The 67,630-nt window shown below is 35.8% G+C and overlaps 1 protein-coding gene across 1 annotated transcript; it reads left to right on the forward strand.

Moving 5' to 3' along the window:
* Positions 1 to 5,370: 5,370 nt before the first annotated feature.
* On the forward strand, positions 5,371 to 37,807 carry LOC140833389 (desiccation protectant protein Lea14 homolog). The gene is made up of 2 exons (XM_073197740.1): positions 5,371 to 5,924; positions 37,644 to 37,807. The coding sequence occupies exon 1, from the start codon at positions 5,407 to 5,409 to the stop codon at positions 5,902 to 5,904; it is 498 nt and encodes a 165-aa protein (XP_073053841.1). The 5' UTR covers positions 5,371 to 5,406; the 3' UTR covers positions 5,905 to 5,924; positions 37,644 to 37,807.
* Positions 37,808 to 67,630: the final 29,823 nt, after the last annotated feature.

Below are 67,630 nucleotides of genomic sequence, written 5' to 3' on the forward strand. Positions count from 1 at the left end.
AAACAATGCATATAAACGAGAATTTTATTGTTTTTATAAAACAGTTGTCCAATCACTTTGTAATTTATTTTTAACTATAAAATTATTTTTTACACAGTTGTCTAAACAACGTTTCAACTGTAAAAACTTTTTTATAGAATATATTTCGAAGCACATATTTATTCTTAAGACAACTTTTAAAACATTTTACAAAAAAATTGTAAAAACACTTTTATACAAATGTTTTATGAGTATTTGTCTGAACGGAACCCAAGTGTTTATGGCGTGCAAATTTGAATTGCATATTTAACATCTAAGAAAATGCATAATTGATGTAGTTGAAGCGTATAAACAAAAGAATTTACATGATTCACATAGTATGTCATGAAAATTTTGAAAACACTCGATATACTTTTATCTGATATCAAGATCACGGTCTTTGTATAAAAATGATGTCTGTATATATAGATTTGACTCACAATAATCAAAATTGGGAAATATTTTCAAAGATAGAAAAAATATAATAACATAAAACTCACGAAATGACGAATAATGAAGCGAGGAAATGCGAAAACCGATCCAGGACGACTTGTGGCACGATTCTTGTTGCTAAATAAACGCGAGGTTGCTGATAAAATCGAAAGAGAAGGGTGGCTGCTGGAGAATTCTAAGAACCCTAGTTCTTAAAAAAAAAATGCAAGGTGTGTGTGAGTGTGTGTGCCGAGTGGGTGGTGTGTGTAATTAGGGAGTTAATTAGAAGTGGTTAATTAGATTAATAAAAATACTAATAACCAGTTAACATGATAAATAAAATACTAATCTCCCACTAACTTACTAGAACCCATAATTTAAATAAAATACACAAGTGACAAATTTTTCAAGATTTAAAATCCCCAATTATTCATATTAGTAATTTTTTTTGAAATGTTTAAATCTTAAAATCACCTAATAAATTAAATTAGGATTTAAAATACTTAAAATTTCATAAATCATTTAAAATATCAATTTCTTGACTTGAAATAAAATACCAAAATATTCATAAATCGTCACCGGTCTCTTCTCCCGATCTCGTATCGAATATTCACCTGAAACATAAAATTCAAGAAAATGATTTAACGTGCATCAATTAAACATGTAATATTTTAAAATAATGCAAATCATAAATCATGTATCGTTAAAATCATTTTAAAATTAAATAAATAATTTAACAATTTAACAAAAACATGGGTTTACGTGTACTGATTTTAAACTCTACAGGATATCTCTCAAGCTGACTCAGGGATCGAGTTCTATGGGATTTGGTCGAGAGGAAGCGGCATTCAGTGGTTGAAGGCCAACCTTCGTTTGCCGAGGTTGGATGTACGTCTCAAGTCAACAGAAGATTTTCCCAGAAGTAATTAGGCGTGTAAATTTGGGGATAATGGTCAATGTACTCTTTAACTCTCTCACGGACACTCGTATCTCCCTGAATCAAGAGTGGTTAGAACTAATTATACTTTGCTTGAGTGAGACACTTGAGTTCATAATTACCAATTCTCAAAATTGATTATTCTTGAAAGGGACTCATCCAAGGCTTTTTAGCTAGCCCTAAGTAATTGAGTCCCGGGTAGGGTGATCTTCTTACTAGGGGTGGACAACGGTCGGTTTGGTCCGGTTTTACTCTACAATGGTTCGATTTTTCGGTTTTCGGTGATCTTCTTACTAGGGGTGGGTTTATAGGACATATTGAATATTCGCAATTGGAAGTTTTTTTTAGGACAATGAACTTACTCAAATTTAGGTTGACCAATCCATATATGGGGCGTTAACCTCGTGGTTTTACCAAGAATATTATCTTACCTCCTCTATAAATACCTAATTTGCTTCACATTTTCAACTAATGTGTCTTGTGTCCACTTTTGGATATAATTTTCAGTTTTGGAGGTAAGCGTTGTAATGGATACGCTAGAGCACACCTCCGACCCTTTATAATGTTCGTCTTTGGGTTCAGATAGCCAATTCGTCTAAATCCTCGAGTTCGGGCATTTGTTCATCAAACTAAAATCCATTTCATTTGGTGATTATCCAGAATATCGACTCATATTTCCACTGGAGCATCAATATTAATTAACATAATTGAAGATGATTAACATATTCAAGCTATGCTACACCTGAAATAATACCTTCCCTATGTAACATATTCAATTGGTCATATAGAGTTTATGTAACGTCTCGAAAATTTGAAAGTCCACGAGAACCACATGCATGCAACTTATTAAATTTCTTTGGTATTTTATTAAATTGTTTTAAATCAGTAAGTGCATGTTTATTTCATTAATTATGTTTTTAATTATTTTAATGCATTTTATACATAATTCATGCATGATATGATTTAATTCATGAAATTCATGCATTAGGATTTCTAGATGCATTTCACGTTCGAACGAAGATCGGAGACCGGAGAATTTTCAAGAAAATTATTTTATTGCACGATTTATTGTTATAAAGTAAGTTAAGGTGTTTTAAGGGTATTTCTCAAAAAAATGAGATTTTAGTTGGGTATTTTTACCCGCATTATTTTATTTTTAACGGTATGCAAATTTTATCGAATCACGGAACTTTTTAAGCGTTCGGCTATTATTTTCAAAACCTTTTCAACACAAAATATTTTTCGGGAGTACGTTATTTAATGGGCATACTTTTAAGCTTGTTGGGCTTAAAACCCTTTTCAAACCCTTAATTATCATATTAGGGCCCATTAATTATTTGATTAACTATCTAATTATTATAAAATAAACCCTTAACCTCCCGTAACCACTCCCCACAGCCGTTATACGTGCCTCCCCTTTCAGAATTCCTAGGTATCAGAACACAACAGCTGAAGGCTTTGGTTCCCTCTTGGTTTGCAAAAGAAAAACTTCATCTAGGTCTCCATTTGCATTGATCTTGTCTTCAAATCATCAAGGCACGCATTGTATCATCCTTTATGCATCATACACGTTATATATATGTTGTTATATGCTTGTCCATTCATGAAATTCTCGATCCAGCAACTGTTCATGAGGATTTATTGGTTTTGCCTTGTTCCATGCATCTCCACGAGCACCACTCATGTTTTCTGATTTGTTGTGCAAGGGCTGCTAGTGCTGGTCGTTTAGGGGCTGAGCGAGGTCATGAGACGATGTTATGGGGTTAGAGTTTAAGGCAACTTGCGGTAGGATGAAGAGCCGAGGAGTTGAGCGTATATGGCCTCGATTTAGGATGATGCTCGGACCAAAGATGCAACTGGCGCGGTGAGGGCATCTCCAGGCCGTGGACTGGTCTCTGATGAGTCTAAGTCACGATTTGGAAGGGCTTGAACCCTGTTGGTCTGAACTCGAGGGCCACGTGAGGGAGCTGCATCGAGGAGGGGTCATGGCCGAGTACTTTGTGAGGTTTAGCGAGAAGCTGGAAAGCACCAGCGTGCAGGGGACTAGTTTACGTGGGTTCAGTGGAATCAAGGACGTCCTAGGAGGGTCTAAGGAGGACTGATTCAGAGCTGTATTGATTGGGTGTAGGCTAGAGTGCATTAATGGGAAGTGGGACACTAGGGTCGGTGGAGGTAGGGAACATGAAATTCTCCAGCAACTTTCCAGCAGCTGTAAGAGACTGATTTCCGTGAGTTATGGGCCTTAATTGTTGGGTTTTAGGACTATTAAGTGTTTTTAAGTTATGGTAAAAGTTTGGGAAAATTTGGGTAAAGTTCGAGTCGATTCGGGTTAAAAACGGGACCCCGGTCCAAGTTTTAAAATGAATCGGTTAAGTTCGGATTTTTGGCTCTAGTTTATGTCTAAGAAAGCTTTTATAATGTTTTGGGACATTTTAAGCAATTTGGTAAGCTTCGGGTCAATTTTAGATGTCCAGGGGTGAAATGATAATTTTTGAGTTTCCAGGGCAAAATAGTCATTTTGCACCCGGTGTGAGATGTTGGTCCTTGCAGCGCCTGAGCACAAATTTATGATATTTTAAATGTTATGCATCACGTTTACGATTTTTACGCAATATTGATTAATACGTTGCAAGCTTAGTTTAAAGGAAAAGTTACGTATAAGCATGGTTTTATTAAGGGATGAAAATGATGATAATTTTGAAGGATGTGATTTGGTTGTGACTGACAATGTATATGTACACGATGACATGAGATATGATGAGCTGAGGCCCGGGCTCAGTGGGCGGGTAATGCTGTCGCTGATGTCTCCCGCCGCCGGGTACCACAGTTTTTATAGATGGATCCATCGATAGAGCTGATACGTAAGTCACAACTAATGAACTGAATTCAAGTAAAAGAAAATGTTTAATTTTATGATGACACGATGAGCTGTTTTGACACGTATATGATGATATGAGATGACATGAGTTGACACGACATGTTTACGTTATGTTTTTAAGTACATGAAAGATATGTTGAGTATGATTTTTTTCACTGTTGTGTGCTATGTATATGTACTTGTTATTAACGGTACAGGTGTGTTGAGTCTTTAGGCTCACTAGGCGTGTGTGATGCAGGTGAACTTGTTATTGAGAGGACTGGAGGTGATGAACACTGAGTAGACAGACCTGGTGGGGTGACATGACCCGAGGATCACATGTTTTCTGCATTTTGTTTTTATGAGATTTGAGATGATATGAACATTTTTATATGCTGGTTTTGATACGCCGATAATTTTCACAATTTTTACTCGTTTATGTTTACGCACTATTTTTATTGTCAAATATTTAAGACATTTTTAAATGTTATTTAGAAAATGCGAGCTTTTATTAAAAAAAATAATTCCGCGCTTTTAAAATTAGTAGATGTTTCAGTTTAAATATTTAATTTTGAATTCAAATAATCAACTAAACATATTTTAAGAGTTCCATTCTAGGTGTATTATAGATTAACCGGCAAATACACGAATGCACTAAAATGTCACATTAAATACGCTATCCATACTAATAAGTGAACATAAATCTTGATAGATACAAATACATCTAATAAAATTAAGAGCGAGTCTCATGTAAGACCATCTCACAGATCCTAATTTGTGAGACATGTCAACTCTACCTATATTCACAATAAAAAATAATACTCTTAGCATAAAAAATAATATTTTTTCATGGATGACCAAAATAAGAGATACGTCTCACAAATACGACCCGTAAAACCATTTACACAAGTTTTTGCCATAATAAAAATACAAGAAAAGTCCATTAAACAAACTCATTTATTCTCGACTGATATGATATATATAGTTGTCAGTAAAATAATAGAAACAAAGCATCACGTTCTGCTATTAATGACAAATCCCAAAATTAAACGCGGAGGGTATTCCATGGATAACGCGTTTCCATTCATATATATATATATCATATCTTCTTTTAACTCATTCATGCATTCAGTCAAAACTCAATCCCCCCGAGAAATCAAAAATGGATATAGTGGACCAGGCCAAGCATTTCGTCGCAGAGAAGGTCGTCAACATGCCCAAGCCGGAGGCGACCATAATCGACGTGGATCTCAAAGGCTTCGGCTTAGACGGGATAACGTACCTCGCCAAGATCGACGTCTCCAACCCCTACGCTGTCACCATACCGATCGGTGAGATCGCGTACAAGGTGAAGAGCTCCGGAAGAGGGATTGCGACGGGCTCGATCCCGGATCCTGGATCCCTCAAGGCGAACGATAAGACAATGCTGGATGTCACGATCAAGGTGCCGCACAGCCTGCTGATTAGTCTCATTCGGGACATTGGGGCCGATTGGGATATCGATTACGAGCTTGAGTTAGGGCTGATTATCGATATTCCGGTGTTTGGGAACTTCACGATCCCGATGTCGTATAAAGGTGAGATGAAGATGCCGACCCTTTCTGACTTGTTTAGGGGAAATCAGACGGCGGATATGGCAGCGGAGCCGGCCGACGCTTGATTCTTCTCCCTGCCGCAGAGGTATCGTTACTGACAATGCGTTGGATTTCCTGATTTCAGTTGTGTTTGATGATAAAGAGATGAGTGTGACTGATTTATGTGTTTTAGTCTATTATATTTTGATATTACAAGCATATCTATATCGAAACAGTGAAATTTGCGGCTTGTCACCAGCTCGATATAGATCAATGAAACATCTTTGGAGACGCGTATTGTGATGAGACTACTTGTTGTCGATGGTAAAGGGAAATGTCGATTGGAGTATGACATCAAACAATGTACGATGTCTCCATTGGAATGTTATAGTCGTGCATGTTTTGACCATGTCAATGAGAAGAGAAGGAATTGAGTAATGATTATGATCGTTGGTTGCATGATAAGTTTCATGTGCCTATTCTCCAAGGTGATTAAATCAATGATACGACCAACTATCATAATCATTTCTCAATTCTTTCTCCCTCTCATTGACAATGTTAAAACATACACGACTATAACATTCCAATGGAGACATCTTACGTTGTTTGATTTCATACTCCAATAGACATTTCCCTTTATCATCGACAACAAGTGATCCTTTCACAGTACGCATCTCCGAAGATGTCTCATTGATATAAATATGCTAGTTTGGTTTATCGAGTGAAAAGTTCCTTCGAATCATTGTCTTTCGAACCATGGTTAGAATTATTTTTTCCCCATGGTTAAAGCAATAAAATATTACTCCAAATAAACAACCATCTATACTTATTTATACAAGAAATAAATGATCCACCGAAAAGCCCCCATTAAATAATGTGAAATACTAATGAGGTCATTATTTTCACCGATAATTATCATCAGTTAAACATCATCATTTATTAGTATTATTTAATTTATTATCCAATGTTTGATGTAAAACGTAGATACAAACTATATAACACAAAACATTTTACTGAACGAGTTTCTTACATATGTTTTATCCATTATGATTTATTCGACTAACATGATTTGTTGACTATTGTACTGATTCGAGAGTTTCTTTACTCCGTACAAAAAAATAATAATTTCGAATTCTCATATCCTAAGAAAAAAGAATGTTAAAATATGTCACATGATTTAAAATTTATTATATATAATATGATATTATATTCTAGCATATTCTCATATCAAGTGTTTGGTGACTAATATTCTAATGATGTATATTTCCAGGAAATTTCATATTGTCAATTTTCGATTATTCCTACTTTCGTCTATCAATAAATAATATTTTGATGAAATATCCCTAATTGCCTCAGCTTATAGTACGCTCCTAATTAGACAAACAAATAGTATTATTATGTTTGATTTTTAAAAACACGTTATTTTAAACGCTAATTGTACATTTTATAAACCTATTTCTGTAAGAAGTTGTAAAGCATAATGGCGTTGACATATAGATATTCCCCTTGAAGATCTTGCAACTTCAATACCAAGAAATTACTTCAAGTTACCAAGATCTTTCAACTTGAAACAGCTATCCAAAAATATTTTCAAGTCAGTGGCTTCCTTTTTATCATTGGTGGCCAGTACCATATCATCGACGTATACCAACAATGCCAAGAACGTATGACCTCGAGTTCGTACAAACAAAGAACTGTCAGCATGAGATTGAACAAAACCAATCCGAATCAATGTGGAGGAAAATTTGGCAAACCATTGCCTCGAAGCTTGTTTGAGACCATAGATAGACTTGTGCAGTTTGCACACTGCATTGGGAGGAAAATTTGCCCCCTTACATTGATAACCCGAGGCAAAGACATGTAAACTTCTTCAGAGAGGTCTCCATGCAAAAAAGCATTATTGACTTCAAGTTGAGTCAAAAACCATCCATGAATTGAAGCTAAGGCCAACAAAACTCTAACTGTGACAAGCTTTGCAACGGGGGAAAAGGTTTCAAGATAATCAATCCCCTCTTGTTGCGTGTAGCCTTTAGAAACAAGGCGAGCTTTGTATCTTTATAGGCTACCATTAGCATGAAACTTAGTTTTATAGACCCATCTACACCCAACGGCGGTCTTCCCAAGCGGTAAAGAAACAATAGACCAAGTCCCATTACGTTCCAATGCCTCAAGTTCAGTGGCCATGGCTTGGCACCATTCTGGCTTAACAACAGCTTGAGAGAAAGATTGAGGTTCAATGATGGAGGAAACATTGTGTACAAAAAACAGAATACTGCTTGGATAAACGAGTACCACCAAGAACAAGATTCAGAGAATGAGCAGTGGACGAGCTGGGAGAAGATTGAGTAGAATAACAGTGATAATCACGTAAGTGGATTGGTCTATTACAGACTCTATGTGACCGAGATGTGGGACCAGAATCTGTAGTTGTTTCTCGCGTAACAGATTTCTGTGTAGGAAGAACACCATCAGAAAAAAAATCTTGATGTGTAGGGGAAGGTGGCTGGTCCATAAAAGAGAAAATGGCTTCGTGAAACACTACATCCCGACTAATGTACACTTTGTTTGTAAGAAGATTGAGGAGTTTGTAGGCTTTATAACCACTTGGATATCCAAGGAAGACAGATTTAATGGCACGAGGGGAAAATTTTTGTGTGATGAGCCAAGAGAGTGGATCCATAACACATGCAACCAAAAACTCTCAAATGACCATACAGGGGTTTCTTATGATAAAGAAGTTCAAAATGAGTTTGATTTGAAAGTGGGGAAGAGGGCGTGCGGTTGATAATATAAACAGAGGTGAGAACACAATCACTCCAGTATGACAAGGGAATATTGGATTGAAACATCAAGGATCTTGCCACATTCAAGATGTGTTGATGTTTTCTTTCCACAACAGAGTTTTGTTGTGGACTTTCAACACAAGAATGGTAACAAATGATTCCCTCGGACTTATAAAAATCAGAAAAATTGAGTTCGGGAGCATTGTCCGATCGAACCGATTTAATTTTCTGTTCAAATTGGGTATGAATCATTTTACAGAAGTTTGGAAATATATGCAAAACATCTGATTTAGATTTCAGCAAGTAGATCCATGTGAAACGAGTATAATCATCAACTATAGTCGAAAAATATTTGTATCCCTCAATGCTTAAAGGAGTCAAAAGACCCCAAATATCAATGTGAATTGGATGAGCTGCAGCTCAATGATTTTTAAGCCCTGATACCATATTAGAAAGCATAAAGCGATTGAACAAAAGAATTTCCATTGAAGTAAGCTCAAGTCTTCAAATGAGTACAAGGAATGAAAAGGAAAATGTTCAATGAATTATACAGTAACCGCTTGTAACTATTTATATGTGCTCATGTGTGAGTGTGGATTAACAAGACTGAGAAGCGTGTTTCCTACTAATGCTTTTAATACTGATCAACCAAGAATTTACAGCCCCTTTGAATTGGACTCTGACTCCTAATAATGAACCAATGCATTGAAATGACTATTGTGCATCCACTACCACATGCAGTCCCCCACTGTGCACAACTGGAGATTGTTTCTTGCTTTTTTTAGAATTTTAAAATAGTTATATTCTCGTAGCATTAGAAATCATTATGTTACACTCACATTTGATCAACCTGATTCCAAAGATTCCGCATTTTGACGATGAATGAAAATGAAAATGTTCAAGATAGACTAGTGACAAATTAGTATATACTAGATGCATTGTATGGAAAACTCAGTTTGTTGTTTCAACAGAAATGTCCAAAGATCTGTGAATAGTCAGCATGTTATATGCGCAGAACGAAACTCGCCGATTTTAATTGAGTTCATACGGCCAAGAATATCACAGAAGCTTGTTTCCAATGTTTTCTTATTTACACATGCCAAAGAATAAATTCTATCGAGAGAAGAAATCCAATCCACCAATCCAATCCAATCCATAATAACTATTTGCTTCCGGCAAATACATGCCAGTAAATTGTTTGATCATGAATCTAAACGACATTTATTTGATAGTTATCATCAGTTATTAACGCAAAATTACTTATCATCCAACGAATTGATATTTGATACTAAACGTAGACACAAACTCTAACTGGAAACATTGAACATATGAGGAATATAAATGGTGCTATTAACACATTGAACATAGGAGGGATATCAAATGATGCTATTAGCGAAAGGAAGACGAACGATTTGTTAAGCGCACACACGTAATACATGAATTATCAAGGACTTTAAGGTAAAATAAAATAAAAGAATCTGAGACGTGGCGTTGTTTTACCAAAATTTTCCTTAGTGGCTTTCGCACACATGGAGGTTATTGGTTTCCAGCCTATATACCATCTTCAACTCAAACTGAGCTAAGAAAAGGAGAAATTTAAACTTCAGAATAATAATTAATATAAGGTTCTTATTTGGAAATTTTACAAAACACAAAGGATTTACGAAAGATATACAAAAGAAATTAAACAACATAGGATTTATCAAGGGCCCAAAGAATCATAAATTCATAAAAATCACCCATAAACGCCATTTCTCGGCTAAGCAGGCTGAATGGCTACAACATGAATTTATTTTTCCCGGATGAACTCGAACCTTGTGTTTACCATTTCTTGGTTCATCTTTTACCTTACGTTCTAACCAAAAACACTTATATTACATTAAATTCCAGAAATTTAAATAAATCTTTTATTATCTCAATCTGATTCTAAGTTACAATAATATAGATAATATAGATCATGGCATAGTTAGTTAATAATTTAGCACGAATACTTTAGCCTGTCATTCAGGCTAATCTATGAAATATAATTATTTTAGAAACAGTAAATAAAAAAAAACAAAAAATAAAACAGTAAACTTACAAAGTTTTTATCAGAACACTTGAAGCTTTTATTAATAATTCAGAAGGGTTTTTACAAGAATGGAATAGAGGGGAACAAACTCGACCGTGTCCTCTTAGAAGCACAGAATGAACCTATAAATAGATAGAAGAGCCGGACATGAAACCTCGGATTCCATCTCAAAATAAAAACAGTACAATGCTTTATTAAAGCAAATAGTAAAAGGTTACAGTGATATGCCACCCACTTTTGTCACGATATGTTACGATGTGATATTCCACCAACTTTGAGAGATTCCTCTTCTGACGATTTTAATCATCTTTAATAATGTCTTTTATTGATTTTTTGAGTGTCTCAAAAATATCATTTATCTGAGAAAGCTGAGGGATATCATCCTCTGGATCTTGTGAATCTTGCATCTGCATTAGATGAATGAATTTATTTGCATTGGATTCAGACTCCATAGATTTATTTGATTTTGAATCAGAACATCAAATATTCTGAAAAAGATCCTTTTTCATTTATTCAATATAAACCTCAATCATTTTATCTTTTGAATAAATATCAGAATATTTCTGAGTGAGAATCTTAAATGGAATCATTGAGGCTTTTTCCTTTTCTTGTTCATTATGAAGTTCTTTCTGATATAATGAATTTCTTTCCTCCATTTGATGAAGAGTGTCATAAGCATAGGGTTTTCCAGTTTCTGGATCATCACGTAGTAATTTATCCCAAAATTTAGTGAGACTGACTCGCCATATGCAAGAGATACCTTCATCATTGTACCCAAATTCTGGTTGCCATTTCCAGATCCATGGTATTCCAAATTCCATGAAAAATAGACATAAAGTCTTGCCATCGATCTAATGTTCAGAAAATGATTTTTAATACTTGGGGAAACATTTAACCAAGTATTCATGTGTTTTATAAAAACCTCTGGCAAAATCTTTGCAGATGGACCAAATATCTTCCACCAAATGAAAAACCAATTTGGAATAGGATGATAAAAAACATTTTCATAAATTTTTAGAAACCATGTATGTTTCCTTTTTTTCATTTTCATAAAACAAAGTTTTATTAAAACTTTCAATATAATCCCAAAAATTGAATTTAAAACTCATTTTATGATTTTCAGAATAAATTTTTTTTTCCATCAATGGAGATATACTCCATTCTTCAATAGATATGATCTTTTTGATAATGAACTTTGACAAGTTATAACTTCTTTTCTGCTGAGTATTACTGAAAAAGTGAGTTATATTGTGAGAACCGAAAATTTTCACATAATATATTTAATGATTTGTAAGGAAATTGGTAGGACTTGATTTTTGGTATAAGATACATGATATAATAAGTTGTACACCTTGGAAATTATTGTGGGATATTTTATCAAGTCATCAATATTCATATAGAGGCAAGTATATTTCGAAAATATGCAAGAGGATTTACAAGATTTGGTGGAGACCATGCAAGGCTAGAAGAATCAATGCATAAACTTAGGCAAATTTCGAAATCCACTAAATATTGGGTGTCAATATTGTGGTGTTTAAAGATAGGATTCATGCAAAAATAAGCCACAAGAAAATAGGAAGGAAATCCTCAACTTTGCACCACAACCGCTGGATCTAGTAACCTAAATTCTGAATTAATCAAGACCATTGGATTAGAGTGGAAATCTCCTAACTTGGTAGCTGAATTTTCGAATTTCAGCAAGAAATATGAGGGTCAATTGTTGAGATTTTGCATGGCTTTTAGTATGATTTAGATACCAAATTTGCTCCCACCCCTTGGCCTATAAATACCACACCATACCCACTCATTCTCACACTTAGAATTTCGAAATTCAGAGCTGAAAGGTTCGAAATTCCAGCACTCCGCCCTAGCTGAAATACTGCACGAAAATCAGCCTAGAAATTAGCCGAAGTTCTGTCCGAAGGAGGAGCAAGGAGCGATCCACCTTTCAAGCCAAGCACCTACGTTTTTCGCACAAATATTTATTGTAAGTGAGCTTATTTTTAAACTTTAAAATTTCGGATTTGTATATGCATATTTTCGGTTTTTACAAGAAAAAAACAAATAGTCGAGTACAATCTTCCTTCTACTCCTTTCTTGTATTGTCATACGATTTTAAATGCACTGTGAGGAGTCGACTGTATACGGGTGGGAATCCCAACCACGACGTACCCTTACGCGGTGGGGGACATAACCGCTATACGGCCTCGCCCCTTAGAGGAGTAAAAATTAGGGACTAACGTCAGTAAACCGTAGAAAGTAGATGAGTCGCAGTGCCGGGTCAATATTATGCATGTTTACGAAGTACGTATGGAACTCATGTTTTATGTTCGAAATTTATGCATGTTGTATTTATTGTGCTCGATATTTCCCCCACTTGCTGAGTATTCCCCAAATACTCACCCCCCTTACGACCCTCCCCAGATAATAACGAGGAACAGGTTGAAGAAGAGGAATCCGAGCAGTTTTGGGGATGGTGAACATTCAAGAATTTGAATTAGTTTAAGTTATTTTATTCCAGTCTTACGTTTCCGCATTTAAAACTATGTCGTCTTATTTATTTCGGTGATAGTAAAGACAATTGTTACATTTTGAGATTTTGATATATAAACTGGTTTCGGTTTAAACTGTACTACGAAAGGCTTGTTGTTTTCAATTGTGTGATTGTCAACGACGCCGGTGTCCATCCCGAGTTTCGGGGCGTGACATATATCCACACTTTTTGTAGATAACCGAAGATTTTCATAAAATCCTCTTTGTTTATATGAACCATATACATATGATGTATTGGTTAAGTGTAGAACCCGAAAATCAGATTACGTATAAGCCATGCATAATTTCTATTATTTAAATTAAATATGAAGATTTAAATCACGATTATTTATTTTAAAGGTCACGATTATTTATTTTATAGGTAGAGGTTAGTATTATCTTTTCAGGATAAATATGCGAGGTTGGACCGGAGTTAGAGATTTGAGATAAGATTAATAATAAGAAAATATTCCTAAATTTAAATTAAGTTAAGGAATAAGTTAATTTATAGAAAAAGAATGTTTTAGGATTTATTTAATTAATTGGAGTCAAGTTAGTAATAAATTCTATTAGGTTCAATATTTAATTAAAGTTTAAGAAAAAGGTGTAAACAATTGTAGATTAATTAATCTAGGTATAATATATTCGAGAAATTAAACACAACATTTAAAAACATTTAAATTTGGAGGTCAAGCATGCCATACAAAATTCTAAGCAAGATTCTAAACTAAATTAATTTGTTAATGCATTAAAATATATAATGGAGGTTTAACATTTTAATCAAATAAAATGCAAGGATTAAATAAAAACCTATCATGCAAATGAGTAACAAATTCGGTCAAGCCTTAAACCATTTCTAATGTGATTAGTAACTCCCCATTCAAGTATGTATTCACCTCCCAATTTTAATGCATCAATTATAAGTAAATTCAAATGCAAAAGACACCTTAATTATTCCTTAATCTGTCATGCTATCAAACGGACGGAAACATGCAGAAAAGAATAAGAGCAAGAATCGGTTAGCAAAGGAATAAGGAAAACAATTCAAACTCCATTCAAATTCTGCACTTGTAACTCCCAAGTAAATGCAATTCAATATCCATTCAACACGTCTTATAACACTCCTATTCAGTGTCTAGCAAACCCACACTCTCACCATTCGAAAATAATCAGAGAAAATAGCAGCTTAGTACCGAAACACAAGCAGCTGAAACAAGAAAAGAATACCAACTCCGATCCCGCCGCTCGTATTCGTCGTTTTGATTTGTTTTCTTCAAAACAAATTCCAGGCATGTATATGTTGTTTCTTGACTCTTCAATCAAGTCCTATAGATATTTTTAAACCAATATATAATCATGATTCATGCAACATTTCGAAAATTGGACAGCAACTACACGATTATTCTGCACATAATTTTGAATTCCTCTTTGCATCTCACGGCTTTGGTTTGTCTTGTGGTTCAGGAGGTTGGCTCGTTTTCCAGGCACCCACGGCTGTTGGTAGGCATGATTTAGAATGTATTAGGGTGTTTTTAGATCATTAGTTTACATCCATACGTTCACAAACATGAGAATGACAGCAAAAGTTCCCTCATGTGCAGAATGGGTCTCGGTTTGGCCATTGAGTGGGTAAGGTGAGTGTGTTCAAATCATGGCTGTCCTAGGGACTGTAGCCATGGTTAGATCCCTACCTTATCATGTCTAGGAAGTAACCAAATCAGTTTCTCCAAGCTTAGTTCACGATTCATTCAGATTTTTACAGCAACATGTCAAGTGTCCCATGATTCTAAAATTCTGTTTCTTTTTATGATGGTGGTTTCGGTTTTTGGTGTGTTATTGGATTATGGTTGGCTTCTAACCCATAGCCATGGTTCCTACAACACTTCACCATGTCTAGATCGAGCCATGGTCGATAAAATGGCCCTTGGAACGAGACAAGACAGTAAAATGGTTCAATACAATACACTAGGCAGCAAGTGGTGCTCTTGGTTGGTATGCTGTAATTGTCCAAGGTGTTTCCTTGGATTGTGGTTGGCTTCTAGCCCTTAGCCATGGTCCAAGCCATGCCTTAGGATGTTGGTAAGAGTCCTTGGGCGGTGGTTTAAGCCCATAGTCATTTATTTCAGGATTTTCACCACAAACAAGTAAACTGCTACTGCTGCATTTTTTTTCCAGCAGCTGTGACCTTCGGTTTTGGTACTTGTTTGAGTTCTTGGTTGGATTTTAGCCCATGGCCTTGGACTGGACAATACCTTAATGAGTTAGGAAAGTCATGTTTTTGGCCGTTTGTGATTTGGTCGAGTTTAGAGGTCGTACAAGAATTTACGGCGAAAGGTGCCAAAATGACTCTCGAAAGAGCGTCTTATGTTTTTGGATTCCTTTCGCCTATTTTCGTGTGTTACAGTTATTATGCAAATTTTTCAGTATGTTTGGGGTATTTTAATAATGGTTAAACGTCGGTTTAATGTTGTTTCGGGTTGGTACGAAGCCAAGGTTAAAAATCAAGGTGTTGGTCCGACTAGTCTCGTTTTTGGTTCTATTGCTAAAATTTTGTCAAATTAAGATTTATTGCATGTGTCACATATTAGTAGCAAGTCGAAGCAAGCCTGGGAACGATCCAACTCATCCGGTAAAAATAAGGTTATAATTATATTACGTGCATAAAAATTCAAAATGTTTATTTTTGAGATATATGCTATATGTCTTGTGGCCACTATATGCTTATGGGTTTGGAAGTCGGTAGGCGCAACCGAGGACCTCTCCGCCCGGTGACTTACGACCGGTTATGATTATGTATGGGTACTGACATCCAGTCCAAGGGCTGTGATTGATCTCTACCGCCCAGTATTACTGTGGTTTAGTCTGATCAGGCGCTTACGCTATGTTATGGGCCACTTGCTTAGAAACATTATCTCTACCAGAAAATTATGATATGTTATGACAGAGCTCTATTGAGCAAAGCTTTTACGGATGATTTTTAGATATGTACGTAGTTATAATTATTCACGTTATGATTTTCACCATGCACTTTACGATACGTTATTTTTACGTTGCATGCGATTTTATGATATATTTACTTGTTATTCATGATATATAGTTGTTGAGTCTTTAGACTCACTAGACTTGATTGTTGTAGGTGTTGATGAGGTAGAGACCTGCGGACGGAGACCAATGAGCGATCTTGGGACAGCAGTAGTAAACCTGAGGACCTCATGATTCAGCTTATGCACTTTTCATTATTCAAACTCAGTTTTAATACGTTGGATTATTTTAAATTGATGTTTACGTTGGATTATTTTTAAATGGTTGGTTGAAAACATTATTTTCGCTTCCGCTGTTATTTTAAAGTTAAAAACTCATTTACATGTTTATTTTAATTAAATGAGATAAGATAATTATTTATTTAGAAAATTTTTAATAATTCCGCAAAATTATGAATACGAATTACGGGCCTCTACAGTTGGTATCAGATGCCTATGATCTTGTAAAGGGTTGTACTACTACTGCTCTCGAGAAGCTCATGAAGTCACGTCTTTGGTCTGTAAGTTTTACGATTACGCATTTATTTTAAAGCTTAGAATATTTTTACATCAAGACTGAATGAAAGATTTTATGTCAAGATTACGATTATGTATTATTTATTTAAATTTAAAGAAATAGTGGAATATGCATGTTGGTTACGTATGGGTTATAATTATGGAACAGCATGCCTCCTAGACGCCGTGTTGGATGCCCGAGAGGTGATGATGAGCGCCGTCATGAGGGCGATGGGGATCAGAGACAAGGGGAGATCGAGGGGGGAGATTTACCACCACCCCCTCCACCAGACATGAATGCCCAGATGCTAGCTGGGATGACTCAGTTCTTCGCACAGTTTGCGGGGAACAATGCAGTAGGAGCCAGACAGCCGGGATCGGAGGCTATCTATGAGCGGTTTATGAAGATGCGACCAAAGGAGTTCTTAGGGACGTCCGATCCTATGGCTGCCGAGGGATGGATTAAGTCCCTTGAGGTTATTTACAAGTTTATGGGGCTGGAAGATGGAGATATGGTTCGATGTGCGACCTATCTGTTCGGAGAGGACGCTCGCCTATGGTGGGAAGGGGCATCAGTGGCTTTGGATTTGACTACTTTGACTTGGGCACGCTTCACTGAGGTATTCTACTCAAAATACTTTACTGAAGATGTGCGTTCTAGATAGACTACGGAGTTCATGACCCTGGGGCAGGGGGACTTGACAGTTACGGAGTTCATCCGTAAGTTCGAGAGGGGATGTCATTTTATACCCCTGATTGCTAATGATGTTGACGCCAAATTGAGGCATTTTCTGAATGGTCTACGGCCGATCTTACGCCGTGATGTTAGGGTGGCTGGCCCTACTACTTTTTATGTGGCTGTTTCCAGAGCTCTAGCGGCAGAGCAAGACCAGAATGATATTGAGCGCGATCGCCTTGGGAAACGACCATTTCAGGCACCACACCGTCCTCCTCAGTCACAGCTTCAGAATAAGAGACATTTCCACGGTCCACCCAGGAACAGAGGGCCGCAACAGCAACAGCAGGGACGAGCAGTCCCAAGGACAGTGGAGTATCCAGTATGTGTCAGGTGCTCACGTCGTCATGCTAGGCCATGTATGTATGGTTCGGGAAAGTGTTACAAATGTGGTAGTACTGACCACATATTGAAGAATTGCCCACAGAAGAATCTTCCTACCCAGGGCAGAGTTTTTGCTCTCCATGCTGCGGAGACTAACCCGGAGACGATGCTCATGACAGGTATCATAAATCCTTAAGTTGTAATTCAAGTTTAATGTTTTGGATTAATATTTTTGAACTTAGAATCTATGATAGGATTGCATGCTCTAATCAGTGTTATTTACGAGAATTTAAGTTAGAAGAACTTTGACCTTTGCATGTCTATAAGCATAGTTCTTGTAAAACTATTGGGTTTAGCATAATATTCCAATCTTTCAGGGAGAATCTTTTTAGCCGGTTCAGCTACGAAAGCCTTGATAGATTCAGGGGCTACCCATTCGTTCATTTCAGAAACTTTTGCAAATTCTCTCAAGATCAAATCAATTGGGCTCGACATAGCATATTCAGTAGCATTGCCTTCTGGAGAGGAGATGACAGCTACTAATGTGATCCGAGATATAGACCTGGAACTTCATGGTAACCTTGTGTATGCGGATCTGATAGTTCTGCCGATGCCAGAATTTGATATCATTCTAGGGATGGACTGGCTACTGAGGAACCGAGTTTTAATTGACTTCCAGCAGAGATCTGTTCTAGTCCGACCACCTGGGATGGAACAATTCTTATTCGAGCCAGACAGGTATTTTAATTTACCGCGTATGATATCTTGTGTCCAGGCTAGGAAGCTCATTCATAGAGGGTGCCGAGCATTTTTAGCTACTCTTGTATCCGTTCCCGAGACGCCCAAACAGTCAGCATCCGATGTTCCAGTTGTCCGGGATTTTCTAGACGTTTTTCCTGATGACGTCTCTGGATTGCCACCTGTGCGAGAGGTGGAATTTTCTATTGAGCTTATGCCTGGTACGACACCGATCTCAAAGGCGCCATACAGATTAGCATCGACGGAGATGGCAGAACTCAAGAAACAGATTCAGGAACTTCTTGACAAGGAGTTCATTCGCCCGAGCTTTTCGCCATGGGGCGCACCAGTATTGTTTGTGAAGAAAAAGGATGGTTCGATGAGGCTCTGCATTGATTACCGGGAGTTGAACAACGTTACAGTGAAGAACAAATACCCACTCCCGAGGATAAAGGATTTATTTGACCAACTTGGAGGGAGCTTCGGTATTCTCCAAGATTGATCTGCGTTCTGGTTATCATCAGCTGAGAGTGAAAGATGCCGACGTTCCCAAGACTGCTTTCAGGATTCGTTATGGCCACTTCGAGTTTCTTGTGATGCCGTTCGGTTTGACGAATGCGCCTGCAATCTTCATGGATCTCATGAATCGCGTATTCCAGCCGTATCTTGATCAGTTCGTGATAGTATTCATAGATGATATTCTCATCTACTCAAAGAATCAAGAGGATCACAGCAGACATCTGACCACAGTACTGCAGACCTTACAAAAGCACAAACTATTCGCGAAGTTCAGCAAATGTGAGTTCTGGTTAGAGAAAGTGGCGTTCTTAGGCCACGTCATTTCTAGTAGAGGGATCGAGGTAGACCCGGCGAAAGTTGCAGCAGTCAGAGATTGGGTTGTGCCTCAAAATGCATCCGAGATCCGTAGTTTCCTTGGACTAGCAGGATACTATCGGAAGTTTATTCGCGGATTCTCCTCCATCGCAGTTCCACTCACATCATTGACGAAGAAGAATGTTAAGTATGTGTGGAACGAGGAATGTCAGAAGAGCTTCGATACATTGAAGCAAGCTCTTATTTCAGCACCAGTATTGGCCATGCCTTCAGGACCCGGAGACTTTGTTCTTTATACCGATGCTTCAAAACTCGGGTTAGGCGCGGTATCGATGCAGCATGGGAAGGTGATAGCATATGCTTCTCGGCAGTTGAAAATTCATGAGAAGAATTATCCTACCCATGACCTAGAGTTGGCAGCTGTAGTATTTGCATTGAAGATTTGGAGACACTATTTGTACGGAGAGAAGTGTCAGATCTTTACCGACCACAAAAGTCTCAAATACTTCTTTACACAAAAAGAGTTGAATATGCGGCAGAGGCGTTGGTTGGAGTTAGTTAAGGACTACGACTGTGACATTAGCTATCATCCTGGCAAAGCTAATGTAGTTGCAGACGCGTTGAGCAGGAAAGTCGCAGGGATGGCTCATTTGGTGGTTTCGAGACCTCTTCAGTCTGGGATGCAGAGGTTTGATCTAGAGACATATCCTCGTGGTAGAGTTCCTCGTCTATCTACTTTGACGATTCAGTCCTCTCTACTAGACCGTATTCGCAGTGGACAGTTAGCAGACGAGCAGTTGGCTAAGTGGAGACAGAGAGATGAAGCCAAGGGCAGTATCTTGTATGCAGTTAGAGACGGTATTGTCAGATATCGAGACAGAATATGGGTTCCTAGCAGCGATTCTATCCGAGCAGATATCTTATCTGAGGCCCATATGTCGCCGTACTCTATACATCCAGGGAGTACGAAGATGTACAAAGACCTGCAGTTATTATATTGGTGGCCAGGGATGAAGAGAGATATCAGACGATTTGTATCCGAGTGTCTGACGTGTCAGCTAGTGAAAGCGGAACATCAGAGACCAGCAGGTTTGCTCAAGCCTCTTCGTATTCCCGAGTGGAAGTGGGAGAATGTCACCATGGACTTCGTTGTCGGTTTGCCGAAGTCAGTCAGAGGGTCGAATGCTATATGGGTGATTGTTGATCGTCTTACGAAGTCAGCTCATTTCTTGCCTATTAAGACGACTTTCTCCATGATCCAGTATGCAGAGTTATATATCCGGGAGATCGTCAGACTTCATGGTATTCCCGTTTCTATAGTGTCTGACCGAGATCCTAGATTCACTTCCTCATTTTGGAAGAGTTTACATTCAGCTATGGGTACGAAGTTGTTGTTTAGCACAGCTTTTCACCCACAGACAGATGGTCAGTCCGAGAGAGTTATCTAGATTCTGGAGGATCTTCTTCGTGCATGTGTTCTTGATTTCTCCGGGAGTTGGGAATCAAAGCTACCGTTGGTGGAGTTTACTTATAACAACAGTTTTCAGTCGTCTATCGGTATGGCTCCATACGAAGCACTGTATGGTCGCAAGTGTAGATCTCCTATTCATTGGGATGAAGTAGGGGAGAGATCAGAGTTGGGCCCGGAAATTGTGCAGCAGGCTGCTGATGTAGTAGTCAAGATCCGTGACAGGATGAGGACTGAGGACCGCTCAGAGTAGACAAAAGAGTTATGCGGATCAGAGGAGGAGAGATCTGGAGTTTGCTGTTGGTGACCATGTTTTCGTGAAGATTGCACCGATGAAGGTGTCATGCGGTTCGGGAAGAAAGGAAAGCTCAGTCCGAGATTCATTGGACCATTTGAGATCCTCGACAGAGTTGGGACATTAGCTTATCGTGTTGCCCTTCTGCCGAATCTGGCCGGAGTACACAACGTGTTTCACGTCTCCATGTTGAGGAAGTATATGGCGAATCCATCGCATGTCTTGAATTTTGAGCCGTTGCAACTCACTCCGAACTTGTCTTATGAGGAAAGACCAGTGCAAATTTTAGACAGACAGGAGAAAAAGCTTCGGAACAAAATGGTCAAGCTAGTGAAAGTCAAGTGGCTCAATCATTCGGAGGAGGAAGCTACATGGGAAGCTGAGCTAGAGATGAAGAGTCGATATCCCGAGTTATTCGGTAAGATTTAATTTCGAGGACGAAATTTCTTTTAAGGGGGGCAGAATTGTAGAACCCGAAAATCAGATTACGTATAAGCCATGCATAATTTCTATTATTTAAATTAAATATGAAGATTTAAATCACGATTATTTATTTTAAAGGTCACGATTATTTATTTTATAGGTAGATGTTAGTATTATCTTTTCAGGATAAATACGCGAGGTCGGACCGGAGTTAGAGATTTGAGATAAGATTAATAATAAGAAAATATTCCTAAATTTAAATTAAGTCAAGGAATAAGTTAATTTATAGAAAAAGAATGTTTTAGGATTTATTTAATTAATTGGAGTCAAGTTAGTAAATAAATTCTATTAGGTTCAATATTTAATTAAAGTTTAAGAAAAAGGTGTAAACAATTGTAGATTAATTAATCTAGGTATAATATATTCGAGAAATTAAACACAACATTAAAAACATTTAAATTTGGAGGTCAAGCATGCCATACAAAATTCCAAGCAAGATTCTAAACTAAATTAATTTGTTAATGCATTAAAATATATAATAGGAGGTTTAAAATTTTAATCAAATAAAATGCAAGGATTAAATAAAAACCTATCATGCAAATGAGTAACAAATTCGGTCAAGCCTTAAACCATTTCTAATGTGATTAGTAACTCCCAATTCAAGTATGTATTCACCTCCCAATTTTAATGCATCAATTATAAGTAAATTCAAATGCAAAAGACACCTTAATTCTTCCTTAATCTGTCATGCTATCAAAGGGACGGAAACATGCAGAAAAGAATAAGAACAAGAATCGGTTAGCAAAGGAATAAGGAAAACAATTCAAACTCCATTCAAATTCTGCACTTGTAACTCCTAAGTAAATGCAATTCAATATCCATTCAACACGTCTTATAACACTCCTATTCAGTGTCTAGCGAACCCACACTCTCACCATTCGAAAATAATCAGAGAAAATAGCAGCTTAGTACCGAAACACAGCAGCTGAAACAAGAAAAGAATACCAACTCCGATCCCGCCGCTCGTATTCGTCGTTTTGATTTGTTTTCTTCAAAACAAATTCCAGGCATGTATATGTTGTTTCTTGACTCTTCAATCAAGTCCTATAGATATTTTTAAACCAATATATAATCATGATTCATGCAACATTTCGAAAATTGGACAGCAACTACACGATTATTCTGCACAGAATTTTGAATTCCTCTTTGCATCTCACGGCTTTGGTTTGTCTTGTGGTTCAGGAGGTTGGCTCGTTTTCCAGGCACCCACGGCTGTTGGTAGGCATGATTTAGAATGTGTTAGGGTGTTTTTAGATCATTAGTTTACATCCATACGTTCACAAACATGAGAATGACAGCAAAAGTTCCCTCATGTGCAGAATGGGTCTCGGTTTGGCCATTGAGTGGGTAAGGTGAGTGTGTTCAAATCATGGCTGTCCTAGGGACTGTAGCCATGGTTAGATCCCTACCTTATCATGTCTAGGAAGTAACCAAATCAGTTTCTCCAAGCTTAGTTCACGATTCATTCAGATTTTTACAGCAACATGTCAAGTGTCCCATGGTTCTAAAATTCTGTTTCTTTTTATGAAGGTGGTTTCGGTTTTTGGTGTGTTATTGGATTATGGTTGGCTTCTAGCCCATAGCCATGGTTCCTACAACACTCCACCATGTCTAGATCGAGCCATGGTCGATAAAATGGCCCTTGGAACGAGACAAGACAGAAAAATGGTTCAATACAATACACTAGGCAGCAAGTGGTGCTCTTGGTTGGTATGCTGTAATTGTCCTAGGTGTTTCCTTGGATTGTGGTTGGCTTCTAGCCCTTAGCAATGGTCCAAGGCATGCCTTAGGATGTTGGTAAGAGTCCTTGGGCAGTGGTTTAAGCCCATAGTCATTTATTTCAGGATTTTCACCACAAACAAGTAAACTGCTACTGCTGCATTTTTTTCCAGCAGCTGTGACCTTCGTTTTGGTACTTGTTTGAGTTCTTTGTTGGCTTTTAGCCCATGGCCTTGGACTGGACAATACCTTAATGAGTTAGGAAAGTCATGTTTTTGGCCGTCTGTGATTTGGTCGAGTTTAGAGGTCGTACACGAATTTACGGCGAAAGGTGCCAAAATGACTCTCGAAAGAGCGTCTTATGTTTTTGGATTCCTTTCGCCTATTTTCGTGTGTTACAGTTATTATGCAAATTTTTCAGTATGTTTGGGGTATTTTAATCATGGTTAAACGTCGGTTTAATGTTGGTTCGGGTTGGTACGATAGCCATGATTAAAAATCAAGTTGTTGGTCCGAATCGTCCTCGTTTTCGGTTTAATGTTAAATTTTGTCAAGATTAATATTTATTGCATGTGTCACATATTAGTAAATAAGTCGAAGCAAGCCTGGGAACGATCCAACTCATCCGGTAAAAATAGGATTATAATTATATTACGTGCATAAAAATATAAAATGTTTATTTTTGATATATATGCTATATGTCTTGTGGCCACCTATATGCTTATGGGTTTGGAAGTCGGTAGGCGCAACCGAGGACCTCTCCGCCCGGTGACTTACGACCGGTTATGATTATGTATGGGTACGGACATCCAGTCCAAGGGCTGTTATTGATCTCTACCGCCCAGTATACTGTGGTTTAGTTTGATCAGGCGCTTACGCTATGTTATGGGCCACTAGCTTAGAAACATTATCTCTACCAGAAAATTATGATATGTTATGACAGAGCTCTATTGAGCAAAGCTTTTACGGATGATTTTTAGATATGCACGTAGTTATAATTATTCACGTTATAGATTTTCACCATGCACTTTACGATACGTTATTTTTACGTTGCATGCGATTTTATGATATATTTACTTGTTATTCACAATATATACATGTTGAGTCTTTAGACTCACTAGACTTGATTGTTGTAGGTGTGGATGAGGTCGAGACCGCGGACGGAGACCAATGAGCGATCTTGGGACAGCAGTAGTAAACCCGAGGACCTCATGATTCAGCTTATGCACTTTTCATTATTCAAACTCAGTTTTAATACGTTGGATTATTTTAAATTGATGTTTACGTTGGATTATTTTTAAATGGTTGGTTGAAAACATTATTCGCTTCCGCTGTTATTTTAAAGTTAAAAACTCATTTACATGTTTATTTTAATTAAATGAGATAAGATAATTATTTATTTAGAAAATTTTTAATAATTCCGCAAAATTATGAATACGAATTACGGGCCTCTACATTAAGTATCTTTTCATGATAGTCCATGGAGTCTTTTCCCATTGGACATATTTTTCTTCTATAAGAAGAATTAATTCTCGATGTTTTTTCTTTGTATATAGAGCTGAATCATTATCATCTTCTTTGATGATATTAGCATATGATGGTGAAGCTTGAGAATCTGTATTATTTCTCTGCTTTTGTTTCAAGAATTCTTGAAATTCATTGTATAACTCATTTTGCTCAGTATTACTGGCTGATGAACTAGATAAGTTCTGAGCTATTAGCCTCTGTTTTTCATCCTGTGCAATAATATTAGGGGTTTTTCCCCTACCACCTCGCCCTCCGTAAGAGGACTCTCCTCTTCCTCGAGAATACATATCTGTAAATAAAAACATTAGGATAAATATTCTCGAGTTAAAAAATCATGTAAGTGATTATCTTCACCTTTTTTATATAAGGAGAAATATAATTTAAACTTCCTAAAAATATTTGTAATTGAGTTTTATCAGTTATTATATAAGGAAATTTTGATCCAAATTCAATACTTATTTGAATAGGAATTAGTTTTCCTTTCTCAATCATATGACCAAGAAAACGAATATTAGTTTGGAATAAAATCATTTTGGATTTTGAAATAACTAATCCATTTTGAATAATAATATTTATATCTAAATGTTTAAAATGTGTTTCAATATCATTTGAAAACACTAAGATATCATCTATATAAACAATTATAAAATTGCTATATGAATAAAAATATCATTCATAATTTGTTGAACTTCTGAAGGAGCATTTTTATGTCCAAATGGCATAACAGTCCATTCATCATGTCCTATTGGAACATTAAAAGCAGTTTTATATATATCAGATTCTTTTATTTGAATCTTCCAAAATCTTGATTTTAAATCAAAATGTGAAAATATGATTGCATGAACTAATCTGTCTAATAAATCTTTTTATTAGGAATATGATGTCTAATCCATTTCAAAACCTTATTAAGGGGTTTATAGTTTATGACTAGTCTAGGAACACCTCTTTCCTGCTAAGAATTTTTATTAACATAGAAAGCAGTACATGACCAGGGAGATTGAGAAGGTTTTATTAAACTTTTATCTAGTAAAGAATGAATTTCATTCTTACATAATTCTAAATATTCTGAATTCATCTGACAAGGACGAGCTTTGGTAGGAATATTTTTCTCATCAAATTTCTCTTCGTATGGAAGAGATTTAATATGCTTCTTTCTATTCCAAAAAGCATTTGGAAGATCATTACATATTTCTAATGGAAATTTATTATAAATAATTTTAATTCTTTCATGTAATTTAGGATTCTGTAATTTATCATCTATTGTTAAAAATTTTACTTCTTCTTTTAAAGAATTTATTTGAAAGGTTTTTCTTTCAATCTTTTCTTGTAATTCATTTAAAATTCTATGAACATGTTTAGTTATAAACTGAAAAGAAATAGGATTACCTTGATAAGTTTCTATAATACCTGTTTCATCAACATAAGTTAATTGATAAATTTGATAAATAAAAGGAAGACCAAGTATAAATTGGCTAGAAATATATTCCGCTAATAAAAAACTGGTCTAAATACATTTTTTATCTTTGCAAATATAAGCTTTTGGTAATTTATAATTTATTTCTAATGGTTCTCCTCCTGCATTAGAAAGAGAATGAGTAGTTTTATGAATACATTTAATAGGAATTAATCCTTCATGTATAACATTTAAATCTACACCACTATCTATCATAGCAATGAAATTTCTATTATAAGAGTTATCAATTAATAATGTAATATTAGTATACCATTTTTGAGATATTATCATACTCAAAATAGATAAATGTTTTTTATTTGAATTAATATCAGGGAAAGAAATATCTTGAATATTTTCAAAACTTTCAGTATTATTAACAGAATTATTAGTTTCAATAATTGAGATACGATAATTTAAACTATTATTGTTATGTTGTAAAATATTTACTTGTTCTTTTAGATTTTCTATTTCATTAACTAAATCCTGTATAGTAACTGAATTCTATTGATTATATTTTTTCTGTAAAAGATTTTTTACTTCTTTCATAGAATAAGCTTGTTCTTGTTTGACAAGAACGTTATTATTGCTTGTTGAAGCAGTATTTTCCATTTGATCAATAATTGTAGATTTTAATATTGGATCCTTAATCATTTTAAGGAATTCTAAAATATTATTGTTTGTTAAAACATTTATGTTTAAATCTTTAAATTGAGACATAAGTTTATAAAAATCATCATTACTTTCATTATTATCGTCTATGTGATTAATACAAGATTTTCCTTATATACAATTATTACATTCTTCTAAATCAGAAATGTCTGATTCATTATCCAGAATTTCTTCTGAATTGTAAGATTCTGAAGAATTCTCAGTTTCACTATCAGAATTATTATTCGAATCCATTATTATTTTAAATAACGTTTCTTTTAGATTTTCATCTATATCTATATCTAAATTATTAATTTTGTTTTTAGCTCAACATTGATTACCATAATCTCCTGGCTTTTTACATTTTCTATAAATTATTATTATTTTAACTTGATAATTTTTAGCTTTCCGTAAATCACGGATTTCTTTTCTTCTTTTTCTCTTTTTGTCTTTCAGAAAAATGTCTTTTCTTATAAATTTTTTCAACTTTATCTTTAATTTTTTTCTTACCTTAATTAGGTAAATCCATACCAAATTGTTCACAAAATTTACCTAGTTGTTTTTCCTCTAGTAAATTATGTCTTTTAATTTGATTATTCAATTTTAATTCATTACAGAGAGCTATTAATTTTCTATAAGTATAATTATCATAAAGAATATTTATATCATCCTTTCTTAATACTTTTCTAACCCTTTCAGCAAATAAGAAAGGTAAACTATCTTTGAATTTAGATTTCCAAAGACTATTATTACAGTTGGAATCTCATATATACGAGATAAGAAAGTATCTTTATACCATCTAAAATCAGTAAGTGTTTTACATTTTAGATTACTTAATAAAGTTCTAATTTGTTCACTATTATCAGTGAATTTTCCAGTAAAATGTTCAATCATAGTCATTATTAATGAATAAACAACATTTTCTGATTGAATATTATTCTCCAATTAAGCATTCTACGAGCAGTATTATAAATCTTCTTGTCACTAAAACCATCAATATTACACTCATAAATATTTTTCTCATTATAACTATTAGAGAAAATGTATTCTGGTTTTTCTAAAAGAACATCCATTGGAGTGGGTCTATCATAATAATATCTATGCTGGGTAGGTGTAAGGCCCGAGAATTTGATTACCGTAATCTGAAATGATTTGGGTATAATTACCGTAATTTAAGATTAATCTGGGATGATTTATTGATCAATTGACATGATTGAGGTTATACAAACTTGAATTAAGAAGCCGAGCATCATTATATTATAAGCCAAGATGTTCAATCGAACATCTCAAGATGTTCGGCCGAACATCTCAGAAAGGCTTGGCGCACATGCGCGACCGGTAGCGGCGCATATGCGCGAAAATTACAGAAACTTTGGCGCATATGCGCGAGTAAAGACGCGCATATGCGCGACATGCCCAGAACCTTCGGCGCATATGCGCGGGTAGATGCGCGCATATGCTCGAGTGGTTTTGTGGCAAATTTTGGAGAAGCCACGTTCTTGTCATGCACGAGATGTATATATATATATACATACAAAGGCTAATCTCTTCAGAATGAGGCAAGAGAAACGAGAAAGGTTTGAGGAGATAGCTTCAAGTTTTTCGACGTAAAGAATTTAGAATGTATGAGAAATCCGCCCGTCTGTTTTCAAATCCGACTTCAGTACTGAGTTCCTATCAACTTAGGCTACAACTGGACGTAAGTTTTGCTACGTTTGACATGTTTTGAAATTAGACTATTGTCAGAATTGAATAGGATTCATATATGATGTTCTTGTCATGTTAGACATCATAGAATCGAAGTCAGATTGAGGAACAGACTGAATATGTAATTGTTATGATTTTTGGAATCAATTTGACTGAGAATTCATATCAGATATGTATTGTTATTGAGATTATGACTGGTATCGATACTGATTAGGTATTCTGGTATTATATCTGTGATGTTTGGACTGACGGGGTTATCGAGACTGTATTGGTATACCGTCGAAACATCAGTTGATTGATATTGAACAGATTCGGTAGTGATTTTGATTATATCGTGATATTGTCGATATGGATTAGATTGTATCTTGATTCGATATCGATCAGCGTATAATTCGATTTGATTATTGATCAGAACAGGTATTGAATTGAGTTGTTATTGATATTATATCTGTTCGGTATTGTTATTACCAGATTGAGAATGGACCGAGATAGAGTCGGGACTTCTTCTTCTTCTTTTGAGCGAGAAGATAAAGGTATAAATTAATGTTGAGTTGGGATTGCACAACTTGAGTGAGGTTTGACTCGAGTTTCCCTAAATCACATACTTTATTTTATTGCATTGTTATTTGCAATTGAATACGATTGATATTTTTGGTCCTATGGATTTATAGACAATGTATGTCTTGAGTCATAAGCGGATATGCTTAGTCGTAGACATTTCATCTTGTGACAGAAGGGCCGGATAGTGAGGACTCGTCACTGGCCCATTGCACTTTGTCACAGGACAGGATATTGATGATAGGACCACAGTCCATGACGGTTAGGTCAGGACACTGGATGTTTGGTTATATCGACGTGGATAGAACTGGAGTCTTTTCTATTACTGTTGGTCGATATAGGAATACCACATCTGGAAACCGGGATCCCTAGGCTAGGATTGAGTCTAGTCTAAAACGTGGAGTCACGAGTCTGAGTGACGATTATATTGATTTATATTTATTGATGTTGATTATGTTCCTGAATATGGTTCATGTTCCTTGCTGTTCCTGATATTGGTACATGTTTAGAATAGGAGTTATTCTTGATATTCAGTATGTTCCTGATATTGGTACATGCTTAGAATAGAATTTATTCTGGATATTGAATTATGTTCCGGATTAGGGTACATGTATAGAATATGATTATTCTTGTTATGGTTGATATCATGATTTTGATATATAATATGATTTTTGATATATGCTTTTATATTGTTTATATGATGGCATGTATACATGATTTATACTGGGATATTTATATCTCACCGGAGTTATCCGGCTGTTGTCTTGTTTGTATGTGTGCATGACAACAGGTGGGACATGATAAGGGTCAAGAAGAGAACGAGGCTGGACTAGATAGCGTGGAGATCCGGGCTTCAGAAGCAACTTAGGATTCAGCACGAACATGTAGTTGAACCTAGTTGGACTATGTAAATCATAAAATAATTGTTAGATTATGTATAATATGTAATTTGAATTTAATTACATTACGTTTCCGCTTTGCATTTTAAAAAAAAAAATTTAGACCCTGTTTATTATATTTGATTATTTATTCCTAAAGACGATTAAGGAATGAATTAACGTCCGGGTCCCCACAGTAGGTCTATCTGCCCATTTGATTTTATTAATTTCTTCATCAGAAGAATTATTAATGTTTTCAAATTCTTCATTAAGGGTATTTAAATTAAGATTTTTAAATTTTTCTTCTAATAATTTTTCTATATCAGAAACAGAAAATTTAAATTTAAAATATTTTATATCAGGAGGGGATTGATAGATGAAGTAGCAATAGAAACAATATTAGTTTCTGGTTCTTGTATATGAACATCTGGTTTAATTTGATTAATGTCTAAAATAATTTTATCAACACGATCTTTAAGAGAATTTATTTCTTCTCATATTATAGTTAAATATAAATTTGTATAATTTTGTTTTTCAATTATCTGATTAATATGTTTAACAGTTATTTGTAACTTATCATTGTCAAATAATTTTGAAAAAACAGTAAAGTTTAAAATTTTATTATTCTTTTCTATAATAAAAGATTGTTGAGGAGGATGAACAGATTTTTGAATATGTCCTGAAGAAACTTTATAATTTCTTTCAAGTATAAAAATATAATCTATAATAAATGTTTTGAAAAACCAAGGAACAAAATGAAATAATTTATTCTGGTTTTAATATTTATAAAATTCTGAAACTATAAATTAAAATTCTTCTTCAGAGAAACTTTTAAAATACCTATCTCTTAAAATATTCTCATTTGGGTAAATAAAATTCTGCATTTATCTTTGCTCTTGCAAGAGATCTTTTAGTAAAATCAATTTTTGATTTACTATCCATTAAATACTAAAATTAATTTCTGAAACTGTATCAGTTTCCTTAACTTTTTGAAAGTTACTTTTATGAACAATATTATTTTGATTTATAATTAAATCATCTACTGTATCAGTAGATTCTAAATCTTCTCTTACTTGAGAAGTAGATGCTCTAGATGTTTGTGGCATTTCAACCATATAATCTAGAGGTGAAATAAAAGAATGATTAGATCTTGATCTAGCATAAACAGAAGAGGGTTCTTTATTCATTATTAAACTGTATTTGAACAAATCCTTCATTATTCTGTATAACTTGTTGTAAATCTCTATTTATTATAGGATTTCTAGGAACATCTTGTTCTATTATCCAGTTTTCTGGAAATTCTATTTCTTCCCATTTTATAGATCTACGAGTTGTAATATTAGATCTATTAATATTAGTTTCTACAAGAATAGTTTCATTTAATTTTTTTATCTATTCTTTTACACATATGATTAAGTGTAAATAATGGTTTATAATAAATACGATAACAGATACATTTAACTTTTGTTCCAAGAGTATAATTATAACCATGAGTTTTAACATTTAATGTTAAAGCATCTAATATATTAATATCAGACAAAGATAAAGATAAATTAGGATAAACATCAAAATATATTGGACCATGTGCTAGACTAGATTAGATTATTCCCATAAGGGATTTTTTTCAATTTAAATTTATACCATCTCTTAAAGCTGCTATAAAGCTTTCTGGTAAACCTTCTAAATTTAAAGGTCTAAAGACAATTTGTATTAAACCTATATGAATAAATTTATAATTTTTCCTATAAGGTAAAATATCCTTATTATTTAATAACTTAATAACCATTTCTTCATTATGAAGAGGTACCGAAGATTATGTAGTTTTTACTACTTGTTTGAAACCAATTCTCTCAAAGGTTCCTAACTTATAGATCATTTTAGATTCTATCTTAGGAATAGTCTATTTATTCAATAAATCTAAATTTTCAAGTAAATCATATTCGTCATTTAAACTGTTTTGAACAGTTGCTTTCATACTGAAAACATTCATTTGAATAAATGTGCTAAATTATTAACCAGACTATTTCCATGACTCTGATACCATCTAAGGCTTGGAATCAAAAGAGGAATCTGATACGTGGCGTTGTTTTACCAAACTTTTTCTTAGTGGCTTTCGCACACATGGAGGTTATGGAAACATAGATATATATTAGATAGATATATAGATATTAGATATGTAGGGAAAAGCAAAAAAATATTACCATGAAAAAATATAATTTTCTCACTCAGGAGATTTATCTTAAAAATTTGATTGATGAGATAATTTGATAAGAATTTTTATGAGTACTTTGAGATGATCTCATGAATTTATATTTATTAAACTTTTTTGAAAATTTTATATATTGTTATGAAAATACATCAATAAATATAGTTATATGTGTCTACAACTTTCATTAATTAATATACAATTTAAAAAAAATAATTTTTTAAAAAGAGAAATGATGTCAAAATATCAAAAAATTAGCCGCCTTTAATCAATGGTGTAAGCTTAAGAATGTGAAATTTATTGTACGACTTAAAACTTATTTACAATTATTACAATCAATTAGAAAAAGTACTAGGAATTGGACAATATAATTGAAATATAATACAGTTATATAATAATTAAATATGATTATTTTATAAGAGTTCGACGCTAAAAAAATTTAGTTTAGAAGTAGTGAGTAATAATAAATATAATTTTATATCCCTAGCTCGTCTTCAAGTGAAGGGTAATTTGAGGCGGAGCAAGCACAAAAAGTTTGGCATGAAGAAAATAAATAAGTATAATGACTAAAATAATTGGTCAACTTCGAAGTTATTAGAGTAAGTGTAAGGTTCAAAATACGATAAAGTAATTCAACTGTATGCAAATCTAGGAAAAAAATGGAAAATGCTTAAATAAATTGTTTTAATTGCGTGTATTAAATGTGGTAGGCATGTTTACATGTTTAAGATATAGTTTTCTACTAGAATGCATAAAACTGTGTTTTAAAGATTATTTGAGACACGGTCGAGAAACGGAGATCGAAGACTGTAAGAGGAATTTTTTTATTAAATAATTATTTTTAATTATTTAATGTATGGTGTATTTAACATGATATTTTCGAAAATGTTGTATTTTGAGGTGCTTTTAAGCGACGAATCGTATTTTAAACCAATAATCTATTTTTGACGAAAATAAGGACTTTTTGGTAATTCGACTAATTTTTTCAAAGTTTTCTTAAACGAAATATTTTTCCTGCTATATAATGGACCTATTATACTAAGTTATTGGACCTAGTTTACTACACAATTATTTATATCCAAAACAAGCTTTCAAACCCTAGAATTTATTCTAAACCCACGCCCCCACACACTTAGGATTCCTAGGGCAGCCATCACACAACTACGCACACATTTCAAAGGCAAATACACGTGATTTTCGAAGGGAATTCAGCAAGGTCTTCTCTCCGCCAACATTCCTCGCATCGTAAGTTGTTTTTCATCCGTGAAATACACAAAAATACGCCTTAATCTTCCTTCACTCATATCATATTATATGTGTTAATACATGTGTGCATGAAAAAATGATTCACTTTCTTTTATTTTTGTTTTTATGGCAAAACTTGAGTTTTTATGTTTCTAAATTCATGATTATGATGCACAAAAAGGCTGCCATGATAAGGCTACTGGGAAAGGACGTTTTTCAACATGTTTAAGGGTCCATAGATGTATGCTTAAGGGCTGGAAAATAGGCATGTAGGAGCCGCACGTTCTATGGTTTTAAAGGGGACTAGGGATTGCGTTTTTGGTCCTAAGAGGGAGTGGCTGCTAGCTGCTGTTTGGGATGTGTTCAAGGGAGCTGAGGGTCTATTCATGGTCCTAGATGGGTTGTGCAAGGGCTGGAAAAGGAGGATAAAGGTTTCACGTCGTTTTGGGTTGTTTAAGGCATGTATGGGCGTGGCTTAGGGCTGTGTTGCATGGGCTGTAGAGCTCGTCTAGGAAATGACTAAAGGGCTCGGTTATGGTCCATCAGGGTCAGCTAGGGCCTTGTTGGGTCGGCCAAGGGCTAGGGTCGAAAGGGGTGCTGGAAGATTATTAAGCTAGGGTTTCGAATTAGGGCAATGGAATTTCATTAGGTGTCGTAGGCTTTTTAAAGGGTTTTAAATTGCTTGAATTGAGTTGCATTGGGATTTGTTAGGTGCTATGGTAAGTTTGGTTAAGTTTCGAGTCGATTCCGATTAAAATCAGGACGTAAGTTCAAGTTTTAAAACAAACTGCGAAATTAGTCAAGGAGCTTAAGTTTACGTCTGAGAAATGTTTATGGGTTTATTTTATGATGTTATGTTAAGTTTGGATTGATTTGGGTCGTCGTTTTAAGGTCTAAGGGTAAATTGATAAAGTTCGGGTTCTAGGGGCAAAACAATCATTTTACACTTGAAAAAAATGTTAGACTTCCTAAAAGTGATTTGAATGCTGTAACAAATGATAAAATATTTATTTTAAAATATTATGGAATTTTATGAGGAAAAACGAGAACGTTAAAAGACGTGTTGCATGCTTGGTTTTAAGGGAAAAATTATATATAAGCACGAATTTTTATAAGTGATGAATATAATGAAAGGTTGAAGAAGGTGACTTTCATTATGACTAAAATGAAAAGATATGGTGATATGTAAGGCCAAGGCTCACTTGACGGGTGAGAGTGTCGATAATAACCACACCGCCTCGTACCATGGTTATACGTAGATAGATCCAACGACCTACAGCTGATACAAAAGTCATAGTTAATGATCTGAATTCAATAAAAGAGAAACATATACGTATATGATGAAAGGAAAAATGATATGATAAAAAGAAAAATTATTTAAAGTTATGCATGTTCATGAAAAACTATTATATTAAAAGTATCTTTCACTGTTGCTTGTGAATATATATGTACTACTTGTTATCGTGGTTAAGGTTTGTTGAGTCAATAGATTCACTAGGTGTGATCGATGCAGATGAGAATAATTTTAGTGATGATGGAGGACTTGATGGTTGAACTAGTTGGAGTGATGATGCACATAACCCGATGACCTTTGCTAGTTTGATTTTTTTTAAAGATTCTATGACGTTTCATGACTTTTGATGCTTTTTTGAGTGGTTTTTGAGAGAAGTAAGATGCTTATGATTTATTTTGAAAAATTCTAGTTTTAAGTTTGATTTAATAATTTATTCTTTTATGTTTTGAAATGCGTTTTTGGATTTTCAAATAATTAGTTGGTGAGTTTATTTTAAATGGTGTAAAATATTTATATATATGTTTGTATGTTCATAATCGGCTGAGATCATAGATGAAGAAAAAACAATTAGTATATTTAAAAAAAAATGAGTAGTAGATGTTTCAATAAGTGTCCAGTGAGTGAAATCTTGTGTAAAAAAATATTTATTTTAATAATATTTTAAGATTTTATTCAATTAAGACATTTAATTTTTATATGTATATTCTTACAAGTTGAATAAATAATAACCTTGAATATACTATGGTACAATGAGGTCGAGTTATGTCGATAATGAAATTCATTTAATACGTATTGTATATTCTAAATTGGTTCTTAATCAATTCAGTTGTCTAAAATAAGGATAAAGGTTGATCAAGTTCTAGATTAGCATATGTGATGTTAATTAGCATATGTGATGTTAATGCCACGTTTTATTGATTAGGACATGGATATGTCCAATCATACAAATGAATGATCATAATATTAGTCACTGAACAACCTTCTTTCGCACTTTACAAAAGGTTATCTTTATCGATTGGATAAGTCTGTGGTTACGATTGTACACTATCAGTCTTTTGATTTGGAACAACAAAGAGGCTCTATGTACTACCGATGCACTCTGACTCATTTATCAAATCTGCGAGAGTCATTAGGTGACGAGGTTGTGTATAATTTGGATATACATATGAGTCGTTTCATTATAGTCGAGGACTCACCGCTCAGCTGCGGGTGTGGATATCTTATATGGTTTGATATGTTAATAGTGCCAAGAATCTCTAGCAATATTATGAGTTGTGCTTAGGAAAAAGTATTTTTCCTAGTAACAAACGATGTTACTATGATTACTGAAAGACACATTACATCATTATCGAGTTCATATGCAACACTTGATATAAAAATGATGGGAGATTTGATGAAGATATATGAGTTGAAGGTACCTTATTGTACGCTAACCATAACTTACTGATTCTTGAAATAACTATCAATGATACCTAGAGAATCGTGAGCCGATGTTATTAGATAGTCAAATAATGATTCGATTGGTGCACTTAGGACTGATTTATGACGTTCTTGTGATCAAAAGGTTGATGTACATAATGAGACAAATAAGGGTAAGCGCATATAAGAGGTAAATGTTACCTCGAACATGACTTGTGAAGTCACAATTAGCCGTATGCGTAAATCATTAACAGTGTGTTTGGAAACCATGATTTGAGAGGATTTCGTGGGATTTGGAATTGGATTTGGAATTGGATTTGGAAATTCAAGTATTTGAAATTCCATTTGGTGTTTGGTTTAAAATTTAAAAATGGTATTTACAAATCCATTTCTTGTTTGTAGAAAAAAGGATTCGAATTTGGAATTTTAAAATTTTACTAAACTACCATTATAAATCATATAAACATAAGTAACTAAAAAAAGTTTAGAAATTAATAATTTTTCTCTATTATTTGTATTTGTAAATTCAAAAATTAATTATTATTTATTAATCATAGTGCACATAAAATAATAATTAAAAAATCATCAAACAACTTCAAACTTTAACATGAAATTATAAACGTAAAAAGAGGCTTTGATAATTACTATAATTTTTATTATATTAATCAGTAAATAACACAAGAAACTTATAAAATTTAAACGAAATCTTTCAACTTCAAAAAAGTTAAAAGGAAAAAAAAGTCTAACCATTTAGAAACTTTTGGTGGAGAATGATGTGTTGGATAAAAAAGTAATTTTATATTTTTAAAAATCAAATCCTATCAAATCTTATCAAATTTGATGGGATTTGGATATACTTGTGGAAATCCCATGAAATCTTAAGAAAATCCGAATCGTTTTTTTTAACATCTTGCCAAACAGTAAAAATAGGATTTTGAAATCCAAATCCCATGAAATCCTCCCAAATCCTGGTTGCCAAACACACTATAAGGGCCACACAAGTATTAAATTTTGTGTCCTCATTCAGATAGTGAAATTCAAGGAGTTGCGTACAAGGTGAAGAGCTCCGGAAGAGGGATTGCGATGGGCTCGATCCCGGATCCTGGATCCCTCAAGGCGAACGATAAACTATGCTGGATGTCACGATCAAGGTGCCGCACAACCTGCTGATTAGTCTGATTTGGGACATTGGGGCCGATTGGGATATCGTTACGAGCTGGAGTTAGGGCTGATTATCGATATTCCGGTGTTTGGGAATTTCACGATCCCGATGTCGTATAAGTTGATGAAGATGCCGACCATTTCTTACTTGTTTAGGGGAAATCAGACGGCGGAGCCGGCCGACGCTTGATTCTTCTCCCTGGCTCAAAGGTATCGTTACTGACAATGCGTTGCATTTCCTGATTTCAGTTGTGTTTGATGATAAAGAGATGAATGTGACTGATTACTGTGTTTTAGTCTCTTATATTTTGATATTACCAGCAGATCTATATCGAAACAATGAAATTTGCGGCTTGTCACTAGCTCGATATAGATCAATGAAAAATCTTCGGAGATGCGTATTGTGATGATAATAATTGTTTTTAATGGTAAATGGAAATGTCTATTGGAGTATGAAATCAAACAATGTAAGATGTCTCAATTGGAATGTTATAGTCGTGCATGTTTTGACGATGTCAAATTGAAAAACTAACGAAATTTAATTTCTAACATCTTTTGTTTGTTTTGTTTTTTTTTTAAATAATCAAATCAAACACCACGTTTGAAGTTTCTGCTGATCAACCAAGAATTTACAGCCCCTTTGTTTTGGACTCTGACTCCTAATAATGAACCAATACATTAAAATTACTATCGTGCATCCACTACCACATGCAGTCCCCTTTGAATTGTATTATATGTGTTAGTACATGTGTGGATGAAAAAATGATTCACTATCTTTTATTTTTGTTTTGGGAACGGTCGTTTTTCAACATGTTTAAGGGTCCATAGATGTATGCTCAAGGGCTGGACAATAGGGATGTAGGAGCCACACGTTTTATGGGTTTAAAGGGGACTAGGTTTTGATTTTTTAGTCCTAGGATGGAGCGACTGCTGGATGCTGTTTGGGATGTGTTCAAGGGTCCTGAGGGGTCTATTTATGGTCCTAGATGGGTTGTGCAAGGGCTGGAAAGGGAGGATAAAGGTTGCACGTCGTTTTGGGTCGTTTAATGCATGTAGGGGCGCGGCTTAGGGCTGTGTTGCATGGGCTGTAGACCTCGTCTATGAAATGTTTAAGGGGCTCGGTTACAGTCCATCAGGGTTAGCTAGGGCCTTGTTGGATCGGCCAAGGGCTATGGTCGAAAGGAGTGCAAGATTATTAAGCTAGGGTTTCAAATTAGGGCAATGGAATTTCAGTAGGCGTCCTAGGATTATTCAAGGGTTTTAAATGGCCTGAATTGGGTTGCATTGGGCATGGTTAGGAGTTAACAAGATATGGTTCAAGTTTGGTTAAATTTCGAGTCAATTTGGTTAAAACAAGGACGTAGGTTTAAGTTTTAAAACAAATTGGGAAATTTGTCAAGGGGCTTAATTCTACGTCTAAGAAATGTTTATGAGTGTATTTTATGATGTTATGTTAAGTTTGGATTGATTTGAATCGTCTTTTTAAGGTCTAAGAGTAAATTGAGAAAGTTAGTGTTCCAGGGGCAAAACAGTCATTTTACACCTAAAAAAATCTTAGACGTCCTGACAGTGCTCTAAATGCTGTAACAAATGATAAAATATTTATTTTAAAAGATTATGCAATTTTATGAGGAAAAACGATAATGCTAAAAGACGTGATGCATGGTTGATTTTAAGGAAAAATTATATATATGCATAAATTTTTATAAGTGATGAATATAATGAAAGCTTGAAGGAGGTGACTTTGATTGTGACTAAAATGAAAAGATATGGTGATATGTAAGGCCAAAGCTCATTTGACGAATGAGAGTGTCGTTGATATCCTCGCCGCCTCGTACCATTGTTATATATAGATGGATCCATCGATCTACAGCTGATACAAAAGTCACATTTAATTATTTGAATTCAATAAAAGATAAACATATACGTATATGATGAAAGGAAAAATGATATGATTAAAGAAAAAAAGGATTTAAAGTTATACATGTTCATGAAAAACTATTTTATTAAAAGTATCTTTCACTGTTTCTTGTCAATGCGTATGTATTACTTGTTATAATGGTTAATGTTTGCCGAGTCAATAGACTCACTAGATTTGATCGATGCAGATGAGAATAATTTTGTTGATGATGGAGGACTTGATGGTTGAATTAGCTGGAGTGATGGTGCACATAACTTGATGATCTTTGCTAGTTTGATTTTTTAAAAGATTTTATGACGTTCATGATTTTTGATATTTTTGAGTGGTTTTTGAGAGGAGTAAGATGCTTATGATTTATTTTAAAAAATGGTAGTTTTAAGTTTGATTTAATAATTTACGCTTTTATGTTTTGAATTTTGTTTTTGGCTTTTCAAATAATTAGTTGTGTGAGTTTATTTTAAATAACAAATAGTATATTTTAAAGAAAAACGAATTGTAGACGTTTCAGTAAGTGTCCAGCGAGTTAAATCTTGTGTAAAAAAATATTTATTTTAATAATATTTTACAGTTTTATTCAATTATGAAATTTAATTTTTATATGTATATTCTTACAAGTTGAATAAATAATAACCTTGAATATACTATGATACAATGAGGTTAAGTTATGTTCATTTAATATGTATAAATTGGTTCTTAATCAATTCAGTTGTCTAAAATATGGATAAATGTGATCGAACTCTAGATTAGCATATGTGATGTTAACGCCAAATTTTATTGATTAGGACATGGATATGTCCGATGATACAAATAAATGATCATAATATGAGTCACTGAACAACCTTCTTTCACACTTTACAAATGGTTATCTTTATCGATTGGATAAGTCTGTGGTTATGGTTGTACACTATTAGTGTTTTGATTCGGGACAACATAGAGGCTCTATATACTACTGATGCACTCTACTCATTTATCGACTCTGCGAGGGTCATTAGGTGGCGAGGTTGGGTATAATTTCGATATACGTATGATTTGTTTCATTGTAGTCGATGACTCACCGCTCACCTGCGGGTGTGGATATCTTATATGGTCTGATGTGTTAATAGTGCCTAGAATCTCTAGCAATATTATGAGTTGTGCTTAGGAAAAAGTATTTTCCCTAGTTACTACACACGATGTCACTATGATTACTCAAAGATACATTTACATCGTTATCGAATTCATATGCAACACTTGATATACAAATGATTGGAGATTTGATGAAGATATATGAGTTGAAGGTACCTTACTATACGCTAACCATAACTTACTGATTCTTGAAATAACTATCAATGATACCTAGAGAATCATGGACCGATGTTACTAGATAGTCAAACCATGATTCGATTGGTGTAGTCGGGACTAATTTATGATGTTCTTGTGATCAAAAGGTTGATGCACATAATGAGACCGTTGGATCTTTTTCTACCGAGCACTTTGAGGTGCTTCAAACAAAATATTCTCCAAGAGCTGCAATAGCTCATGTTCTAAGAATGTTTACACCGATGAATTAGATCGAGTTTGGTATAGAACCAAGCGGAAAACACTCGAAATAATCATTCATTAAGAAACACTGATATATTTGTATATCTTATGTAACTGAATAACCAAAAGACTAGATTAGTTTTCGCATTCATTCGTTCAGTTATGATGAGAACTGAACCAACAGATGCTCTAACTATTTAAATCAGTTTGAAAACGATAAGTAATTAGTTAAATACACAAGATATGTTTATGATTCTTCGGAGACTTCAACTGCTCCTACGTCACCCCTTCTACCACATCGAGTAGGATTCACTAAAACTTTGATCTATACAACAACTTGTACAAACCCACCCAGCTTAGGACTTACCCACTGCCTTCACTGAACTCCTAGACTAGACCTGAAGGCAGCACCTTCCAGTCAACACTTCTTTAACGTCTATGTGAGAAAGACTACATATACAAGTTTATTTTCTTTGTGCAAGACTGTATTTGAGTGGTGGTGAGTGTTTTTGTGTGTGAGAACTGATCTCTGAAAACTACCCGAAAGTTGTTCTCACACACTGAGGGAAAATAGGCTTCTAATATAAGCTGATAACACGTTGAAGTGTTCCCTCACGACTGGGCTGAATGCTTCTCTCTTAAGCTGATATCACTTTGAAGCGTGCCCTTTTGTATTTGTGTTATGTTCTTCCTGTGTTTGAGTCCTCACTGGTCTTCTATTTATAAGCGGGAAGACTGATCGTATAGTAAGACTCATTTAATCTATCTGTTGCATTTGAATCGGCTCCTTGGACTTTGTGTCTCGTCTTTTTGAACGCCCTTCTGAAGCGCTTTGTCATTAATGCTCTGATGCAACGACCATTATTGTCCTTTGTCTGAACAATGGCTTTGTACCTTTACGCACTGCTGGATTTCACTTAAATCAGCTTGTCTTGATCTGCAACTGCTTACTCCAAATTGATGTTCTGAAATGGTCAGTTGAACTGGTCTTCAGTTGGGTTCTTCATCAGTTGAACACTCCTTCAGCTGGCTGGGCTTCTGATGTTCTTCTGTTGAACCACCTATTAACTGAACAATCAGTTGAACTCTTTTACGATAGATCAGATGAACTGGTTCAGTTTGGTTGAACAGTTGATGCTTTCAGTTGGCGTCTTCGAAAACTTCAGTTTTACTTTGCTTAACTGATCAGTTAGAAGCCTGATCAGTTCTTAGCTACCTGCGCACTAAATTAAATCATTAGAAACAAATTAGCAAGTTTTGTGAACATCAAAATTAAGATCGCGAACTTGAAATGTTCGAACAATCTCCGATTTTTTGATGATCACAAAATTTGAACAATTTAAAGCTAAAAGGAAATTCTCCCCTTTGAGGGAATCAAAGAAATGAAGAAAAGCTTTTAAAGAAAAGTTTTTCAGTTTGAGGAATAGCAAAAAAAAAAAAAGAAAAATGCTCCCCATCAAAAACTAAATGAAATAATTTGAAAGCAATTTTTCAGTTCGATGGATAATTATAAACAAAACTCCTCCTCAGAAACTGAATTAAAAACTCCCCTTCAAAAGTAATCATTTACACGATTAATGAAGTTTTAGTATCAATTAAGCACTTTAGGCAACAAATCTTAAAATATCAATTCAGTTATGTAAAGGCTAACTAGATGAAGAAGATGTTTGTTTAATCAAGTAAGCGTCCCTTGTATTATACATCTGCGCATATCAACCAATGTAAGGGAAATTGCTACTCCACTAGCAGACTTAAAATAACATCCAACATCAGTTATTTTACACATGATAGCACTGAATAAACAAACAAATGGTCGCCTTGAATGCTTTGAATGCTGCAAAGATTTTGAATTTCTTTTTCCAGAATATCAGCTAATATGCCTTAGACTTGATCTCTCTGCTGGCTAACTGGTCGAGCTGATTCAAACTGGACTCAACCGCATTGATCATCTGTATTTGATCTGATATGGCAATGAAGCAGCGGTACTGCTGATGATTAAGCTCCACTTAACTCATCAGTTTCAGCTGGTAGTTGGGTTTCGTTTATTGATCAGTTGGCCTGGTAGACTTGCAACTGAAATTTTGTCTTTAGAGCAGTTTAGTTGAACTGCTGTCAGTTGAACTCTAAAGTGTGCAAGCCAATTAAAACAACAAAGTTAATGAATCGAGAGAAGTGGCTACAATGGTAGTTGCTGAGCCAGTAACATTCTCTTTTCTCGCATAAAATATTTAATAGGATTTTGAAATCCATTTTGAATAGCATTTTAAAACATATTTTAAAATATCAGTTTTCAAATGTCCTTCTTAGAACAACTAGCTCTGATACGACTTGTTGGATCTTCTACTGAGCACCTTGAGGTTCTTCAAACAAAATATTCTCCAAGAGCTGCAATAGCTCGTGTTCTAAGAATGTTTACACAGATGAATTAGATCGAGTTTGGTATAGAACCAAGCGGAAAACACTCGAAATAATCCTTCATTAAGAAACACTGATATATTTGTATATCTTTTGTAACTGAATAACCAAAAGACTAATTAGTTTTTGCATTCATTCTTCATCAGTTGAACACTCCTTCAGCTGGCCGGGCTTCTGAGGTTCTACTGCTGAACAACCTATTAACTGAACAATCAGTTGAACTGGTTCAGTTTGATTGATAGTTGATGCTTTCTGCTGGCGTCTTCGACAGCTTCAGTTTTACCTCGCTTAACTGATCAGTTAGAAGCCTGATCAGTTCCTAGCTACCTGCGCACTAAAGTAAATCATTAGAAACAAAATAGCTAGTTTTGTTAGCATCAAAATTAAGATTGCGAACATGAAATGTTCCACAGAGACAAATAAGGGTAAGCCCATATAAGAGGTAAATGTTACCTCGAACACGACTTGTGAAGTCACGGTTAGCCATATGCGTAAATCATTAAGGGTCGCACAAGAATTAAATTTTGTGTCCTCATTCAGATAGTGAAATTCAAGGAGTTGAATTTGATGATTTAGTTTGATGAAGATCAAACATATTGCTTATAATGGTGTTTATAAGTTAATTCCATATTTGAAAGTTATGGAAGTTTGAATGACTACTAATTGTGTGAGAAGAGTCTAACTACCTAATTTAGTGAATGAGTTCTAAAATTGATAGCTGTCAAAAATTAATTATTGGAAAATTTTCATCCTCGAAAATTAATTTTTCACAATAATAACGAGGTTTTACCCTCGTCACATTGGTGATGTTGGATCGCCAATTGGAGATTATAACGAATTCACAGTTCTAAAATATTTTATTAGTAAAAATGGGATAATCTTGACAAATGTTGATTAATAGATTTTTCACCATGTCAAAATACACAAGGAATATTCTAGATGAATCTAGAATTAAATAAATAAATAATTAATATTTATTTAATTTTATCATGTATTGTCAAAAGTTCATAATGCTACGTGATAAATTTGACAGTGGAGAAACACTTGATATTGAAGTGTTCTAGTAGGATTATGATTCAAAAATTAAGAGATAATAAAATAGTGTAATCAATAGTTGATTAATACACAATTCAAGATAATCAAGATTCAAAAAAAAAAAAAAGATTCTCTATTATCTCACATTCTCTCTCACACCTAAAGAACTCGACACCTACCTTCCAACAAGCTCACGGTCGAGCTCCTCCTTCCACAACCGCACGTCTGTCCTGTAACCCAGGAGAGCCTCCGTCTTCCGGTTGTTTATCTCAACGAAAAATCATGTTCAAATTACTAGTGCAGCCTAAACAAGGAACATAGTTTTCGATCGTATGCTTAATAGAGCGAATGAAGTACAATGTACGATCCATTTAATTATTCGTATGGATTTAAAACAAGAGCTACTACCAGATAAACATTGATATAGTTGGAGCCAAGCGCTAAAGGTTATAGGTAAAATTTTTATAAACACTTTATTGATGAATTTAGAATCATACGATACACAAGTCAAGTTTTGAATGTCAAACCAATTTTTTTTTACTTCTGTTGTGTCTTGGGTGCAAGAAACAATACTCTAAGAGTGGTACAAGAGTCATGTTCTCAATCGTATGATCATGAAATTTCCTTATAAGATAAATAGTTGATATTGATTGTAATTATTTTTGATAAAAATGTGTTTTTACAAAAAAAAATATTAATCAGTTATTTGAAAGATTAAATAAAATTGTTTATTTATTTTATTAATTTATTTTTAAATATGACGATTAGTGACAAATTTGCAAGATACATGATTTAATGATAATACGTGATATTATATTTTTATATAATATGAGATATTATATGAAACGACCTCGACTTTTTTTTAGTAAATCATAAACTCGAAAATACTAAATAATATAACTTAATATTTTCGTAAATCATAATAATTTAACATTTAAAATCTCAAGTGTATAAAAATATCCCAAAATTATCAAATAACCAAAAATTCTACATCAACCTTTAAAAAAACAACTAACATAAAATTAAAACATAAAAATATCTCTAATAAAATCATTAATATAAATCTTTTAAATAACAATCTAGTGCAGAAATATAAAGGTTCGTCGGGAGTGTACTGCTGTACTCGATCCACTCAATCGTCAGAGCTTCCCATAAAATCATCAAATCCTGCATCATACAAACCTAGTGAGTCTAATGACTCAACACTTTTTAAACATGAGCAACAAATAATACATATACAATCACATGCATTTAAAAATCATACTTTTATTTAAAATAGCTTTTGAACATTAATAAACTATTTAAAATCATTTAAAAATCATTTAAAATGGTTTTAAGCGTAAATCATATATCATGAATCATTTTAATCATAAAACTTTCAATCATTTATCATTTTGGGTGAATTTAGATCCTCGAAAGTGATTAGCTTTTATCCTTTAGTCGACTGATCAGTCTTCAGCTCCACGTGGTCCATGGGAGTAGGTATTAGGCTCCAACGTGGAAATACGATCGTCGGGGCTCCTTCGAAGGCCTTCTTCCATAGACGGGCTGTCTGTTCCCATAAATGGGCTCCCTCTAGGGCCTTTTCCTGAAAATGGGCTCCCTCTGAGGCCATTTCCTCTCACGACATCCCCACAAAATCATTTATCATTTGTCACAGTCAGTTCACATCCCTCTAAACATTTTTCTTTTAATTTTAAAAGCATAAAATATCATAACTTTCCAAAAATAGCATTTTAAACAGTATAATTTGCACAAATTTTCCATAGATCATAAAATATCATATTTTCATAAAAATCATCATTTTAAATCATAAAATATTATTTAAAATGCGTTATGATCCTTCGGGACGCTGCCAAGGTTTAACATATTTTCTTAATTGCTAAATTATCGTTTTGCCCCTAGACGTAAAAAAATCTCGATTTTATCTTTTTCTTACTTTTACTGACATGGAATTATTTCAAATAATTATTTAAGCTTAAATATAATATCTCATTATTTTATTCGGCTTAATTCGAGGCTTTTCAATTAATTCTTAAATTAACGATTCGTGAGGCGTTTATTTCCTGAATAAATTCAAAACTTAATATTTTGATCCCAAATTTTAAACATAACCTTTTTATTACCTAAAATACCATTGTCAGCCATGAACCACACCCGTGGACAATGGTTCCAATTTTTGTTAATTAATTCTCGAAATTGACCCTTATGTGAACAATCTGAGCCTTCTTCTTATCTACTCGAGCCAAACCCGGGCCAACCCACCTAGTCACCCTCCTGACCAACCCTGACCCTTAGAACCTAGACCTAGCTCGCTCAAACACTCTTGGAACTTGACCCATAGCTACGCATGGTTGGCTACTCACGCTCATAGACTCCTAGTGACACTAGGACTCTTCCAGCCGAGCCACCACCGAGCACACCTAAACCTAACCAACCCTGGACCACACTCAAACCAAACCAAGCCAGGCCCAGACCACTGGACCCCTGCAGCGAGCCACATGAATCCAGCATAGCAACTTGCGCTCCCTTGAGCTTCTCCCGCTGCTGTCGAGCCATCGGCGATCCCAGCCACGCCACCACCTAGCCCAGCCCTTGACCCTCTTCCTTAGACCCTATAAGAACCACCTGGCCCGCCTAAGCCCTAGCAACAAGCCCCCATGGCCGCTGATGCACCAACACACGCGTGGGGGAGAGTCCCTCTTCACGTGGATTCTTCCCCAACCCATGACTCGAGCCCTAGCCCTCGTATGACTCTTCCTAGGACCTAACCACAACCAGCCCAGCCATCTAGCCGAGCCTAGCCCAGCCATGCAAGCTAGCCGCCACTTGAACCAAGTACAAACCCCATCCAAACTCTCGGTCCTCTCCTTAGCAACACCTACGGTTTCCAGCTTATTTCTCTTTTTAAAAATTGTCATGTTTTGTTAAAAAATCAACCTTAGTTGGAAGCGTGTCTGTTGGGTTCATGACATTTTTTTGAAAATATACATTCTACAATGTTTGAAAATATACATTCTACTGTAAAAATAATCCAACAATCATATTTTTCATGCATAAACAATTCAAACATGCATAATATGATTTTTATGATGTTTTAAAAGAGTTTAGAAACACGTGCCTTTGCATTTAAAACGCTCGAATAATCGATCGTTGGCGAGGGTGCGACATTGCATATGAAGAATCCCATCCTTTCCTTCCTTCCCTAAATCTCTATTTTTGTAGTGTGTGCTGTGTGTTTTCGGCTGATGGAGGTGAATTACGATGTTTTGAAAGCCTAGGAGTCATATTTAAAATTTAATCAACATGTTAATGTGCTTTGGTTTTGGGCCTTTACGATTAAGAGAAATTGGGCCTACTTAAAATAATTAAATTGAGCTCAATAAATCTTATTTAATTAAATAATAAAAGTTTATAAAATTAGTTTCCCAAAAATAATATTTTTGATCTTTTAAAACTCATTGTTTGCCTAAAACCGGCTTCTCGGGAAAAATCGAGCTTGACTCGTAAAATAATTCGAACTCCAACATTTTTATAAAAATTAAATCATTTTTAATCATATTAGGAAACCTTGAAAATAGTTTAGAGAAAAATAAATATTCTTGTCTTGGTCGTCATCGGTCTCCTTTCCCCTGCCTATTATCGAATATTCGGATAAAATCTTTCAATTTCATGAAATCATGTCATATAATCATTTAATCATGCAATCATACCTTTAATCATTTAATAAATATCATGCAAGCATTAAAAACTAATTAAATAAAAGAATTAATCAATTAAAATAATTTTCATGCATGTGGTTTACATAGGTTTGGTTTTCCGGGCGTTACATTATATGTTACAAGGATGATCGATAATCATGACCGATTTGCTAGATATATAGGATATTTTACGTTGTTGATTTTTTTAATTATTTGATAATTATTAAATTTGCCATTTTTATGGCCTGTTCTCAACTCTTAAATTTTTATATCAAGGTTTCATGAAAATTTAATGTAAATATTATATTTAATAGGAGATCGAGATTGAAATATGGTGGACCCAGATCGTCAAGATTTTTGAAGCTCGAAGGCATGTAAAATATTAGAAGATTATGTAATACTACATTTGCATGTCAACATTTATCTAGTTTTTTAGACTTAGATCCGTGTACAACTTTCATGGATTAAATAGCTCTAGGTTATTAACCATATTTTGTTTATTTATTTATTTATGATATATGCAATATATTATAAATAATTAGTGAGTTCGTTGTTTTTGTTGTTGTTGTTGTTGTTGTTGTTGTTGTTGTTATAACAAGAGTATGATGAATTTGACAAACATACCAACTAACATAACACAATTTTAAAAATAAATGATGAGAAAAAATTTTAAAATTAAAATATCTCATTTTGATTAAGATTCAAAATTTATATCAAGCCTTAAAAAAATATAAAAAAAAATCTTTCTTGTCTTCCATCAACAATGGTTGCAGGATGAATGCTACTCGGGGCGAATTTTGGCTCATATTATGGGAGATGTATGGACGCCAGGAAGCTGTGACTCTCATTCGAATACTTGATGTGAACTGGGTGGAACTCCCATGATTTTGGTTCATATTATTAAGGATCTAATGGCGACGATCCATTACAATTCAACATTAACGGGTCGGGCTTGAGATGTGAAGATAAACGGTGTCATATTATTGGGTCATTATCAAACACGAGGCAAATTACGTGGGGGTTGCATGAGTTGGAATTGGGCTCTACCTTTTGAAAATTGTGATTGACTGATATTAATCGAGATTATAATTTAATAATTGGGCACCATATACTCAGTAAAGAAATTGAATTTCCCATTTTTGTCAAATGATGGTTAAAATGTCAAAATAGTGAGACGTAATTCATGAAATCAAAGTCCATATTTTATGTCTTATAAAATATTTTAAATTGTAGGCAATGATTATCTGTTCCATTTCAGTATATTATCGATTTCGTTACGTAATCCACTATCTGTTATCCTCAACAAAATAAGTTAACCGGACCTAACTATCAAGATTGGCTAAGAAATATAAAATTTGTTTTGAATTAGGAGAAAATGATATACACACTAATGTTAGTCTTGCTGAACTGGTGAAACATGAAAAATGGTGGACCATAGTCTGCAAGATAAAGTAGAGGATCGGTTAAGTGTTTAGAAGGGGTGATTGAATAAACACTGGAACACAATAAGAAATTTTCTTCGATTAGTTTAGATGGTTGGAAACTAAATTGATTATTCTCGAGTGTCTATCTCAGTTTGCTAAAATATAAGTGCAAAAAGAAACTAGACTGAAAAATTCAAAAAATCACATAATGAATGGGAACAGATAAGCAAAAGTGTAAAAAAGACAGGTATGTTTCTGGATGTTTGGAGACGTGAAGCTCCTCCGCCACCCCTTATTCCTTTAGGAAGGTTCCCACTAGAAGACTTTGGATGATACAAGTAGTTTGCAAGAACCCAATTCAATTTGATCTTAAACTCTGCCAAACTGAAACTCTTAATTTATCAGCTGAATAATGGACAATTTGCAAGCTGCTATATAAGTGTAATACACAATGATACTAACTTAGCTTGAAATGATCATTAAAATATCAAATAAAATTATTTTAAGGTGTGTGAACTGATTCAGTTTCACTTAAGAATACGAAAGATTTTGAAGACTTGATCTTGTTAGTGAAAAAATGATCGTTCTTTCCCGGAACTCAACTCATCCTCTATTTATACTCTCAGAAATAGATCCGTTTAATCAAAAAATGTATGTTGGTCGTTTATTTTAGTTAACCATCAGAATATACTAAATTCTTGATCCAACGATTTCTCCTTTTTGGTGTTTGACATAATAATACAAAAACTTCAATGTAGACAACTGATTCTGAGAAGCAACTGATGAAAGTTTATTATCCGAAACTGATACACAAAATTTACTCTTGTTCTTCATTTTTATTCTCAAATACTGATCTAGACTGTTCACCATACCATTCTGTTTTTTCTTCCCTCATTTCTTCAACACCAGAAGTAGTTACATAACATCGTAGAAATGAACAACTGAAGACATCTAGGCTGAAATATTGTAGATCTTAGAGGAAAGTTGGGTGTGAACTGAATCGATTTTGGGGGATAGGTTGGTGTGAACCAAATCTATTTTCTGTGAAAGTGCATCATGAGAACTGGATAGTTGAGAATTGGATGCCCAGTTTTTTTCTCATAGAGTGTAGCTGAGTGACCAGAGAGTGGACATCTTTGGATAAATTCTTAATATCCTTGACCGTTGTCTTTTTGATTTTCAATGTCAGTATCATTTAGTGTTTGTCCAGTCTTAACCTGAGAAAGAAAAGAGGATATGCTAGTGAGATTCATAAGAATGTAATCCATTTAAAATTCTACTCTATTTCCATCTCACATGATTCATCATGAATTTGTTCTTTGGGTGAAGAAAATAGGATCAAGTTTCTTGGTTCATCATTGTCCAATGATTCAATCAATTGAGCAAGTTCAGTCTCTTGTTATGTTGAAATGGAAGGAACTTTTGTAATAGCCCAATCATTGTTAAATGAAGATATTGGAGCTAAGATGAGGAAATAAAGATTCAACCACAAATAATGTCTCTAAAATCACGACACTGGTATAGGGAGCTGATTCTTTAATGACTACTTCTTTGAATGTTGTCTTATCCACTTAATTGATGACTACTTCTTTGAATGTTGTCTTATCCACTTAATTGATTTATCGAGTGAGATGCTTTTAGTCATGGTTTGAATGGTCCGATCAGCATAAATAAGTGGAGCTTCCATAAATATGTCAGTTGACACTGGCACAACTGACAGTAGTTCAACTGAAACTATAGCTAAGATAAGAGCTTTGTCAGTGGAGCTGGATGAAGGGGCTAAGGAGCCTTTGCTGCTGGTGGTTGTTCCATAACCGGTTCTGATGATTTCTTTGAGGATTTGTTGCTCTTGGTGTCAACTGGAATGAACAGCTATTGGTCCATTTCCTACAATTTGAATTGTATTTGAAGAGATCTCAAATCTACATCTAACTATGTGAAGGTGGCCTTTTCATCGTGAGAGGTTGGGCAAGTGAGATCGTAATTCTTCTTTAGTTCCTCACAAATCATAGTTAGTTTTTAATGTGCATGAGGCTAAAGAAATAGTCCAGCCTTTCCATTGCATGAGAGACTGATACGACCTTCACAGCATTCATCATCATTTTCTCAAGAGAAATGAATTTCTTTAGTGTTTCTTTATTCTTCAGTTTCCTGGAAATAGTGACTGTCCGAAACTGATACCATTCATCATAGAATTTAGATTTTCTCATTGTTGGTACATTTTATGTTCGCAATCTTGATTTTGATGTTCTCAAAAATTTTATTTTGTTTCTAATAATTTAACTAAGTGCGCAGAAACTGGAACTGATCATGTTTCGAACTGATCAGCTATCGAGCCAAAACTGAAGCTATCGAGACGCAAACTGAAAGCGCCAACTGATTGCCCAAACTGAACCAGTTCAACTGAAATATTAAAAGATCGGTTCAACTGATTGTCCAGCTGATAGGCAGTTCAGTAAAAGATCTTCAGAAGCCCAACCAACAGATGAAGGGCTCAACTGATGAAGAGTCCGGCTGACCTGTTTAACTAAAGCAGCGAAATCAGTTCTGCTGACGAGCCAACTGATTTAACCTGAGCAGTTCAAGATTAGTTCAACTAACCAGTTCAGAACATCAGTTAGGAATCAATAAGTTTGCAAAACACGACAAGCTTATTCAATGGAATCCAGTTGTGCGCACTGAGGAAAAGCTTTTATCTAGTCAAAGGACAATAATAGACGTTGTAGCAGTGCTTAAAGCCAAAATGTTCTAGAATGGATATCGAAAAGTACAAGAAAAATATCGAGGACGGATTCAAACTACAACGTTCATATTTGACGAGTCTTGGTATACGGTATCATTGCCTCTATAAATACCAGACAAAGATCATCAACACACAAGTGTGGAAAACACACAAGTGTGTGAAGATAGAAGAGAAAAATGGCATGCCAACTTCTTAGTAAAGAAGCAAAATTCTCAGTGTGTGAGAATGTTTTTGTGTTGTATTCATAGTTCAGTTATCACACATGCACACATACAAAATCACTCACATATACAAAGAATTGAGTGTACTGATAAGCTGAGTGAGTCTTGCACAAAGACATTAAACTTGTGTATGTAATCTTTGACACAATAGATGTTAAACAAGTGTTGGCGGAAGGTGTTGCCTTCAGTCTAGGTTAGGAGTTCAGTTAGGCAGTAGGGTAAGTCCTAAGCTGAGTGGGTTTGTCTAAAGTGTTGTATAAATTAAAGTCTTCTAGTGGAACCTACCCGAGGTGGTATTAAAGGTGACGTAGGAGCACTTGAAGTCTCCGAACATCCATAAACATATCTTGTGTTATTAATTGTTTAGCTATTGTTTTAAAACTGATTTGATCAGTTCGAGCAGTCATTAGTTCAGTTCTCATCATAACTGAACTGATATATGCAAGAACTGATCCCTTTTATATCAGTTAATCAGTTTACACAAGTTAAAAGCTTTAAACTGATTAGCTTTATTAATGAAGGATTATTTCGATTATTTTCCGTTGGATCAAAACCAAACTCAATCTAATTCATCGGTGTTTACATTCTTAGAACACGAGCTATTACATCTCATTGTTAATATTGTGTTTGAAGCACCTTCAAAGGTGCCCAAACCGATCCATCAATATTCATTTACCTCATCCATTAGGAGGTCTATATGTGTTTGAAAAATAGATTCATGCAGCAACTGCTTAGCTTCTTCCATTTTTCCTTTCTCTTTACCTTCAAGTTGTTTGGATGTGGAAGAAGAAGTTAACCCAATTGTTGTACATTCTATTGGATCTTTAATAACTACTCATTTGGGTCTATCTACTGGTAGAATGGTGGGTAGAGCAACTATTTGAAGAGGAGCAACTAATCCAACCAATTTCAGCTTTTCTTTGGGCGTACTAGAGGTGCCTTTGACAGTTGGTTCAGCTACAGTGGTCTAAGAGCCAGTCAAGCTCTTAAGTGGAATATCCTTTTTCCAAATGTACTGAGATCAATTTACTGGGTGAAGAAATCGATTTGGTCTTTGTGGTTCTGGCTTTCTTGATCACTAGAGGAGGCGTAATGTTGGTATCAATATAAGGAATGATCAGTTTGCTCTTGGGCTTGGGGACATCGGTTGGTTTGGATGATAATTTTACTTTCTTCTCCACTTCAACCAGTTAGGCAATACGACCCTTGTGCCTGAGAGTAAATAAAGAAGATGCATTTAGTAGTCTTGTTTGTTATGGGTCTAGGATTCACTTAGAATCACACCAGATATTTCAAGGAGATGGCTGATAATAATAGCGAATCCAAAAGATTGCTTGGTTGACTAAACCATTGCTTTCAGAATGGTGAAGAGAATAGAAGGCCGGTTGACTTGAATTCCTTTGATAATTACAGTTGTAACATAATATTTCTGCAAAGTAATTGCACCAAAGGATCCAAATTTGACCAACAACGACTTGGCCACAATATCACACAAAATCTGATATTCCAGTTTCATTTTCTTTCAGGAGCAGAGGGCTTGATGGATTTCCTAGAGGTAGAAAAGTGGGTTAGCATCTCTTCAATGTCAGCAGCTTCACATGAAGAGAAATTTGTTAAACTTTCTGAGGGCAATTGAAAGAACTTCTCGAAGAAACCCTCATTGATTATGATTTCATTGCCGCTGACAATGAACGTAAGCTCCCCTGTATCGGTTACGAATCCTTTTTCGAAGATGTTGGGAAGCTCAGGAACAAAGATGTTCAAAAACAGACCTAGAAATGATTTTAGCCCTGACATTTCGATTGCTTTGAAAACTTTTTTGAAAGAGGCATCTCCCATGGCATAGAGAGATTCAAAATCCACTACAAGGGAATTCATGATGTAAACAGGTGTTCAGAATGCTGCCATTTGAAAATACTTTTTAAAGTTGTTGAGAAACTGAGAAGAAATTTTTGATTGATAGCAGAAGGATTTAGAACGATTTGCATAATACAATATTGAATGTAAAGAATGTAACGGTGCTTGAACGTCCACTACTTTTAAACTTTAAAATCCTACTAATTTTTTTTTTAAATTCGAAACATCCATTTCAAAATAACTCAACATTTCAAAATCCTAAATGCATAAAAATCCATAATCGTCAACATTTAAAAATAATCCAAAATTAAACTTCAAACTAAAGCATGAAATTCTAAATAGAAAATCCTCAAAATCTTTTCGTAAAAACTTTAAATACTAATATGTGAGTAAATAAATGTCCCTATGGAGTGTACTACCAGACTCGATCCACTCAAGTGTCAGTGTCTCCCTCAATCTCATCCTCACCTTCAACCATCCAAACCTAGTGAGTCTAATAACTCGGCACGTTCTAACCATGAGTAACAAATAATACATATACGGGCACATGCATAAAAATCATTCTTTTTTATTTAAAATAGTTAGCATAAATGTATCATAAATCATTAAATCGTAAATTTTTCCATCATCGTATATCATTTTTGGGTGAAATTTGATCTTTGAAAGTGACTAGCTGAAATCTTATCATCAGGTGGTCGAATGATAAGTCTTAGCTCACCATTGCAAATGAAACATCTACTGCTTAGAATAATACTAGAAATTTTGTTTTTTAAAAAAGCTACTACTCGTAATTTATATTTAAATGAATGCATGCAATACTTCTGAAATTCATTTTTTTTAAAATATCAGTAATCAACTAGCAACTAAAATACTGCTGTTAAAAATCCACAACAAATCGTCATCCACAAGCTTACGTTTTAAAATAAATCAAATATGAAATATGAGTAGAGTTCCTGCCAACCATCAACATAAAAAATGATAGCGTAAAAATATCCAAATCATTCCTATCTCATAAACATGATGTGCGGAAGAAATAAGGTCATCGGGTTAGCGTGCGCACATCTAGCCCCGCCTACTCAGTCTTAGGTGCCTCCAGTCTCCTCATCGATATATTCACCTGCATCATTCATATCTAGTTAGTCTAAAGAGTCAACACAACTATAACGTCACAGCAAGTACATATACATAACAAGAAACAGTGAAAAGTACTGTAATGAAAATACATTTCATGATCGTAAAATCGCATGCATAATCATAACCTGTCGTAGCATAAATATTTTCATAACGTATTAAATCATATCAGCATATACGTGTTCATTTTTCTTAATTTGAATTTCGTACATCAGTTGTGACTTTCGTAACATCGTGTCAGTCGATGGATCCATCTACGTGCAACTGTGGTACCCGACGGCTGGGACATCAGCGACAGCATTACCCGTCCACTAAGCCCTGGTCTTACATGTCATCGTGTCATCGTATTAGTCACAACCAACTCTCATCCTTCAAAATATGTCATCACATTCATTATTTTATAAAACCATGGATATACGTAATTTTTTTTTAAATCAAGAATGCAACATATTTTTTCATTATTACATAAAAAGTCATATACGTGATAACATAAACATTTAAAACATGATAACTCATGTTCAGGGCGCTTCCACAACTATTAACTCAAGCCGAAGATGACCACGCTTAAATCATAATTCAAAGTTTCCTAATCAAGCCTCATATGATCCAACCTAATCCTCACTAAGCTTGGTCATAACCAAGTATCAACGTCCTAATGAGAGAATAACACTAAAAACCAAAGCCCCTCAAACCCTGGACTAGCACCTAGTTGCTGACACTGTGGCGCTGAGGCGCTTTGTTAGTGCCCGTCATCAGTGCTGCAGCGCTACATGTTCAAATACCAACCGCTGCGGCGCCTAAAGGGCAGCGCCGCGGCGCTAACCCTGCTACAGAAAAACGTCCAAACACTTCAATGCCACCTTCTACCCTACTCCCATCTAAACTGAGCCAGCCTCAAACCAACAGTTCCAAGACTACCCTAGGACCCCATGGACCAATCTAACAAGAACCCAGCCTTATGCACTCTGTAAGTCACACACACCCGAGAATCACCAAAACCTCAACCAAATTCGCTTCGATCGATTCTAAGACCGACACCAGCTTTTCAATGAAGTTAAATTTTTTGGGCCCAATAAGCACTAAAATAAACCCATAAAGCCCAAACACATTCCCGAAAAATATTTCGTTTTGGTACATTTTTAAAAATATTGGTCGAACCCTCAAAAAGTACTTTGAATCGATAAAATTTGCGTACCGACTAAAATTATAACCCAGAGGGTAAAAATACCCAACTAAGATCCATTTTTAAAAATCACACTTAAATACTCCATGTGTATTAAGTAATTACAAATAATTATTCAATAAAAATATTTTTCTTGATTATCCTCGATCTCCGTTACTCGTTCGAGAAAGAAATTTAACATAAAACCCTAATACATGAAACTTTAAGATAACATGAAATACACATCTACCCATGCCATTCTGATGCAACAAAATGCATAAAAATCATTAAACACATTTTAAACAAAACCATAGATTGCATGCAGTCGGGTTACGTAGTTTGAATTTCCAGGACCTCACAACTTTCCCCCATTAAAACAAAATTTCTTCCTCGAAATTTAAAACATACCAAACAACTCCGAGTTGGGACTCCTCATCTCGGCTTCAGTCTCCCAAGTAGCCTCCTCCTCGTAATGATTCCGCCACTTGACTTTGACCATGTGGATCACCTTGTTCCGGAGATTCCTCTCCTTTCTATGTAATATCTGAGTGGGTCTCTCCTCGAAAGACAAGTTCGGCGTAAGCTGAAGTGGCTCATAGTTCAGTACATGCAAAGGATTCGACATGTAATTCCGCAGCATGGAGACATGGAACACATTATGAACTCCCGTCAGATTCGGCGGTAATGAAACTCTGTAGGCGAGTGTCCCAACTCTCTCCAGGATCTCAAACGGCCCTATGAATCTAGAACTGAGCTTTCCTTTCTTTCCAAATCTCATCACACCCTTCATCAGTGTGACCTTCACGAACACATGATCCCATACGACAAACTCGAGATCTCTGCGCCGCTGATCTGCGTAACTCTTCTACTGGCTCAGAGCAGCCTTCATCCTGTCTTGGATCTTGACAACTAACTCTGCAGTCTGACTTACAATATCCGGCCCTATCTCTTACCTTTCTCCTACCTCGTCCCAATACACTGAAAACCTGCACTTCCTCTCATATAATGCCTCATATGGAGCCATACCGATTGATGCATGATAACTGTTGTTGTACGTGAACTCCCCGAGAGGTAACTTTGGCTCCCAGCTGCCCTAGAAGTTGATTATGCAAGCTCTGAGTAGGTCCTACATAATCTGAATCACCCTATCTAACTATCTGTCAGTGTGAGGGTGGAAGGCAGTGCTGAACAGCATCTTAGTACCCAATGCCTGATGCAAAATCTTCCAGAAAGCAGACGTGAATCTCGGATCCCTGTTAGGCACGATGAAAACTGGAATTCCATGCAGTCTGACTATCTCTCTGATGTACAGCTCTGCGTACTAAGCCATGTTGAAAGTCTTCTTGATCGGTAGGAAATATGTTGATTTAGTGAGCCGATCGACTATCACCCAAATGGCATTATATCTTCCAGTCGTCCTTGGTAGTCCCGTCACAAAATCCATGGTAATGTTCTCCCACATCCACTCGTGAATAGGGAGTGGTCTCAGCTTCCCTGCAGGTCTTTGATGCTCTGTCTTGACCTGTTGACACGTCAAACACTCGGATACAAAATGCATAATATCTCTCTTCATGCTCGGCCACCAATAAAGAGACTGAAAATCATTATACATCTGTGTACTCCCTGGATGGATGGAGTACGGGGTGATGTGGGCCTCACTTAAGATATCTGCTCTCAGGGAATCACTGCTAGGAACCTACAGTCGGTCACATAGCTGACTATGTCGTCCAAAAATGTATACAACCTCCGGCCTTAGCCTCATCCCTCTGTCTCCACTTTTGCACCTGCTCGTCAGAAGTCTGCCCTGCTCGGATCTTGTCCCTCAGTTTCGACTATACTATCAGGGTAGAAATACTAGGGGCACTGCCCCTGGCATATACCACAATCTCAAACCGCTAAATCTCTGCCTGCAACTGTCTCTGTAGTGAGAACTGAGTGATTGCTGCAGTCCTCCTGCTCAGGGCATCTGCAACTACATTAGTCTTACTCGGATGGTAGCTAAGTTGCAGTCATAATACTTTACGAGCTCTATCCACCTCCAATGTCTCGTGTTCAGCTCTTTCTGTGTGAAGAAGTACTTCAGGCTTTTGTGATCAGTGAAAATCCTGCACTTCTTCCCATACAGATAATGTCTCCAAAATTTCAAGGTGAATACCACTGTCGATAGCTCGAGGTCATGAGTCAGATAATTCTGCTCATGGATCTTCAACTGTCGGGATGCATAATCAATAACTCTATCATGCTGCATCAACACTGAGCCCAAACCGAGCTTCGAAACATCTGGATAAACCACAAACTCTCATTGCCCTGATGGCATAGCTAGGACTGGTGTTGTGGTCAACGCCTGCTTCAACCTGTCAAAACTCTCCTGACACTCTGATCCGTAGATAAATTTGGCATTCTTCTTCGTCAAGGCGGTCATAGGCACCACAATAGAAGAAAAGCCCTGAATGAACTTGAAACATCTACTTATTTAAAATTGGAGAAAAAAACTTTATTCTAAAAAAGCTGACATTTCGAAAATCCCGTTTTAATGTTTTGCATGCATGCAAATCCACTGAAAAATATATCATTTAAAATAAGCGTAAATATTTGACAGTAAAAATAGAACAGTTTAAAATGGCCAAGTTCATCCAACATGATATACGTAAACATAAACGAGTAAAAATCCTAAAAATCAACAGCATATAAAAACCAGTGTATAAAATGTTCATGCCCTATCAAAGCTCATAAAAACATCATGTGCGGAAGAAATGTGGTCCTCGGGTCGTGCACAGACATCCAGTCCTCCGACTCAGAGTTCTGCACCTTCAGTCCCCTAAAAATCATGCTCACCTGCATCACACATGACTAGTGAATCTAAAGACTTAACACGCGTGTACTAGGAATAAAAAGTAAATATACATAGCACACAGTAGTGAAAATATACTGTAATAAACATACCTTTCACGCACTTAAAAAGCGTAAATGCAGACGTGTCCTATGAAATCATTACATGACAAAACATTTCATCTTTATCTTCATTCATCGTTCATCATTAACATCATTCCTTTTGGTGAATTCAGTTCATTAGTTGTGATTGTCGTACATCATTCATCATTTACGATGGATCCATCATACATAGAACCGCGGTACTCGGTGGCTGTCGGACATCAGTGACATTATTACCCATCCACTATGCCTAGGCCTCATCATCATCATCATTTACATATACGTCTTAAGCATTTACATATACTTCGATAGCCACAACTAATTCCCGTCCTTCAAAACATCATCATTTTCATCACTTATCAAAATCATGCACATGCGTAAATTTTCTTAAAACCAAGAATTCAACGTATATTTCATAAATTCATAAAAATCGTGATCATGATTCATAAAATTTTAAAAAACATGACAAAATGTGCTTAGGGCGTTGCCAGGACAAAAATCTCGACTCGGGTGAAAAATGACCATTTTGCCCTTAGAAACCCAAATTACCATTAATACCAGACCCCTAGACCTCTCGACCATACCCCAAATGTTGCTGGAAAATTTATGCAAGTCGCTAATCGAAACACCTAACCGCCCCTTTCTCTTATCATCGATCCTAGCCTTTCCCGACTTGAACCAACCTAGAACGAGACCACCCTAGGACCATGACCAGCCCGTGGACTCACCCCTGGAGCAACCAAACCACGTCCTTAGCCCCCAAACTCACCCATCCCTCCTAACTTACTCGCGAACTCCCAAGAGCAACTTAGCACCAAGCCCTTCGAGCAGCTTATAGACCATGGCCAGCGACTCACATCCTTCTCCTAGCCCTGTCACGAACACAAAAGGGTATGCTATTTGGCTGGAAATGAGACTTAAACTCTTGATCTCTCCAATACAAGCCATAACCGAACACACTCGCTTAGCTAACCCCTTACCTTTGACTAAGCCATGACTCCAGCCCTTGGACAACATAACCCTCGACCATAACACCTTCAGCAACACTACTCGACAGCCCCCTTGCAAAAATATTCAAGAAATGTGAGTACCATGCGTGACATGAAGGTTTCATGACTACCAAAATAAATTAATATTGTAATAACATGTAAAAACCGTGCGACCAACGACCAATACAAGCATATCAACATAATATTATGGCGTGAATGATGAGCAATGAAGATACATAGCATATCTTGATGATTAATGATCGAAACTAGAAGAAGTTAACGTCGAGGAGGCGCCGCAGGAGCAGGGAAATGATCTTTCTTGAAAGGAAAATTGGAGGAGGCATTTTGCTACTAGGATTATCACGTGGAGGCTGCTAATAGAGAGGGGGTGGGCGTCCAAGGGGAGGGAATAGGGTTAGGGTTGATGGGGTTAGGTTTTATGTAAATAAAACATGCACTAATGGGCCTTAAGCATAATTAAATAGTTTAAAAAGGGTTTTTGAGCCCTTAAGCATCAAAACAAACCTAAAAAGCCCGAACACACTCCTGAAAAATATTTCTTTTTGGTACGTTTTGAAAATATTGTCCGAGCCCTCAAAAAGTCTACAGAATCGTTAAAATTTGCGTACTGATTAAAATATGCTCTGGCGGGTAAAAATATCCAACAAAGCCAATTTCCTTGAAAGATACACTTAAAACACCTTATATTAATAAATAAAAATTAAACATGTAATAAAAATAATTTTCCTGATAATTCACCGGTCTCCGTTCCTCGATGAAGCGCTAAATGCATCTAGAAACCCTAATGTGTGACCTTTTAAAAAAATCATGAAGTGGATCTTATCATACAATGATTATTCATTAAATGCATAAAAATAAATAAAAACATCTTTTAAATAAAACCCTAGATTGCATGCATTTATGTTATGTAAATGTAAATTCCTGGACTTTACAGAATTTCCGGTAATATCCAGCCAATTCCAAGAAACTGCGGATCTCGATCACACTCTTAGGCACTGGCCAATCTCAGATTGCCTCTACCTTGCGAGGATCAACCTCTACTCCATCTCGGGATGCAATGTTGCCAAAGAATGCCACTCAGTCTAGCCAGAACTCGCACTTACTGCATTTGGCATACAGCCGTCTGTCTTGAAAAGTCTGCAGTATGGTCCTTAGATGCTGATTGTGCTCCTCTCTGCTTCTTGAGTAGATCGGGATGTCGTCTATTAAAAATATGACGAACTGATCCAGATATGGCTGAAACACGCAATTCAGAGATCCATGATGATCGATGGTGCATTTGTCAAACCGAAGGACATCACCATAAACTCATAGTGTAACGCGTCCTGAATGCCGTCTTGTTCACGTCAGACTCCCTCACCTTCAGCTGATGGTATCCTGATCAGAGATCTATCTTCGAGAATACTGATACTCCTTAAAGCTGATCAAATAAATCCTCGATCCTAGGAAGTAGGTACTTGTTCTTGACTGTGACACGGTTCAGCTCGTTGTAGTCTATGCAAAGCCGGATGCTGCCATCCTTCTTCTTAACAAACAGTACCGGTGTGCTCCATGGAGAAAAGCTAGGGCGAATGAAACCCTTATCTAGCAAGTCCTGTATCTGATCATTCAGTTCTTTCATCTCTGCAGGTGCTAGATGATAGGGTGCCTTAGATATCGACACTGTACCTGGAATGAGCTCGATAAAAAAAGTCCACCTCTTTGTATGGTGGAATGCCTGGAACATCGTCAGGGAAATCACTGGGGAAATATCTGATCACTTCGACCTTCTCTAGCCTCTCATTGACTGGCTCGGTCACTGTCACAATACTAGCCAAAAATGCCTGGCAGCCTTTCCTCATGAGCTTCCTCGCACAGATGCAAGAAATGCATACGTGGCCATACCTAAAATATTTATCCTTTCTGCGACAAAACATTCCATCAAATCCGTTCGCGTTTACGCTTAAGAAATTTTCTACCAGCAATTATCCCAAAATCGCCAAAAAAAATTACTGATTTACTCCTAGTACCCAATCAAAAATCTCGAATTTTATCTCAAAAACTTTAGAGTTTGCAATTTGGCCCTTAAAATTTCGAATTCTTTACAATTGGGCCCCACAATTCTCTAAAATTACATTTTCGTCCCCAACAGATTTCAAATTCAGTCCAAATATTTCGTTAAAATTTTTGAAATTTACGAAATTGATCTCTGAAAATTCGAAAACTCGACAACAACCATTAAAATTTCGATTTTTTCAGTTAAGTCCTTAAAATCCCTAACTTATTTAATAAGGGTTAAATAACTAGGTAGAGCATGCAACCTAATTTTTTCTAGGTTCTCCATCCCAAATTAACTCAACAACCAACATAATAATTCATGCATTCGAGTCAGTAAATAAATAAAACTTGTAAACGTAAAGGTTAGCGGTGATCAACGTAGAGTCTGGCTCGGCTTTTGCCTCTTCTGCATGTATCACGTAGGCCTTGCCAGTAGTGGGCCTTGATTTCTTGGGCAGTCGGCTGCTTTATGGCCCTCTTCTTTCCATATGAAGTACTTGAAAGTCCCCCACATACACTTGCCATAGTGTAGTTTGTTGCACAGTTTGCACGGCGGTCCTCCCTCCGGCTTAGGAGTCCCTGGTGCCTGGGGTGGCTGCTGCTGTCCAAGCCTCTTGAAATGACCTTGGGCTTCTGCTGCCCTTGCTGCCTCAGTGGCCTTGAATACTGCCTCTTTTGCGGCTGTTGCTAGCCTGAGTCTGATGCCTCTTCCTCTGCATCTCAAAATCGATGTCCCTCAGTGCCTGCTCTGCCTGTAAAGCACACGCGGTGGCCTCTTCATAGCTCGCCGGTCTCATCAACGTAATATCCCGATGCAAGGTAGGTGTCAGGCCATCCATGAAATGCCTCAGCTTCTGAGCGGCATCTCTAGTGATAAGGGGCACAATGTGGTAGCTCCTGTCAAACTTCCGAATAAACTCTTCCACAGTCGAGTCCCATTAGAGAATACTCATGAACCCCTCTTCAGGAGACCCCTGACATCGGCAGGGAAATACTTTCCATAGAATACCTCCTTGAACTGCTTCCAAGTGAGGGTGGCCAAGTTGACCCCGTGGGCAGCTCCTTCCCACCTAGGGATGCGTCATCCCTCAGCATATAAGTGGAGCACCTGACCCTGTCGCCGTCACTCATCTCTAGGTACTGAAAGTGTAGCTCCAAAGACAGAATCCAACCATCCGCCACAAAAGGGTCAGTGGTACCCCCGAACTCCTTTGGGTTGAGCTGGTAGGTGTCCATCGCTGAAAATATATAACATGCAATCATGCAGGTGAAAGAAATAAACTATTTAAAACATTTAGAACATAAAATTTTACAGACTCGAGGCTTGAAGAGTGAGCTACAGAAGCTCGCGGTGGCACAGCCTTATATAGGAACATTACTTTTATACCAACTGAAATGTCTACTGCTTAGAATAAAACTAGAATTTTTTTAAAGCTATTATGTAATTTATATTTAAATGCATGCATGCAATAGTGTTAAAATTCACTTTTTAAAAAAAAAATATCATTAATCAACTACCAAGTAAAATACTGCAGTTAAAAATCCATAACAAATCGTCATCCCGAAGCTGACATTTTAAAAATCAATCAAATATGAAATATGAGTAGAGTTTCTGCCAACCATCAACATATAAAACAATAGCTTAAAAATATCCAAATCATTCATATCTCATAAACATGATGTGCGGAAGATATAAGGTCCTCGGGTTAGCGTGCTCACATCCAGCCCCGCCTACTCGGTCTACGGCGCCTCCAGTCTCCTCATTTATATGCTCGCCTTCGTCATTGACACCTAGATAGTCTAAAGACTCAACACAACTATAATGTTCTAGCAAGTACATATAAATAACAAGCAACGGTGAAAAATACTGTAATGAAAATACATTTTGTGATCGTAAAAGTCGCATAAATAATCATAACATGTCGAAGAATAAATATTTTCATAACATATCACATCATATCAGATATACGTGTTCATTTTTGTTAATTTGAATTCTGTTAATTAGTTGTGACTTTCGTATCATCGTGTCAATCGATGGATCTATCTATGTGTAAACGTGGTACCCGGCGACGGGGACATCAACAACTGCATTACCTGTCCACTGGGCCCTGGCCTTACATGTCATCGTGTCATTGTATTAGTCACAACCAACTCCTATCTTTCAAAATATGTCATCATATTCATCACATCACTTAATAAAATCATACATATACGTAGATTTTTCTTCAAATCAAGCATGCAACGTAATTTTTTTATAATTACATAAAAATTCATATACATGATAAAATAAACATTTAAAACATGAAAACTCGCGTTCAGGGTGCTGCCAGGACTACAAACTCAACCCGAAGATGACCACGCTTAAATCATAATTCAAAGTTTCCTAATCAAGTCTCATATGATCCAACATAATCCTCACTAAGCTTGGTCATAACAACGTATAAACATCCTAATGAGACAATAGCGCTAAAAACGAAAGCCCCTCAAACCCTGGACTAGTGCCTAGGCGCTGCGGCTCTTGGTTAGCCCCCGGCTTTAGTGCTACATGTTCAAAGAACAAGCGCCGCGGCGCTAACCCTGCGACAGAAAAACGTACAAACACTTCGATTCGACCTTCTACCCTACTCCCATCTAACACAAACCAGCTTCGAACCAACAATTCCTAGACTACCCTACGACCCTCTTGGACCAATCTAACAAGAACCCTAGCCTCATGCACGCTGTAAGTCACACACACCCGAGGATCACCAAAACCTCAACCAAACCCTCTTTGATCGATTCCAAGACCGCCACAGCTGTTCGTAGACCTTTCCCAGCCCTGTTGGACCCAAGAGGGTCAGCTTCTTGGCTGGAATCGAGCCATGCACGGCTGCAACACCCTAGCTTCTCTATCTAGCCACAGCCGAGACATACACCTAAGTAAACCGATCGGCTATCACAAACATCTCGAACCCCAAAAAACTTAAGCCCCTTCCTGCCTTGCTCCTCGACACATACAGCCCCTAGGACCCTTACTCGGAAGCCCCTTGCACAAGGGATCACAAAAACATGAGTAATGTAAAGAATACATGCGTGTTCATGGCAAAATCCTTGCAAAAACGAAACCATAAGAAATATCAAATAGTTCCTCATGCAAATAGATATATATCAACATACATGGCATGAATGATGAGAAGAAGAATGATACAAGGCTTGCCTCAGCGTTTTCGTGTTCAAAAGCTTGAAGATTCTTGCATAGAACGCACACCGGAGAGGCGGGGAAGAAATTTTCTTGAAAACCTAGGGGAAAACCGAGATTGGCCTATGTTTTGATTCGAAAATAGGCTGCTGATGGAGGGTAGGGGCAGCTTCTGCTTAGGTTTAGGGTTAGGGTTTGGTGGTGTAGGGTTTAAATAGAAAACTCGTGGATAAATGGGCTCTAATAAAAATTTAAATAAATTTAAACTGGTTTTGGGCCTACTAAGCACTAAAATAAACCCATCAAGGCCAAAAACACTCCTGAAAAACATTTTGTTTTGATATTTTTTTAAAAATATTTCCCGAACACTCAAAAAGCCCTCCGGATTGATAAAATTTGCGTACCATCTAAAAATATAACCCGGCGGGTAAAAATACCCAACCAAGGCCCATTTTCAAAAATTACACATAAATACCCCATATATTAAATAATTACAAATATTTATTCAATAAAAATATTTTTCCTGATTATCCACGATCTCCGTTACTCGTTTGAGTGGGAAATGCAACTTAAAAACCTAATACATGAAACTTTAAGATAACATGAAATAAACATCTATCCATGCCATAATCATGCAAAAAAATCATTACAAACATATTTTAAATAAAACCATAGATTGCATGTAATCGGGTTACGTAGTTTGAATTTCCTAGACCTTACACTATATGTGGACGGGCACTAGGCCTCATCGTAAGCGGAAATACGATCGCCATGCTCTCTCAGGGCCTGCTCCAGTAAACATGCTCCCTCTGATGACTTTTCTCTCACGATATTTTCAATCATATCATATCATATTTTTCACAGTCAATGACATCCTTCAAATTATTTTCTTTCTTTTTTATTCATAAAATATCATGTCTTTCAAAATTCGTAAAATAACATTTTTCCAAGAAAAAATCATACATGTTTAGCACATAACATATAATTCCATATTTTCATCATTAATGTTTTAAAAAATGAGTTAGCATGCATTATGATTATTTGGGACACTGCCAGACCTTTCTTACCACCGGGGACGTAAAATGACCATTCTACCCTTGAACTCTAAAATTCTCGATTTTGACTTTTCTTATATTTATTAACTCGGGCCTATCCCAATTCATCGTTTAAGCTTAAAATTGATTTCTAATATTTTTTTTAGACAATAACCAGATCCTTTCGATTTAATGACTTATTGACTAAACCGTAAAGTGTTTTAATCACAAATTAATTCCAAAATTAATATTTTCTCCCCAAAACTATAAACATATGCTTTTCATACCTAAACTACCCCTACGAGCCATGAACCATACCTCGTGAACCACAGTTCGAGCCTTTCCTATTTCCTAAGCCTCACCCGAGCCCTAATCTTAAAGTACTAGTCATGTTTCTTCCCACTTTCTCGAACCACCATCGAGCCACATATGACTAGACCACATCCAGAACCTCTTGGACCCTTCTCGACCTACCCTAGACCAGTGCACTAACCCCCAGTCCTCAGCCAAGTCGCACACACCCATGCACACATCCCCCTTGATCGCGGATTCTCCCCATTTTTTATTTGTTTTCTCCTCGAATCATCATGGCTCAGCCGCCTAGAAACCTACCTATGGCTCTACTAGACCCTTCTGTACCAGTCCTAATCAGCCCCAATTGATCCACACTCCTCTCCCTCTTAATCAAGCCACGCGCACAAGCCCTAGTTCCCCAAGTTGGTCGCGGCTCCTCTTCCTTGCACATCCAAGAGCCCAGCCATGCTAGGACTCGTTCTAGCCCTTAAATGCAGCTTCAAAGGACCATGACCAATCTTGTTTGAGCCCTGCTGCAGCCTCCCTCATGGCCGAGCCTATCATGTGTCAAACTCCATGAAA

This window comes from Primulina eburnea, chromosome 6 (assembly GCF_022965805.1).
Source record: "Primulina eburnea isolate SZY01 chromosome 6, ASM2296580v1, whole genome shotgun sequence".
Lineage (NCBI taxonomy): Eukaryota > Viridiplantae > Streptophyta > Magnoliopsida > Lamiales > Gesneriaceae > Primulina > Primulina eburnea.

What these genes read in the sequence shown, in the direction of transcription:
- LOC140833389 (XM_073197740.1), top strand. Translation starts at nt 5,407, where the DNA reads ATGGATATAGTGGACCAGGCCAAGCATTTCGTCGCAGAGAAGGTCGTC.